At 45.0% G+C, this 70190-nt stretch overlaps 4 protein-coding genes and 1 long non-coding RNA gene across 10 annotated transcripts; 2 read left to right on the forward strand and 3 right to left on the reverse strand.

Annotated features, from left to right (window-relative positions):
• Positions 1–1977: 1977 nt before the first annotated feature.
• LOC136509340 (uncharacterized) lies at positions 1978–2996 on the reverse strand. The gene is made up of 3 exons (XR_010772317.1): positions 2859–2996; positions 2183–2391; positions 1978–2074 (listed from the first exon to the last, which is right to left on the reverse strand). It is a non-coding gene; the product is annotated as an uncharacterized lncRNA (long non-coding RNA).
• A 14794-nt stretch (positions 2997–17790) lies between these two features.
• On the forward strand, positions 17791–20342 carry LOC136509377 (short-chain dehydrogenase TIC 32 B, chloroplastic-like). Its single transcript, XM_066504198.1, has 6 exons — positions 17791–18376; positions 18586–18825; positions 18951–19032; positions 19165–19252; positions 19346–19392; positions 19923–20342. Exons 1-6 carry the CDS (start codon positions 17907–17909, stop codon positions 20190–20192), a joined length of 1197 nt encoding a protein of 398 aa, XP_066360295.1. The 5' UTR covers positions 17791–17906; the 3' UTR covers positions 20193–20342.
• A 2783-nt stretch (positions 20343–23125) lies between these two features.
• On the reverse strand, positions 23126–27299 carry LOC136509347 (pyridoxine/pyridoxamine 5'-phosphate oxidase 2-like). 6 transcript variants are annotated; one of them, XM_066504181.1, is made up of 8 exons: positions 27008–27278; positions 26877–26926; positions 26721–26778; positions 26603–26635; positions 26412–26507; positions 25763–25930; positions 24891–24977; positions 23126–24144 (listed from the first exon to the last, which is right to left on the reverse strand). In XM_066504181.1, the coding sequence occupies exons 1-8, from the start codon at positions 27116–27118 to the stop codon at positions 24133–24135; spliced, it is 615 nt and encodes a 204-aa protein (XP_066360278.1). In that variant the 5' UTR covers positions 27119–27278; the 3' UTR covers positions 23126–24132. The 6 variants fall into 6 exon arrangements, 5 of the variants coding, with proteins under 5 accessions (XP_066360278.1, XP_066360275.1, XP_066360282.1 ...); XM_066504178.1 differs by having other exon boundaries at positions 24844–24977; positions 27008–27277; XR_010772320.1 differs by having other exon boundaries at positions 24891–25930; positions 27008–27284.
• A 2489-nt stretch (positions 27300–29788) lies between these two features.
• Positions 29789–35912, reverse strand: LOC136450544 (uncharacterized). Its single transcript, XM_066451033.1, has 7 exons — positions 34199–35912; positions 34015–34105; positions 33764–33921; positions 33617–33668; positions 31305–31384; positions 31096–31189; positions 29789–31011 (listed from the first exon to the last, which is right to left on the reverse strand). The coding sequence occupies exons 1-7, from the start codon at positions 35390–35392 to the stop codon at positions 30413–30415; spliced, it is 2268 nt and encodes a 755-aa protein (XP_066307130.1). The 5' UTR covers positions 35393–35912; the 3' UTR covers positions 29789–30412.
• A 1388-nt stretch (positions 35913–37300) lies between these two features.
• LOC136470196 (zinc finger BED domain-containing protein RICESLEEPER 2-like) lies at positions 37301–39178 on the forward strand. Its single transcript, XM_066468124.1, has 3 exons — positions 37301–37649; positions 37742–38616; positions 38726–39178. The coding sequence occupies exons 1-3, from the start codon at positions 37301–37303 to the stop codon at positions 39176–39178; spliced, it is 1677 nt and encodes a 558-aa protein (XP_066324221.1).
• Positions 39179–70190: the final 31012 nt, after the last annotated feature.

Raw genomic sequence — 70190 nt, forward strand, 5'->3', positions numbered from 1 at the left:
TCAAACAGGCGTCCAAGTATCCGTCAGATTTCCCAGCTCCATGACTTGCCGCCACCACGGTCACGGCCACGCACAGGCGCACAGGGCCTCTCACCGTGTAGAAGCACAGGTAGCTAGATCACTGATGTCCCATGCCATCCATGCAACAAGAGAAGAAACCAGGAACGAAACCAGCAATGCAAGTGGACAAGAGAAGAGGCCGGCATCGCGGTGTGGTGTGTGTTTCTGCCCTGCCGAGATTGTCGGCCGGCCATGCATGCTCTCAGCTGCACTTGCTCTCTCTCTCTCTCAAGTTTGACCACGACCTTATCGGAGTCCGTACCACAAACTGCTCGTTCGCTTTCATGCTGTGAGCCTCTGACCCGCGCCCGGCCCGCCTTATCTGTTTTCTTCGCCTCAAAGCCATCGATGATTAGCAGTAGTATTGCGTCGTGATGAGCTCAGCCTTGTTTAGTTTCACCCCAACTTCTAAAAAGTTTACTTATCACATCGAATGTTTGCGGCCCGTGTATGGACCATTAAATATAGACGAAAAGAAAAACTAATTGCACAGTTTAGTGGGAAATTGCGAGACGAACGTTTTGAGCCTAATTAGTCCATGTTTGAACACTATTTGCCAAATAAAAACGAACGTGCTACAGTAGCCCCAAAATCCAAATTCCTACAACTAAACAAGGGCTCAGTATAACATCACGCTAAATCACTTTTCTAATCACAGCATCGGTTCATGGGGTAAGCTAGCTTTTCTGTCATCGAGCACCGGGCGCGAGGATTAGTTTTTGCACGATCTATGGAAACCTGGTAGGGCGAGTGGCGACCGATGTCGAAGCCGAAGCGAGTGAGTACTCAGGCAGTTATCTTGATCGTATCAGCTATGTTCATGATATAGTGTTTTTCTCTCACAATAAAATAATAGTATCAGCCGACTTATAAGTCACAGAAAAGATGAAGCAAACAGGGTGAATAGCGACAGCAGGGGGCATCACATATCAATGGAGCTGTACTGAACAAGGTGGATCGATCGAGAGGCGCAGGGCACCAGGTTGATAGGTCTCTGTGGGCGCATGCATTAGGTACTCCGGCTATCTACTCCCTTCGTCTAAAAAAACGCAATTCTAGTTTGAAATCTGAACACGACGCGTGTCTAGGTTAGGTTAGAATTGTGTTTTGTTGTAGACAGAGGAAGTAGCCCAGTAGCATAGCAACCGCAGGAGTAGTGCATGCATTGTCGGTCTCTGAGCATTTCGCAGCGCTGATGAGTGTCGTTGTTACCTTGTCCAACGTGTTCAGATTCAAAGCTAGAATTGTGTTTTGACGGAGGGAGTAGCCCAGTAGCATAGCAACTGCAGGAGTAGTGCATGCATTGTATGTCTCTGAGCATTTCGGAGCGCTGATGGGTGTCGTTCACTACTACAGAAGTTAACTGTAGGTGCGGCTCTAGAGTCTCTGTAGGGACGGCTGCGCCAGGCGCCCTTCCTAAGGTGTTCCTATAGAGGGTGCCTCTGTAGGGGCGGTTTTCTGGCCGCCCTACAGTGCCCTCTGTAGGGGCGGCTGGTGTTTTCAGCCGCCCCTACAGTGCCCTTTGTAGGGGTGACTGGTAATATCAACCGCCCCTATAGTGGACTTCTGTAAGGGCGGCTGTATCACCAGCCGCCCCTGCTATGTGTATTTGTAAGGGCGGTTCAATCAAGAACCACCCATACAGTAGTTTTTTCAGCAAAAAAAATAATAATTCAAATTCAAATCTGACCACACACACATATATATATATAATTCAAATTTGAATCTGACCGCCACAAATATACATATATACATCCACAAACACAAGACCATTATTTAGAACAACATCACAAGTCATAATTCACAAAAGTCCATCATTACATCATAGTGTTAGGAAATAAGATAGGAAACAAGAACTAGCAAAGACAAGAATCACCTTTCCATCATATTCCTTTCTAGCAAGTGTTAGATATTAGAGGGGTTTTGAGCCAATTTGTACAACAGCATGGACCTCTGGAGCAATGTAAGCTGGTGTCCTGACAGTTGATTTTGGTTGAGAGTGCAACACAAAGGACTGAAAAAAACATAGTATAATTTATAGTGTTCATTTATCGGCAAGCTGCTTACTGAAGTTTATAATTTGCAATAACTAATCACACGTTAGTTGGAGAGAACTATATACCATTGAATGACAATAGCTAACTCCTGAAATCAGTTGTTGGAAGAAGAATCTTGACTAAGAGGAGAACAAATAACTGTCATTAGAAGTACATATCTTAGGCAATATGAAAGACTCCCATGTAGTAAAGCTGATATACCTCATCCTCACTAAATCTTCCAGCATTGCAGACCCTTTCAAATAGCTCACCACCACCGGCATATATTCCATAACTATGGCCAAATGTGTGGGAATATGTAAGCTTCATGAGAGAACTACGTTGGCAGCATTATAAAGAGGTCTCCAATTAGTTGAGACTTGAGAGGAATGAAGTTACTGCTAGAATCATAAATTGACTCATACTTGCTGCAGCCAATTTCATCCCAAAGAAGCCAGTTGCAAGGAACACTGCTTAAAGGCGTGCTGCTATGAAATGCTGAAGAAAACTGATCATCCTACGTTGTTAAATTACATGAGTATATTCATTTGTTTGGGTTAAACAGAGATATATATTGACTTCCTGCTTAGCAAAACTACTGTCTCCATGGGTTAAACAATCAATAAATCATCTGCAGATCAAGATCACTAGCTAGCTGCTATCATGTAACTACAAATCTATTACTTTTAACTGTTGCCGCACCGCACTAAGACGTCACTGTCAGTTTGGATATGGAGTAAATGAAATCAGAGCTTAACATACTTTTCTGTAATGAAGTCTGGATCCACCGTAGTCGCCGCCGTCACAAGCTCCTGGGATGAGCGCCGCCACCGAAAGAGGTCCCTGGCCGCGCCGCAGCCGGAGGGGACGCGCCCTGAGTCGATCCGGGCTCCAGGCCCCACGCCACCGCCGGAGGTGCCGCGCCCTCGTGTCATCTCACACCCTCGCCTCTGCCGCTGGCTGCCCGGCTTGCTGCACGCCGCACAGATGCGCGTAGTGCGTGTAGGGAGGTCGACGCGGAGGCGGGCAGGGCAGGTCGCAGGTGGTGTGGAAGCAAGAGAGTGTGTGGGTGGCGGCGGCGGCGGCGAGAACGAAAAGCAAGAGGACTACGCGACGAAGAGAAACGAGAGAGAGACTGGGCGGCGACGGTGGGAATGAGAGAGATTGGGAAATTTTGTAACGGTGGGGCGGGTTAGGGTTTGAACTGCGTCTCGTTTGCACCGTCGAATTTTGATCAAACGGCCAAGATAGAGGCATCCTTCTGTTCGGGCTGAGTGGTTGTGGGCTGAATACGTGGAATGGGCTAAATTTAAAGTTGTTTTTGTCCTTTTTTATTTTATTTTTCTTTTTTATAGATGGCACGGTAGGGGCGGCTGGTGATTGAGCCGCCCCTACATATCAGCCCCAACTGTAGGGGCGGCTCAGGTTACCAGCCGCCCCTACAGTGCCATCTGTAGGGGCGGCTGGGCTGCTAGGGCCTGAGGACACCCACTGTAGGGGGACCCCCAACTCAGATCTCCCTACAGTAAAAATGCTCCCGCTCCTAGTGTGAGAATCTGGCGTAGTGGTTGTTATTCTAGCTGAATTATTGTGAGAAAAAATACTGTTTTAAATTAAAAAAAAAAAGAAATCCGAACAAACGGCTTTCGTGACCAGCCGAACGGCACAGCCGGCTGGCTTGTGGCCGGAAGCGTGAAAGTACGAAGCGCAGAGCAGAATTTACGCTCGTGAACGATCTGGAATCGATCGGATCCTCCTCCTGTCACTGATCAGCTGATCTGAGTAGGAGTACTGTGGTCGGTCTGTCGAGAAATTAGGGCGTTGAGTTATTTGTCGCTTATAAAATTCATATCACATCAAATATTTAGATACTAATAATGGGCATTAAATATAGATTAATTATAAAACCAATTACATAGATGGAGGCTAATTTGCGAGACGAATTTTTAAGCCTAATTAATCTGTCATTAGCACATGTTTACTGTAGCACCACGTTGTCAAATTATGGACTAATTAGACTTAAAAGATTCGTCTCGTAAATTAGTCACAAGTTGTGTAATTAGTTTTGTAATTAGTTTATATTTAATATTTTATGCTTGTATCTAAATATTCGATATGATGGAAATTTTTAGCCCGTGGAGTAACCGCTACACGCAGAAATTAGTCCATGTTTAGTTGGTGGAAAGTTGGAAATTTAGCTACGGTAGCACTTTCGTTTTTATTTAGCAATTAGTGTTCAATCATGGACTAATTAGACTCAAAACGTTCGTCTCGCGATTTCCAACCAAACTGTACAATTAGTTTTTCGTCTACATTTAATGCTCCATACACGTATCATAAGATTCAATGTAATAGATACTGTAGCACTTTTTGAGTAAACTTTTCACGAACTAAACAAGGGCTTAATCGAGCTAGCTAGTCTGAACCCTAGCTTGCTCAACCGTAGGCTGGTCGTCACAGACGAACAACCCATTGGGCATTGGGCGTCGCAGGATGCGGTACGGAACGGATCGTATCGTATCGTACGCACAACACATCCATGTGTCGTACGAGTACTAGCAAGCAAGCAAGCCAGCAGGCACATATCCCATGCCTTCGTCGCCTCGTCTGCGTGTCTCGTCTCATCCATCACCAGAGTTGCACTGCAAGCCGGATGCTATGGGGATGGCTTGCTTCCATGTCGGCATGTCGCCGCCGCGTTCCGCCCCGACGACTGCGACGAGCTGGGCTGCCTGCTGGCCGGGCAGCGGCACCCACGTCGGCGAACGGCGGCGGGGTCAAAGGCCATCATCTCTACTTCGTGGCGAACGGCGACGGGGTCAAAGGCCATCATCTGCCTTGTCTAGTTTCAAAAAGTTTTTTCAAAAAATGTTATATTAGCTATCACATCGAATCTTGCGATACGTATATGGAACATTAAATGTAGATAAAAAAAAGCTAATTGCACGGTTTGGTTGGAAATCACGAGACGAACGTTTTGAGCATAATTAGTCCATGATTGAATACTAATTGTCAAATAAAAACAAAAGTGCTACAGTAGCCGGATTTTCAAAATTCACCCAACTAAACAAGGCATATCTGTCTATCGCTGGTGGTCATGGGTGCGGCTGAGCCCTGGACCAGCGAGCGTCGTCGTCGCCTCTGCTGCACCTGCACCTGCATCGGCATCGGCATCGGCACGGCAGCGATGAGCGCGAGCGTGGAGATGCAGTGGTCACTCTACTATCTGCAATTCTGCATGCTACAGCGCAAAGCGCGCGTATCATATGACACACTACACACCTGTGTCTACATAGCAGTAGCTGGTGTTGGATATAATATAGACTTGACCCATATAATATTTAATAAATTAAATAAAACTCTATGATACGTAATATTAAGCGTTGTATGATTTAATATTATATGTGATTTTGACTGAACGTTGACTCAATTTATATGGTTGGAAATTATTCATCTAAATTAAAAAGCTGAGAAAAGGACAAAGGTGTGTCACACGCGCGCGCCGCCGCCGCTGGCCGGGCCGTGGGCGCGGGACGTGGCCGTGGCGAGGCAAACGGGCAGGCGTGGCTAATCTTTTGCCACTTAATCCATATAATCACGGGAGTTAGGCGAACTGATTGCGTCAGTTACCGTCCTTTCCACTTTCGATTCTCCGTCTCCTCGGATTCTCCGCTGCCCCTCTCCATTCCCGTCGCACCCATATATCCGAGTCCTCCTTCAGTCCATATCTGAGTCTTCGACAACCGCTCCCGAGAGAAACCACATCTCAGCAGCCTTCTGGCTTCCCCGTCCCGTACCTCTGCGCGCACGGAGCAGCAGGAGAGCAGGTGCCTCCGGAACTCTCGCCCGCTTGAGAACCTTACACGGGGTGTGCGGCGATTAGGTTTTTGGGAGCGTTCCGTGACTTCTCATCTCTTCCTGGTGGTGATCGCTCTTGGAACCCGTCTTCTTTCCGATGATTGTCTGTGGAACAACAAGGTGTCTTCTTCCTAGTGATCCGTTCATAGGACTGCACTGCGAACATCGTCCTGCACCCGGCCCCCTTCAACATCTCTCATAATGTGTTCTACGCTGTTGAAAGCCAGACCCACATGAGGTGTGTAATGCATAGCTAAAAAACACCAGTCACTATCTGAATGACTAAACAAATATCAACTAACGAACCGAACCCCCACCTATAACTAAGATTGCTCGGGGTTGGATAATCTATAAAATGTTGGTTAAGTGTGGAGTATATAGGTTGTTTAAGAAGAGAGAATCGTTGGTTCCTTATAGTCATTTCTCTTTTCTATCGTGACAACTCCTCTTCCCCTTATTTTATTTACCCCCTTGCCTTGATGGAAATTGGCTTCGCAGCGCCCTGAATAAGAAAAAAGCTGCATGAGAAGATTCATCCCATTTTGGTTTGGCGAGAGGAAGGGAGCGAATCACCTGGGCTACAGATTTGTTGGTTAGTCGATTCTCGAAATCAGGTCATTCGGAAAAAAAACTGCCGCTTTCTCTGCCGGTTTCTTAAGGCTTCAAACGAACGACTAGTCATGTTGATGATGAAATCAAAGTCTATTTTTTACCTTTCATGAAGAAACCTACGTGCAAACTACCTAGCCCTTTTCAAAAGAATGTCGATTTCCATCTCAACAAAGAAATAACTCAAAATAAATGAAAGCAAGATTGCTTGTTGTCCTATTACTCTTTTTGTCAGCCTTGTGGAGCTTTGGAAAGGAGAGAATTTGAATAAAGTAACTCTCAGAAACTCTTATTGGACGAGAGAGAGTCAATATGATATTGGGCGTGGGTTTTCCAACAAAACGAGGAGTGAGAAAGATAAAGAACGCGACATGGTTCATTGAAGTAGAGGTTTGATCGAGGATTGGGTGTCCTACGCTACTTCTGTTCATGTTCAAAAAAATAGAAAAGAAAAGACCTCAGAAAAACCAACAAAATGAAGAAGTTTAGGATTGTCTTTTTCATGCGGAACCCTCTCCGTATTAGTAAGCGGGCCCTCCTTTACGCGATCGTTACTATCCATCTTTTTTAGCTCTGCTCCCGAAAAGAGAAAGGAGACTGAACACACTTCTATACCCGAAATAGGGACGATCAATTCAATTTAAGTATACACATACCTTTTCCCACGATTTACGAATAGCCATAGAGGACTACATTTTATAGACGTACGAACCCTACAATACGCACAAAAGCTATGAAACAATTAGGAACAGCAGCCCCATTTGATTTGGCCGGCTCCTTCTTTTACCTTGAAAAACAGATAGGAATGGCAAATCCTTGTTGAAGAAGAGAGGTGAGCAAGAGTGAAGAGTAGAGCACACATGGGAAGTGCGGTCGCTATGAACGAAGTGGGATTAGATATGGATCTTCGAAATAAGAGTCTTTCTACTTTCTATAAGTGAATTATTGATCAAGAGAATGGAAAGAACCCCATGTATATGTGAAACTATGCTCTTAGAATACCTTCTTCCATGCTATTGAAGCAGGCGAATAGGCGAGTGAGTGAAGAGAGAAGCCATGCCTCTTTCGAGGTGAGGCAAGCGATGAACGAGTAGATGTTGCCCTTAGACCTATTCTCTCTTTCGGTAGCAGACACCGTGATGGGCTAGGCTAGGAAACCTTATTCGATACAATAGGACAGGTAAACAAAGCAAGGCCTGGGTCGAGAGCCAATTTCATATTCTTCGGTTCCATTCCTGATCGAACTCCCTTCCTATCATCGTATCTTGTGTAAGAATTGCTTTCGGGCTTCTTATCACTTTCTCATCAGTGATAGTTTTGTCTCCCGTCCCTACCGATAGTAACTGATCAACTTACTGTTGGAGTTCTTAAGAATATATTTTTCCATTATTAGTTCTATCTTCCAGGGTGACTAAGGCATCAATCTGAACTATAAGCCCTATCGCTTGGGAATAAATGCTTCCCTAGCAGCTTGCCGGAGAAAAACAAAGCCTTAGAAATTGTAAATGAATCCCTAAAAGCGGATAAAGGCTTAAACCTATTCATCTATCATATCCCTCGCTTGACTCTTCTTGAAAAAGGTTCTCATTCCCATGAATCTTGATCTGCCTCCTGGCATTGATAGCGATTGATCGAATTCCTACTCTGGTTTGAGAAGCTTTTCAGTTTTCCTTATCTCTCGTGCCTTTGAACTATCCTGACTGAAAAGAATTCAAAATACGTATATTTGGTACTAAATAAACCGCCTTCGCTGGCTAATCCCTATGTCTTGGTACTCTACCCTCCCATTCATAAGAGAGTGGCAGTTGTCACCGGAGGCAGGTGTGAGTTGAGTAAGTCTTGTCAACAACGCTTCGCACAACTAAATACTAACACATTGTTTACTTCTGTATTTCTCCACCGCCAAAACACAATGACTTATGCAATTCATACAGGCACAAGCGAAAAACGAGCTGAACGAGTGATCAGGTGCTTCGACCTCTCTTTCTATGGTTGGTTTCTGACATCGATCGAGATTCAACATTCAGTATGTTTGCTTTGATGAGTTAAAGGTGTAAGCTTCGAAGCGTCGGTGAAGAGAGTGACCTAGAGCCCATCCTTCCTGTATGCATTTCTTCCTTATTTTGAAAAGCAGCATGGGGACTTCATCTGACCATGATTGATTCCCTCACGAGGGCTATGATTTATATAAAAAAGGATTTATATAATCCTGACGTCTACATAGAAAGGAAAGGGGTGAACTACTTCCATCTTGGGTTTAGTTGCCCTGCCTGCTTTGTCTCAACGAAAGCTTTTTTGTATGGAAAACGAAAGGCTCTTAGCCACCAGTAACCGGCTCAATGATCCCCTTTGGGCAGCTATTTCTTTGCTGCAAATGAAGAAGAATCTAGAATCGCTTGACCAATCGACAAGTTCTCTTCTTTATCTACGACCAAAGTAAAGTGAGGATCCAATCTAGAAAAAGGGCTACGAGAATCAAAGTTGGCAACGCGGGCCAAGAATTAGACTACTATCCATATCCACCGGGAACTACAACTGGCAGGCTTTATCTTATGGAATTTTTGAAGGATAGGATCTATTTTTCCAACATTAAGACAATAAAGTAACTGCTTTTATCACTATTCTCAGAATGAGGGATTGGGATTGACCGGGACCTATTCTCTGGGAACTTCCGCCTCCTTAGCCAATCCACCTTATTTAGGATAGTTCGGTATGAATGGTATTCTTTTTAGTCTTAATCCTAATACTTATATCATTATATTAAATACCCTAGTACTGTTAGGAGAATGCCCAATAGCCCTTGAGCATGGAAGGAATCATACAAAAATAGCAAATTTGCTTATTAGGAGTAGAAGCACTTTTCGATAGTAAGATAGATATAGATCTAAAGGGCTTAGCAGTTCTTACAATACCAGTAGTAATAGATAGGATGCCTTACGGAGATACCTTGAAAAAAAGACTAGTTAGAGTTTCTCAAAAAAAGCTTAGGAAAGGCAGTTTCACCAGTGTCTAAGTAAGAAAAGTAAAGTTAGTCATCTAAGGAAAGCCTTGGGTGAAAGAAAAACCCTTTTCTCTGCGCATATTCCCTTTCTAGAGTATTATACTATCAATAACTATCCTTTAGTTTCCTAAATCATGTTTGCCACCTCAAGTAAAGTCCAATTTCAGAAGTAGTAGATGCTACTGAAAGAGGTATGTCATAATCATAAGTAGTTACTTCTTCCATTTATACTGTACTAGAGTTCAAGTAGTTGATAGCGCCAGTCTAAGTAGTTATCTTTGTTCTCTTTTGGAGATGTAGTAAACTATGCGTAAGCTATATTTAACTATGGATAAGGAATAGTTCTTGCCTATCTATCCGGAGTATTTGCCTATTCCTAAGTAGTTATTCACTATCCATAACCTTTATTAGCATCTGACCTCTTGGGCAAGCCAGAATCAGTAATTCTGAAAAGCTAGTATCTTTACCTCTTTCTTTCCTCCGTCTAAGGCCACTCATTTTCCTTCTCTACGGTTGCTTATGGTGAGTGCTAATTCCTTCCAATTATAGTCCTTCAGGGTTATTATCCTAGTATATGAAAGATAAGATCAATTCCTTAGGAGACAGGTATCGATGCTTGCCAGCAGGAGAAAGATCATTAGGTTCAGTCTCAGTTAGGTTTTTGGGGAGCGTTCAGCGACTGCTCATCTCTTCCTGGTGGTGATCGCTCTTGGAACCCATCTTCTTCCCAGTGATTGTCTATGGAACAGCAAGGCGTCTTCTTTCTGGTGATCCGTTCATGGGACTACACTGCGAACATCGTCCTACATCGACTGTGGTTCGTGACTTCGAGCAACGCACTATGTCGACTAGTGCGAGTGGAGCCTCCGATGCCCTCGGCATTGGACCCTCCACTGGGTGCAGTTTAATCTTTCTGATTACTATAATCTTCGCTTTTACTATATTTATCTGTATGTCATCTCTGCATGTTGTAGCGTTCGTTAGAGATATACACATGCACATATATGCCATCACAAACCTGCTGATGTCAATTTTCTGGATTAAACTGATAATGAAAATGCCTAAATTTCTAACAATCCAAAAACCTAATGTTAGGCAATTTTCTATCAGTGGTTTTGCTGCTGCTTTGAAGCCAAATAATTTTAATGGCAAGAATTTCATGACATGGCGTGCCAAGATGGTATTGTGGTTGACTGGGAAGAACTGCTATTACGCCGGATAGGGGAAGCCTGAACAGTTTACTCCTAAGGAGGAAAAAAAGTTCTTGGCTGCCGATAATCTATTTTGAGGTGCCATGATCAGTGCACTTCATCCCAAGTATGAGAAAAACTATATTTCTTGCACATCAAGCAAAAAGTTATGGGATGCTCTTGAGGTAAAGTTTGGAGTTTCTGATGCTGGCAGTGAGTTGTACCTTATGGAGCAGTTGTATGACTACAAAATAGTTGAAACCCGTTCTGTGGTCAAACAGGCTCATGAGATACAGGCGCTTGCAAAGGAACTAGAACATTTCCCATGTTTGTTGCCCGACAAGTTTATGGCCAGCGGTATAATCGCTAAGCTAGCACTTTCTTGGAGGAACTTTGCTACTTCTCTAAAACACAAGAGACAAGAGTTTAGCGTGGCTAAGCTTATTGGATCTCTTGATGTTGAGAAGAGGGTGAGAGCAAAAGACAATAGTGGAAAAGGAGTTGAGTCTTCTGCCGCCAATATGGTGTAGAAGAAAAACTTATTTGCATCTCGTAATAAAAAGAAGAAGAACATGCAAGAGAATAACAATGCAAAGCCTAAGCAAACTACACAGTTCAAGAAGAAAAACAACAAGAAAGGTGGAGGTTGCTTTGTTTGCAAGAGTGGTGAGCATTAGGTAAGTGCGTGCCCTGACTGCAAATATAAGCAAGAAAAGAAATCTGCAAACGTAGTGACTAGCGAGACTGCAGGAGGAACATCTGGGTATGGTAATTCATTACATTTTGTTCTTTCAATTTGTCTTTCACCTGAGTGGTGGATGGACAGCGGTGTTAATATTCATGTGTGTGCTGATGTTTCTTTGTTTACTTCGTATCAGGCCGACAGAACTAGAGCCTTGCTGATGGGAAATGGTTTGCATGCGTGTGTTCTTGATGTTAGTACGGTCGTTCTAAAGTTTACTTCGGGGGAAGACGGTGCTATTAAAGTACGTGCAGCATGTCTCCTCCATCAAGAAAAATCTTGTTAGCGCTTCTCAAATGTGTCGTGATGGCTTTAAAATTGTGCTTGAGTCCAATAAGTGTGTTGTGTCGAGACATGGAATATTTGTTGGAAAAGGTTATGATTGCGGAGGCTTGTTCCGCTTATCTTTTATTGATGATGTGTGTAATAAAGTGGTGAACAATGTTAATATTTTGGATGAGTCGAATATATGTCATTCGTGACTTTGTCACATTAATTTTGGTTGTCTCACGCAACTTGCAAATCTGAATTTAATCATGAAATTTAACTTAGTCAAAGATTCTAAGTGCTAGGTGTGTGTGCAATTGAAGCAACCGCGCAAGCCTCACAAGGCTGCTGAGGCGAGGAACTTGGCACCATTAGAACTCGTTCATTCTGATTTATGTGAAATGAATGGCGAATTGACTAAACACGGTATACGATACTTTATGATATTTATAGATGATTGTACTAGTTTTTGCTACGTGTATTTATTAAAAACTAAATATGAAGCGTTGCATTATTTTAAAGTCTATAAAGCTGAGGTAGAAAATCAACTTGAGAAGAAAATCAAGCGTTTACGGTCCGATCACGAGGGAGAATATTTCTCAAACGATTTTTCTGAGTTTTGCGCGGTGCATGAAATTATTCATGAGAGGACACCACCATACTCACCACAGTCCAATGGGATTGTAGAGAGAAAGAACCGCACTCTAACTGATTTGGTAAATGTCATGTTAGAGACTATGGGACTATCTAAGGAATGGTGGGGTGAGGCTATATTGACAGCATGCCATGTCCTGAATAGAGTGCCACAAAGAACAAAGAAATTACACCATTCGAGGAATGGGAGAAGAAGAGATTAAATCTCCCTTACCCGCGAACTTGGAGTTGTTTGGCAAAGGTGAATGTGCCAATAAACAAAAAGCGAAAGCTTGGACCAAAGACTGTTGATTGTCTCTTTTTTGGTTATGCTATTCACAGCGTGGGTTATAGATTTTTAATTATAAATTTTAGTGTTCCTGAGATGGCTGTTGATACAATCATGGAATCTAAAGACGCTATATTTTTTGAGAATGAGTTTCCCATGAAAAATGCACCTAGCATGACTAGTCATAAATTTATAATTCCTCACGAGTATGAAAATTTTATTCCTATAGAACAAACTGAGGAACCCTATATGCAAAATCCTGAGGAGGACGACACTATAGTCACAAGAAAAAGTAAGAGATAGAGGACTACAAAGTCTTTTAGTGATGCCAACTGGATATCTGATGCTGATGAGCTTTACGCCACAAGTGGATATGTGTTTTCGCTTGGAGGTGGCGCTGTTTCCTGGAAGTCTTGCAAGCAGACTATCTTAATGAAGTCTACAATGAAAGCAGAACTTATAGCATTAGACATTGCTGGCTCTGAGGCCGAGTGGCTTCATGATCTCCTTATGGATTTACTGGTTGTTGAAAAACCCATACCGTGGCTATTTCTATGAACTACGATAACAGACTGTGATTACAAAGGTTAATAGTTCTAAGGACAACATGAACTCCACAAGGCATGTTAAGAGACGATTAAAATCTGTCAGAAAATTGAGAAACTCTAGAGTAATAGTGTTGAACTATGTTCACACGTCTAACAATCTAGCAGATCGGTTCACTAAGGGTCTGTCACGCAATGTGATAGAAAGTGCATCGAGAGAGATGGATTTGAGATCCACTTGAAATTTATTATAGTGGTAACCTGTTCTATGTGATCGGAGATCCCGTGAAGTAGAATGGTGAAACAAGCTAGTAGTAAATTATGAGGAAAGATCCTTAGTAAGACTTATTTCTGATGCATATCTTTCCTATCTATAAGACAGGTTGGTTTTTACCTTAATGTGTTCCAAGTGGCTTGCTAAAGCAAAGATGTTGTCCTATAGAACATCTTTTGAGGAGCACACCTATATGAGTCAGGCTGCTGGTCACAATCTATGAGATTTGGGAGATCTCTAAATACTCATGAAGGCACTGGAGTATGACTTATATGCTTTAAATAGAGGGGATACCTTGTGCAGCCAAGTATCAGCTAAGGACTTTAGTGACATTCACCTCACACAAAACTGGCAATTCAAGGTTTAGTCCATTGTTTAGTTGTGACTGAGTGAAACAATTGCTCTAGATGGATGTTCAACTTAACAGTCTCCATCGAAACACTGGTATATAAAAGAAATATGGTTATGACACTATTTTGTTACAAGCCCTAGAGTTTGGTGGGGATTGTTGATATAATATGGGCTTGGCCCATATAATATTTAATAAATCAAATAAAACTCTATGATACGTAACATTAAGCGTTGTATGGTTTAATACCATACGGGATTTTGACTGAATATTGACTTAGCTTATATGGTTGGAAATTATTCATCTAAATTGAGAAGCTGAGAAAAGAACAAAGGCGTGCCACACGCGTGTGCGCGCCACCACCGCCGGCCGATCCATGGCCGTGGGCACGGGCGCAGGCCAGGCCATGCACGTGGCCGTGGCGTGGCGAGGCAGACGGGCGCGACCAGTCTTTTGCCACTTAATCCACATAATCACGGGAGTTACTCCCTTTGATGGTGGAGGCGAACTGATTGTGTCAGTGAAAGCATCTAGGCCCCTAGTTGGGTTTCGGTGATTAATGACAATACGTGATTACTGTGACTAACGTGTGTTTTGCAGAGGCAATTAAGTTAGGTCACGGTAATGAAGATCGATTGGGCTATCATGGTGGTCATGCCCCTACGATGGAAATTGTTTTGGTTTTCAAAGGACGGATGACAAAGTTAAGGATGGACTAGTTCTAAGTGTCGATTGGAGTTGAAGAGACACTTAGAGTAGTTTAGAACTTTGTTTTTCCTTTGGCTATACTATTAAGGGAGGTATGGATAGGTAGCTTGACCTAGGTGAGTCTAATGAGTTAGGTATGGTGCACACTTGCTAAATCTAGCACTAGGTAGCTCCTAAAAAGCCCTAAGATCTATTAGAGCAAACTTTATTCACATATAATCGAGAGTTGAAAGTGAATGGAGGGTCAAATACTGACCGGACGCTGGCGCAGAGTCCAGTCAGTTTATTTGATCATGGTAGAATCATCTGATGCGACTAGACTCTGAGAGGTGAAGTGACCGAACGCTGAGTCCCAGCGTTCGGTCGACTCCAGTAAGGTTCCAGAGAAGAAAAATCATGACTGGACGCGTCCGGTCACAACTTAAACACTGGAGTTCAGGGAGAACTGACCGGAGTGTCCGGTCAACATGACCGGAGCGTCCGGTCAATATGACTAGAGCGTTTGATCACCTCGTAGAGGCACATAACGATTCATTTTTCAGCCATGGTTATAAATACTTCCTCCATTCGTGTGTGGGGGTACTTTTGCTTATTCCAACAGCTAAGAAACACCATTGAGAGTGCCAAGAAGAGCAAGGTCCTAGTGAGGTAATTGAAATTTGAGAATCCCAAAGAGAGCCCTCATTAGTGAAAGCAAGAGTAGCAAAGTGTGCATCCACCCTTCTCATTAGTCTTGTCGGGGTCAAGTAAGAGTTCGTGCTTGTTACTCTTGGTGATCACCATCACCTAGACAGCTTGGTGGTGATTGGAAACTTGATGATCATCCGACAGAGCTTGTGGATGACCCAACTCAAGTTGTGAGCGATTGTGGGTGATTCACCGTGATGGAGTGTCAAAGAATCAACCCGTAGAGAGTACTTGATCCTTACGCGGATCAAGGGGGAGCTACACCCTTGCACGGGTGCTCCAACGAGAACTAGTGGAGAGTGGCGACTCTCCGATACCTCGGCAAAACATCGCCGCGTTCCTCCTTCTCTCTTTACTTTGTGCATTTACTTTGAGCAATTTAATTCTTGTCATTTACATTCATAGAATTGCCATGTTAGAGTAGGATTGAAATATAGGTTGCTAAACTTTTATGTGGTAGATCAATAGAAACACTTTATAGGCACGAGGGGTTAATTGGGCTAACCGTAGAATTTAATTATTACAAAGAAATTTCGAATTAGCCCAATTCACCCCATCTTGGGCATCTTGATCTTTTCAATTGGTATCAGAGCCTCGTGCTCACGTATTTAGGCTTAATCGGCTAGAGAAAGATGTCTCAAGGGGATGGACCTCCTCCTATCTTTCAGGGGATGATTTTCTATATTGGAAAATTCGCATGGAGGCGTATATAGAAGCTCTAGATGTTGGAATACTTAGAGCCGCCTCACAAGGCTTTCCAAAACCTCGGGATGCTACACACCTACAAGGCGATGAGGTTAATTACGAAAAATGGAACACAAAGGCTCGAAACACCATCTTTAGAGGTCTTTGCAAATATGTGTTCAATCAGGTGAGGAACTACAAAGACGCCCATGCACTATAGTCGGACGTTTGTGCGCTCTATGAGGAAATAAATAGTGAGTGTGAGGAACGCTATCAAAATGGCCGAACTACTCCAAAGGTCCGTTTGGATTAGCTAAACTTTCTATAAGTTATGGTAGCCAGAGGGAGTCAGCTAATGGCTTTCATAAACTGGGCGGTTGGATTGTTTAAAATAAACTATAAGTTGAGGTGTTTGTCTTAGTTAGAGAATTTTTAGCTGCTAATAACACATTTTAGTCAATCTAATCAGAGTACTAACTATTTGCTGGAGATTCAGCTAATAGTAACGTCAGTAAAAAATCTATTAGCTGGTTTGCTTGTTGGCAGCTAACAATTGCTCAATTCGTTCCAAATTATAAGACATTTTAGCTTTTTCTAGATACATTTTTTTTATTTTAATATATATATAGACATAGTATATATCTAAATGTTTGACAAAAACAATGTATCTAAAAAATGTCTTATACTAATTTGGAATGGAGGGAGTAGTTATTTAGATCAACCATATCCTTATTAGTACAAGTCAAATGATTAGTCAAATTAAAACAAAAGGGGATGAAGCAAAAACAGGCGTTGCCTCCTGGTACATACATACTCCCTCAATTTTAAATTACAAATTATAAGATGTTTTGATATTTCTTAATATAATAGTTTTCATTATATATCTAGACATAGTTATGAGCGTGTTTGGAACTACTCCGCAAACTCTACCGTGGAGCAGCTCCACAAAAAACTGGAGTTCGTGGAGCACCGCTTTAGGTGCTCTCATAACTCCACCCTTTTTGCTCGAACAAACTGTGTGGAGCTAAAACCGTTTGGCTAAAAACCGTGGAGCAGAGCTGAAAACGTGGAGCGAAGTAGTCCTAAACACCCCCTATATCTACATGTGTAGTAAAAGTTATGAATTTAGAAAAACCAAAACGTCTCTTAATTTAGAATTGAGTGAGTAGAACATGATTGGCGAAGCTCAGCGGCAGAGAGAGCGCTTAGCATGCACCGTGCATGGAAACTCATTCATCATGCAACGCATGGTGCTCCTACCAAACATGTGATCGCGGCGAGGCATCGGTCAGGTGGACCTAACGATTTCCACATGCAGATTCGGTGGAGGAGGAACGGAGTTGACCATATTCCCAGTGCCAGCGGTGGTCTCGTGGGCGGGGCCCGGAGCCGAGCGGCCCAGAAACGGCCGCACGCACGCTCGCGTCGTCGTCGCACGCAGCCGAGCCAGAGCAGCCGCATGCGTCGCACGGCCGGACCAGTCGGCAGAGGCACTGTTCACGAAAGCAGGCCTTGTTTGTTTGCTCTTTCCGGGGAGAACCAGTACACGCTAGCTAGCTCTTGGCCGCGCGCGACCGTGCCGTGGCTAGCTGCATCACTGGCACACGGAAAAGTGCACGCTGCTGATTGCACGAGCGGGACGACGAACGGTTGTCCAGGACGGCGCGCACGAGACGGTCACGATCTCGACGTGCGGCGCCGCGGACATCGAGCTATGAACCGGAAGTCCGGAGCCGACCGCCGCACGGGCTGGCGCTTGGTCGGAGCCGTGTGCCGTGTCGCCCGCGGACTCACGGCCCGTGCGCGCAATTGCTGCTCGCTGGCTCGCACGCACGCAGGCAGTCAATGCCCAAGAATTGACTGCGCCGCTCGTGCTCTCCGGCTCTGCCCTTTCCATTCCACCCATGCTGGCTCGGCTTCTCTTCTCTTCATGCGATGCGAGCGAGGAGAGAGAGCCCCCCGAGGTGAATATAAATGCTGGGTCGGCGCGTTAATTCCACTCCCCGTCCACTCTCCACTCTCCCTCCCTCCCATTGGCAGCATCCATCACCTCACCACACCTCGCCGGCGCCGCCTGCTGCACGCGCGCTGCCGGGGATGCTGCGGGCGGTGCGGTACCTGCTGGGTTCGCCGGGCGCGAGCGGGTTCGGGTCCAGGTCGACGGCGGAGGAGGTGACCCCGGACCTGGGCGCGACGACGGCCATCATCACGGGTGCCACGTCGGGGATCGGCGCGGAGACGGCGCGCGTGCTGGCGAAGCGCGGAGCCCGCGTGGTGATCCCGGCGCGGAGCGCCAAGGCGGCGGAGGACGTGCGCGCGCGCATCGTGGCCGAGTGCCCCGCCGCCGACATCCTCGTGCTCCCGCTCGACCTCAGCTCGCTCGCGTCCGTGCGCGCCTTCGCCGACAGGTTCCTCGCGCTCGGCCTCCCGCTCCACCTCCTCATGTACGTCGCACGCCGTCGTCCATCCAGTCCCTCTGCTTTCCTTTCCCTTTTCTCCCTCGCGTCACCTACCGCCACACGTCTCTCTGTGGAGTGCGCGGTGCGCCTGCTTGTTCGCTCCATCGACCGATCGTATCGTGCGTTTGTCGCGCCACGGTCACCACACGCATGTATGCGTATGTGATGTGCATGTCTCATGTCTGTGCGTGCAGAAACAATGCCGGCAAGTTCTCGCACGGGCAGCTGGCGCTCTCGGAGGACGGCGTGGAGATGACCTTCGCCACCAACTACCTAGGGCACTTCCTGCTGACGAAGCTGCTGGCGAGGCGGATGGCGGAGACGGCGGCGGCCACGGGCGTGCAAGGCCGCATCGTCAACGTGTCATCCAGCGTGCACGGCTGGTTCGCCGGCGACTGGGCCGAGTACCTGCACCTCGTCACGCGCCGCAAGATGTGAGTCTGTACCTGGCTGGCATGGCTTTGGCTTCTTACAACCTCTGGTAGTAACATTTTGTGTTGTCGTCGTTAACCTGACAACAACCTTTGCATTGTGTTGGCAATGGCATGTGGGCTGGCAGACCCTACGACGCGACGCAGGCGTACGCGGTGTCCAAGCTCGCCAACGTGCTGCACACCAAAGAGCTCGCCGCGCGCCTGCAGGTCTGTCCGTCCGTCCCTCTCGGCTCTCGGTTCCGCCATGGGCATGCATGTGCACGGACTGACTCTGACTGGGTAATGGGGGATGTCATGTTCCTGATGGCCGGGTCGGTCGGTCGGGTTTCGTTTCACCAGGAAATGGGCGCCAACGTGACGGTGAACTGCGTGCACCCGGGCATCGTCAGGACCCGCCTCAACCGCGACCGCGACGGCGTCCTCACCGGTGAGAGAACTGACACCGGACTGCTACATGTACACTGTCAGCTAGCTGACTCGTTCGTCTGAATGACTCTGAATTAAATTTTGTGTGTTGCAGATCTGGTGTTCCTGCTGCTGTCCAAGCTGCTGAAAACGATCCCTCAGGTGATTAATTATTAACGTACCCTCACCAAATCCCTTTAAATTTATTCCCTGCTCCATGTGTTGGGTCCCGTGCACACACGCCACTCTCTCTCTACCTCCAGTAGTGTCGTAGGAGTACTCCTATGTGTTGGTCTGTAGTTATTGCAGCATCCACTATCTACATGGACTGTAATAACCCCACCGCGGTCGCCGTCAGTGGCCTGGTCACCCGGTCAATCCACTGCACTGAAGCCTGAGCTCACCTCCTCCCTCCCACTTGGGTCCAGTTTAGTTCCCTCTCAAAATGCCAAATTTTTCAAGATTTCCCATCACATCGAATCTTTGACGCATGCATGAAGTATTAAATATAAATAAAAAATAAAACTAATTACACAGTTTAGACGAAATTCACGAGACGAATCTTTTAAACCTAATTAAATTATGATTGGACACTAATTACTAAATAACAACGAAAACCGCTATAGTGTCATTTTGCCAAAAAAAAAAAAAATTTCGGCATCTAAACAGGCCCTTGCGCAATGCGCATGCAGGCTGCGGCGACCACGTGCTACGTGGCGGCCCACCCGAGGGTGGCCGGCGTGTCCGGCCGCTACTTCGCCGACTGCAACGAGGCGCTGCCGTCGCCGGCCGCCACCGACCGCCACGAGGCCGCGCGCCTCTGGCGGGTCTCCGAGGCCATCATCGACGGCTGCACCAGCACCGGCCAACCCCAGCAGGACTGCACTACTGCTCCGCTACTAGGATTCCTCCCGGCCCTGGAGCTTCTTCGTCGCCGCGTCGTCGAGCCTGCTGAATGCTGATCCAGTTCCAGCATATCCGTCCTTTTGTTTTCGCCGCTGCGTCTCCATGATGTGAGATGCGTGTACAATACATATACATATCCGATCGATCCCGTCCTAGCAGCATTATAAAAAATATACAGCTTGTAGCATGCTCCTGTCCTGTCCTGTCCTATATACTATACACCATTTGTTTACTCCAAATCCACTCAGTAGCTAGCAGCATCCAACGCTGTAGCAGCAGTAGTTCTGTGTTTGGACTCTGAACATTGACCTGTGCTGCGTACTTGTGTCGATCGGTGCCGGAACAGTGGGCAGCAAGCATGTGCTGTACTCTACGACGTGCGCTTGCTTGCTTTTGTCTGTCCTCCTGCACCAGCAGCAGCAGTCCAGCAGTATATCATCAGCATGGCATCCATCTCCCGTTGGTGTCAGTCAGTGAGATACGCGTGCATGCATCCATCATCCATGATCCATGCATCATGCGCCGCTCCGCTCAGCGCAGCGGCTCTGCTCTTGCTCTGTGTCCATCTCCCATCCACCATCTCCGTCGCGGGGCTCTAGTTTATCCGTTGGTGTCAGCAAAGGTGACATGTCGAGACACGGCGCACGGCCGGCCAGCAGCATCTCTCGCTTGCGTGCAAGTACGAGCTGCTGCTGCTGGTGCACGCATGCACGGGTGGATGAGTTGCCGAATTGTCTTGTTCGATTGGATCCATCGACCAGGACACCACCACGGGCCTCCAGCCTCCTGCTGGGGCGACTTCGGAGTTGTGAAAAAGGAAGAGTGGGTACCGTGAGTGCGAGTGAGAGTGATCCTTCCCTTCCATCTGATTCTGATTCTGAATTTCCGGTCTCACGGGCGATGACCATGACCCCCGTCCCAATCATTGCCAGCATTTGGATCTTGGTCCTTGGATGGGTGCTTCTAGGAACTCGCTTGGCTTTGTGGGATGGGATGAGACAGGGATGGAGCATGCCGCCGCTTGGTGACGACGTCCACTGCAATTCTCTCTTCCTCTTGTGTTTTTGCATGATAATCACACCCTGCCGCACACAAAAAATAAAGGTGGTAATCATGCACTCTGTATCGAGCAGCGATTAGGCGGTCTATCAAATTGACTAAACACCTATGCTTGCATGACACAAGCCTTTTTTGCTAATTATTGAAAGCTACATGTACTATACACAGGTCTGCTCAAACCTAAGCTAAGCGCCACTGCTAACACCACCAGAAATGGACAGCGTAACATATATAGGAGTAGTGTTTTAGGTTCAGCGTGATTATTCTATTTCGAATCTTTTTCTTGCACCACGACGAGTACGACTTGGTGGTACGAATTGCATTTCCCTTACTCCTCAATTTTTTGCATATGTTCAGATAACCCTGTAAACTAAAGTTTGGTTCAATTTACTCCTTCCAACTAATTCAGTTGCTCCAATTTACATCTTAACAAGATTTTTTTTTATTTCTCCACGTACAAGTTATGTTTAAATTTAAAATTTTGTGAGGTGATAAAGACCATCATATTTTGTGTTAAAAAATATATTATGAACTTTTCATTAAATTTCTCAACCTATCAAATTAATAGCGAAAAAATTAAGATGTACTTTTAATTATAAAGTATGATTTACTCTATCACCTTGCAAAATTTGAAATTAAAACTCGAATTGTACGTGGAGAAACAAATAATAACAAATCTTGTTAAACGGTGAACTGAACCAACTAGAATAGTTGGAGGAGTAAATGAAACCAAACATTAGTTTAGGGGTTATATGGATATTGCCAAACATAAGGTGACAAGGGGAGTGATTTGTACTTTTTCCTTGATATATATGGCTTATACTTAACCAAATGTAATATAGATAATATGGGTGTCAGTTGTGCACCCAATTAGTACTGAATATTAATTAGCTACATTTGTCGCAACTCAATCTTTTCTAACTTGAACTAAAAATGTCTATAAAATATGTCATCTTAAATTTAAAATATATTATTAGAAAACTGTTTTTCTTAATGTATGTCCTAGTGTCATTCTTGATTCTTGTGTTGTCAATCTATACAAAATTTCAGATAATGTTCAAAGTTAAAATTTTTGACTTAGGAGTGTTAGTTCATATAAACTGGGGGAGTGGGGGTTAACCTTGCAGTATGAAACCAGAGAGGAGAAATGGAGAATAGAGAAGGAATTCCAATAGAGAATACCTTCTGCAGAGTGGAGACTGGGTGTTATCCAGTAGGTGAGTCTGCCAAGCTGTGCATGGCCCACATCTTCCAGGCCATTACCAACAAAGGCCCAATAGGCAAAAAGAGACCACTGTCCAAAGACGAAACCAAAGAAGGCCTTCTCAGTCGTTTTTTAACGAACCTACCATTAACAACTTGCAGCCCAGACCTGCTGTTGACCTCAAAAATCTGCTTTTATGCCCAAACATATGTCCCTTGCGTGCTTTGCAAAAGTGATGGGGCATGACTTGTGTTTGGCACAGCCACAATACCGGTTTTAGTAGTGAGAGACAGGGAGAGAAAAGGCTGCCAAAAGTCTTCGATGCAAAAGCTGAATATCCAATTTAACAGCAACCTTTGACCTCTCCAATCAGCCGCAATGGAGTAGAATTTTGACTGATCTTGAATGGTGATCATGGTTATCTCTTCCTCTCAAGTGCCAGATGATTGAGCCGCAGTAGTAGTCAAGATGAACCAATAGTCATTCTGGCGGACCCAGAGATTGAGTGGAGCCTGGGCGAAGCTCAAAGAGAGTAGGATTGCGGATAGTTCTAACCCAGAAACTAGGATGTATTCTATGGCTATTAATTAAAGTGCGCGCTAAGTAAAATGGTGATGTAGCATTGAAATTAAGAGAGATAAGAAAATTATTTCTTGTACAATAAACTATGTGTACAAAAGAAATAAGATAGAAAGAGATGTAACATGTGGACAGTAGGAAAGAAAAGAATAAAAATATATTTTAATATAAGCATCCCTTGGGAGTTTTTTTTTTGGTAAAGTTTACATGACTTGTTGATAAGTATGAAAACTATCTTGTAATTTTGAGTTGAAACTATCCTAACAATACGTCATGTTGCTATTCAACTTGCATAGTGAAGTACAACATACACAGTGCAATACTGCTCGAGTGTAAACACCAGCTTTTCACTCTTAATTAATGAGCCTCCGTTCACCAGGCGGGCTTTCTTTTCTGCTACTACTCTAGTACGTATAAAGTACTATTTTGAGTGATTTTGGAACCACTCACTCTGCCCAATAGCCACACAAGCTGCTAGCATCTACTCGCATCTGTTTGGTGTGTGACTGTGTGGCTTTCCGACCTCGGAGACGGGAGACCTCTCAGGCGCAGTCGCAGGGGAGCCCGGGCAGGCGCCCAGGGTCGCCGGGCCCTGAGTCCGCCGGTGGTCATTCGGTCCCCCAGGACAAAAGTTCTAGACTTGACATCACGAACACATACACTCCAAGTTGCAACTGGGGCCTCAAACAAAACATGGCTGCAGTGGTTCACTTTCCATTTGCTTTTGCAATGACATAATGCTATTAGCACATTTTCATCTGAACTGTTCATGATCAGACACTAATCTGAGCCCACTGGCCACTGCAGCCACAATGTTCTTTCGGTAATCAGTAGATGTTTATTGCTCTGCACTGTTAGAGAGAAAGGGCAGATCATGTGGTGTGTCTGCCTGGGGGCTTTTGCAGGATAACAGCGATCAGCTTTGATTTCGAAGGCCACATTCATGGCTTGCCCAGCTGACCTGAAGTTCTCCAACCATCAGCTCATCACATCGTTGCATGTGTAGACATTCATGGCTTGCCCAGCTGACCTGAAGTTCTCCAACCATCCAACGGCTTCAGCTCATCACATCGTTGCATGTGTAGACACAGCTTTAATGCTTCCCATATGCTGGTAGTTTATTAAAGCCGACAAATGCTGTTTCTGCATTTTGTTCACAAAGATAACTGCCAAAGCAACAAGGTCAGCAAACTGGCAAAGCGCATAAAGATCCATGGCGAAAAGAAGAATTCTCTATTAAGACCTTATCCACAAAAACAAGAACGAGTGGCAAACTAGAGCCACACTCATCTTCAAACTAGAGCCTGCTTTGACTTCAAACACAATATACGATTTTATTATCCCGAAAACCAATGAGTTGGATCAAATGCCCCTAACTGATATGTTTCACATTCTCGTACAACCTTTGAATTCCGATCTTCCTAAATACCCTACATTCTTTGTCTTCTATGTTCCCGAAGAGGACTCCCTTTCACCCCTAGCAAGCAAGCTTGAAAGATATCAGTTTTCTTGATTGATTATTAGTAGCCTTTATCTGTGGATGCAGACATGCAGTGGTCTGCAAGCTTTGGTATATTAAAAAAACAGTGTATGTAACACATACCATTACAAGAAAAAAAAACATCCATAACACTCAACGTGTTGAGAAAAATTCCAAGACTTTGAAGATATACCTTTATCAATAGTGTTAGTTGCCAATATTAAAATGTATGTTCAGGGACCATAAATAACAAATCCCTTAGATCACAAAGCGTTCCCAATATATAAATGTATGACTGAAAAGATCTCTCAAATGTACAAAATGATATTCACCTAAACATTTGAAAGGATATGAAAACACAGAAGAATCATGATAGCTTTGTTACCAAGAGAAGTTCATGAATAAAGTTTTTACAGCAGCTTAAGGGCTAACTTTTACTGCCATCCAATCGGTGGATCCATCGTCATTTTGTCTTGTAAACATCAACCTTTGATTGCTTTTCAGGTTCAAATAATCAACCTAAGCACAATAATACAATGACAACGAGATGATTAATCATGCAAAAGCTCTCATGTATCAGGCAACAACTGCTAGACTCTTGATTTGCAATCTTCTGTGCATTTTGGATGCAGTACTGAATTACTGATGAATGAAGTATATAACAAAAGCACAAATTCTGGATTTAACAAAGCTACCAGACCGCTGGTAGTTGGCGGTACTCATGCATTCATAGCTGGTTACTGCAAAATAACTATTTCCAAGGGGAACTGAATTGGCCTTTTTCTCTGAACAAAAATAAAAGAACAGTAAGCTACTGTGATTTGGTAGGATTTTCTGATCTTCTGGCAAATAATGGCAGCGTCCATTTTCTGATCTTCTGGCAAATAATGGCAGCGCCCATTTAGCAGGGAAACAAAAATCTGAATGATATTTGGAGTGTAAATTGAAAATTGTGGGCGGATTCAGTACAATAAAAAGAACCATAACCTATCTTCATTCCTATTTAGCGCCAAAGTCATCATTTTCTCACACTATATCCCCAGCATTACAATTTTCAAAAATAGTGTGTTACTACAATCGTATCACCAAATAGGGAACTTAAAAAATCCAAAAATAAATTCTGAATCCAAACAATTTTTGCAAGATTATATTATTTTGGTTCCTCATGGTAAGGTAAGTCAAAATTTTAGGTTTATCCTCTGGATGAAAATAGTGAACACAGCACTCTTAATATAAACATCATACATGGTAGCACAAAACATGAGAGCAACAATAGGAAAGTGAAAAAAAAGAGGCTGCTTAACCTTTTCTGGATCAAGAACCATAAGGCAAAAGGCATCTACTGGGCCAGCTAATGGATCGAGATGAACGCCCTTAACGTGCTCGTCATCTAGAACTGGAATGCCTGGCTGTGGTCCTAAGTACTGCAATCTCGACTTCACTGAACTTGAAAACCATGCTTTCTCCCTGTGCTGTGAAAGAAGTGACAACCATTGTTTACCACGGATTGAACAGAAAACTCTATTTTACATGAGAATACAACAAGGTAAGCGATAGGGCTATTCGAAGCAGCATATACAAAAATTTTGACAGGTTGTTGAGGTGACAAGAACATATGGTTGAACCTAATAAATGAGCAAAACCCAGGTATGAACTTGAAGTAAAGCTACACTAAGCTAAACTACTAGAAGAACTGGTGGTGTGCTCATAAGCATAACCAGACCAGTGCACTATCTAATAATATCCCACTACATATATTCCCTCCATCCCAAAAAGAATATCATTCTCATTTTTCAAGGAGTCCACAACCTCAAGGTCTCAGGTCTAACCTGGAGTAATACAAGCCTAAGCACATTCTCTAAAAAAAGGTCTAACCTGGAGCTTGGCAGGGTCTATAGTATTTCTATACAGAGCGTAGACAAAATGCAGCAGTGATTAGCTCTAAGGTCTAACCTGGAGCTTGGCAGGGTCTGCACTAGAAGCATCAATCACATCTATGCTGCCACTGATACGGAATTGTTCCCAGCTATCTGTGAAGTACCAACAAATCTGCAGGGTTACACACGAGATCAGGGGCAGTGCTACATCAACTTGCCATCTTGAGTGCTGTAACTGTGACAGTTCTAATGTTCTACACAGCACACCTCACCAAAGGGGCAGCTCTTGATGTCACCAATCTGTTGAATCAATCAAAATTACACATGGAATCAACGAGCAGGGAAACAAAAAAAATGCCAATCAGCGCAGAGCACAGCAACCCACCTTGTTGCTTCGGGCGTCCGTATTAATCTGAATCTTATCACAGTGTTCCTGAAAACCCCTAATCACGAATGGAAACCCCACGTCAAATCAAAACTTGTAAAACAAACTGGAGACAGACTCGAGAGGAAGGGCGCAGAACCACGCGCTCCAGAGTACCTGAACACGACGGTGCGGTTCGCCGGCCTGCCGCCGGCGCCCACCGTGGCCTGAAACGAATCGACAACAGTTGTGAGCAAACCTCGTTTTCCCCAATCCGAAGGTAAGGCAAACAGGCGATCGAAGCGTACGAGTTGGAAGAAGGTGGAGTGCCTGAGGTGGGCGTTGGCGTCCAGCGCTCGCTGGAGCAGCGCCCTCCAGGGGCTGGAAAGCGCCGACGCGGCCGCGCCACCGCCGGCCATCTCCTCGTCGCCGACTCCGCCCCTCACGCCGACGCGCGGCTTTACCAACGCCGGATGGAGAGGGGGAGGCTGGTACAGATTAACGGACCCGATTCGTTAGACTCCGATGTGCCCCACGCGTCAGTGATAGGCAACCTCTGTGGGGCCACAGATCAGTGGCTCAAGCCTACAACAGGTAGCTTAACGCTCGCAGATTAATGTCTGTAATAGTCCTTTCTGCTCGCAGGCTCAAGCGTACAACAGGTAGCTTAATTGCATATGTTCTAACGTCTGAAACTACATCATGTTTTACACATGTGCATTCTGCGTACCCTAAGTTCTTGTTTGGATGCACGTATATCCACTTCAATTCATATGTGTTGGAGTGAATTGGAATGTAATTGAGTTCAATTCCACTCCAATCCACTTCGACACACATGGATTGAGATAAATACATACGTATCCAACCAAAGCCTAAAATGTTCTTCCAATCACGACTCACGAAAGTATCCGCAAATCTACACCAGGAAACAAAAACAAGCCAAGAAGCAGCTGTTGCGTGATTCATCAGATTTCCACCGACCATACGGGCATACGGCCAGATACGCATAGCAGACATGAACAGGTACACCGCTCTGTAGTAGTTTTCTTCGCCCAACTGTTACTGCACTTAACTTTGTGGGATACTACCAACGGTAAGAATGTGCACCGATTAAAAGGATATGGATCTGCGAGTACTGTACTATTCTTCAAACCACTTGAGAGTTTTTGCTTCTGGTCACCTGTCAGTCAGGCAGCAAGCAGAGCGCAGAGCATACATGAGATTTCCAGCCGGGAACAGTGTTTTTCTCTCACATCAAACCAGCAAGCAGTAAATAATCCACGATACGATACGGCCTCCCGAACAGGCTGAGGGTTTCCGGATAGTGACCTGGGAAATGGACGCCATGATCATCCTATCCATATCCTTGCCAAGCAGGGAAGCAGGGCGCATGGAGTTGAAGGAAAGATCCTATCATGTCGAGCATGGCATCAAGTACACCCGAACAGTGGCATACATCGGCATCAGCTTCACAGGACGGGACCAAAGAGGGAAACGAGTGGAGTAGAGCCGTAGAGGGCAACTTCCCTCTTCTCATCTCTTGTGCAGCAGCAGCAGCCAGCAGCTTGCAGTTTGTGCAGTGGATTTCAGGCAGCTGCACAGCTCGTGTGCGTCTTACCACTTGGTTAAAACCGAGAGTCAGCGGCAGCACTGCAGTGGTATGGCGCTGTCACCCCCTCTGGACATGTCAAACCTATAAGATCGATCCACTGGAGTCTGGAGCGGACAGTGGAGTGGAGTGGAGGCAACCCATGGCGACCTGGGTCCTGCGGAGGATAAGGGCCTGTGCGGCTGCATGGCTGCATGGCTGCCTGCTTGTAGTACTACCCTGCATGGCTCTTGACACCTCAAATCGTAACGAGAAACGCGCAAGGACATCTGAGCAGCATGAAAGAAAGCACACGCAAGTTGAACCGGCCCATCACCCGATCACCTCAGGCCATGGCGTCTACTCCTACCTCGGGACAAAAGCTTCCCTTCAGGAGAAGGGGAGAAGATAAAAGATGCCGAGAGGACGCATCAGTTAGTACCAAATACAAATAAAATATTACATTACGCTACAGTGACCTACAGTATTTTCGACGGCGCCGATTCTGTGCAACTAAACATGGCCTCAATTCTGGTCTGGCTCACAAGGGCACGGCCGGGCCTTGTGCCCTTGTCCCCCAAAGGGGTCACGGCATGGGGATCCTCACAGCCACGGGCCCACGGTCATAGCCACAACGCCCCCCCACCCCCCCCCCCCCCCCCCCCCGCGTCCATCGCCTCCCCATCCCCAGCACTGCCACTGGAGCCGCATCATCTGCGGGATAAAACGAGACAGGCCGCAGGACAGCATCGAGATTGATGCTGAAATTTGTTTTACGTTGATGCTTGTTCTACGACTGAAAAGTAGCGAACAGGCTGATGGGCATCGCCGCACTGGCATGGGATGGACCCGTTTTTTTCATCCGGCATGGCCATGGCATGCCATCATCACCTTGTGGGCAACTCCCCTCAGAATCAGCCCTGAGCATACACACGTAAACATGTTTTTTAGCACTGCACTGAGCACGTCCCTACCAACTCACGCATGACTTCAGAGTTTTTACAAGCTATAGTTGAAGAAATAGTTGAACTTCATGTTTGGATAAGCATGAAGTTCGGGTAAGTTTGGCTTTTCTGACAGACCAAAGATTCTGAACTTGAGAGGAAATGAAAATGGACTTGTACAATGCAGTGCGAAAGGTAGTAACTTCTTTTATACAGGCCAAAAAATTATGCAATGTCAACTTCTTGGCAGACGCAGCTCACACCAAAGATGCGGAGGATCTAAAAAAAGGGCATGACAATGCAGGAGTAAAAGGCCAAGATCTGGGGCATGGCCCCCAGCTTTAAACAGACATGGCCATGATCCATGAGCGGGGGTGGGGAGTAGGAGTCCCCCATGCTCCCACACCTAGGCCGCCGGTCCCTGGCGTTAGGAGGAAAACCCATCAGGATCAACTGCACCATCCCTATACAGAAAGGCCTGCACAGAGGTCCCCCACAGCCACCTGACCATGTCCACCACCACAGAGCAAAGCAATGGCGTCTCCAACACAGGAAAATGGAAGCATCAGCTACGCACAGTTCCGCCATAAAGGCAGGCCATGATATGAATGATGGTGATGGCATGTGATGAACAAATGAAATGAATCCAATATGTGCACTCCCCTCCAACTAAATTTTCCTATCCAACAACAGTGAACTCTACTACCTCCCCGCTCGCCTTGTCGACTGTCTTGGATCAGTGCAAGGGGAACTCAAACGGGCAAAAAAATATGTTCATCCATCCACTATATATATTTACTGAGGACCCCCCAAAGGGAGCCAAAACAGAGAAAAGAAACAACATCAAGGCATTGCAATTGCAGCCAGACACCCACTCTTTGCGCAAAGTTTGTTTGGTCTGTGAGGGGATCCATCCTCCCCGGGCCTTTCCACAATGTGCCACCGATGCTGTCGATATCTTGCAGGACCACTGGACTACATACAACTTCTGGTCCACAAGCAATACAGCACAGGTACACAGCCATGTGACTCTTTGTACTGTAATCATAATCTGGACAGGCGTCGCCTTCAGCCAACCAAGTTTATGGAGGCATAAAACTTTTGCAATCGACTTCTCATCTGCCAGTCCTGGGATATCCACTGATCAAGAAATAGTGAAGAGGTGCAAGCCTTGTACCATGTCACACTTGCATAGGTAAACCATAATTCTGGAATGACCTGATGTTTCCATCCCAACCTGCAGTGACTATGACCTGACCCCAAGCATGCGTGGCGGCACTCTGGCAAGAAGTCTTCAGGAACTTATACTGAGATTTACGCAAAGCAGATGATGATGGTGTCACTGAATTAGATGGCAACTGCTCTTCTGGCCATGTCGCTTTTCCCCTTGGTGCCAACTCCGCAAAGAATGCATTACTAAGAGTGAAATTGCCAGATGGCAATTGGTACAAGCTATCACCTTCAAGTGAGTCTTCAGCATTGCCGCATGACGTAGAGTCTTGCAGGTTGTGAAACTCCTCAGAGACCTCTTGCCGTGAAGAAGGGATGTTGCAAGCAAGAGATATAGAACTCTTTGCAGGTGAGGTGTTCCATGGTATTGCAACAGACACATCATTGCAGAAGAAGCGCTCATATGACCATACGGTTTTCACACGGCTTGCGACTGGGGCAATTTGGTTTGCATAATTCCACATATAGATACTAGAGTCGTCGCGAGCAGAAATAATGTGATCTCCATCTGGTGTAAATGCTGCAGGGACTTGACTTGAACTTCGTAATCCTGAGAACAGCACAAAAAAAAGGCATGTTAACTTAATGTGTCAACAATTAATTCAGGAGTAATCTTAGAAGAGCTGTTTAATACCTTTGTAGCTGGAAACGACATGAACCCCATCGAGAATGCGAACTTGTGAGTCACCAGATGTCACCATCAGTTTCTTTGGATCAGATGGGCAATACTGTTTATGCAAGAAATATAAAAGGCTATAAGAATCAGTGGTCATAAAGATACTCTGAATATTCAATATAAGAAAATCAAGGGTATAAGAATGGAGAAGGTCAATAGCTCCATACCTGGAATCCAATTATTCTTTTAAGTGGAGATTTCTTTCTGCCATACAGGGGGACTTGGGACTCCAGCTCTAGATGGTTTTCTGAATTAGAAATTCAATATGCATAAGATTTGGGAAGCATCATACTTCAATCCATTAAACAAATCAGCAGCTAAGGAAATTATGATTCTTATACCCCACAAAAAAAAAGAACGGTTTAACAGCTCTTTACGATTATGCCTTTTCCTAAAGTCATCTGAACAAGTTTACTATTTCCCAAATGCCCAAATATCCTAATCAGTAACTTACTGATATAATATCTAAACATTAAATCTTAATGGTAACAAAAGGGCCGCCAATATAAGGTGTTTCTTGTTTCTTACGTGCAGGACAAGAACTCTTTGGTTATGATTTATGACTATTAAGGGGCCTTATATAGTATTGCCTTACGTTTTATCCAAAAATATCATATAAACTTTTCACCAATGAGTAGCACATTCATATTTCTGGCATTGATACAGGGATATCAGTTTCTAAATAAACAGATTTTAAATTTTATTATAGTTGTTATAGCTTAGCTACAAGAACAAGGGAGATATCCAAAGTTGTACTAATTATCGAGGAATTAAGTTGATGAGCCACACTATGAAGTTATGGGAGAGAGTCATCGAGCAGCGCCTGCGAGGAACGACGCAGATATCAACAAACCAATTTGGTTTCATGCCCGGAAGGTCAACCAAAGAAGCAATCTTCTTAATAAGACAGGTTATGGAGCAGTTTAGAGAACATAAGAAGGACCTCCACTTGGTTTTCATTGACTCGGAGAAGGCTTATGACAAGATACCAAGAAATGTTATGTGGTGGTCTTTGGACAAACATAAAGTCCCATCAAAGTACGTAACCCTCATCAAGGACATGTACAACAATGTTGTGACTAGTGTTCGAACAAACGATGGTAACACAGATTACTTTCTGATTAAATTTGGACTTCATCAAGGGTCAGCCTTAAACCCGTATCTCTTTGCCTTGGTAATGGATGAGGTTACTAGGAACATACAAGGGGATATCCCTTGTTGTATGTTGTTCGCTGATGATGTAGTGTTAGTGGACGAAAGCCAGGCATAAGTAAATAGGAAACTAGAGTTATGGCGGCAGACCCTTGAGTCTAAAGGTTTTAGATTGAGCAGAACTAAAACAGAATACATGAGATGCGACTTTGGCGGAGTTGTATAGGAGGAGGGAGATATGAGTTTGGAAGGTCAAGTGGTGCCTAAGAAGGATATCTTTCGGTATCTGGGATCGATGCTACAGAGGGATGGAGATATTGATGCGGACGTTAGCCATAGAATCAAAGCAGGGTGGTTCAAGTGGCGACAAGCTTCTGGCATTCTCTATGACAAGAGGGTACCACAAAAGCTAAAAGGCAAGTTCTATAGAACGGCGATTAAACCGGCTATGTTGTATGGAGCAGAATGTTGGCCTACAAAGATCAGACATGTTCAACAACTGAGTGTTGTAAAAATGCGTATGTTGCAATGGATTTGCGGTCACACAAGAATGGACCAAGTTCAGAACGATGATATACGTGATCGCCTAGAGGTAACACCAATTGAAGAAAAGCTTATCCAACATCGGTTGAGGTGGTTTGACCATGTCCAAAGGAGACCTCCAGAGGCACCAGTGCATTGTGGAGTCCTAAGCCAAGCTAATAATATGAGGAGAGGTAGAGAAAGACCGAAATTGACATGGGGAGGCAATAAAAAGAGTTTTGAAAGCTTGGGATATACCTAGAGATCTATGTTTGAATAGGAGTACTTGGAAAACAGCTATTTAAATGCCTGAACCATGACTTGGGACTCTTGGTGGGTTTCAACTCTAGCCTACCCCAACTTGCCTGGGACTGAAAGGCTATGTTGTTGTTGTTATAGCTTAGCATTTAAAAAAAAAAAAATGCCTTGAACGCTAATATCTTTCCAGTTGGATGAAACTGCAACATGGCTGCTACATATATGAGAGACCGAGACAATATACAACAACAACAACATAGCCTTTCAGTCCCAAGCAAGTTGGGGTAGGCTAGACCGAGACAATATATGTAGCAAATTAGCAAATAGTCCGTCCATCACTATCTCATAACGAGACGAATTATAAGATATTACCATCATTGGCAAATTGCATATGCAACTTTAGTGTCCACATGAAAGCAAATGATATTGACATATTAACAAACAAATGCTGTAGCTGTTTGAAGCTACTTCTCTACAAACATTAGCTTCCTAATGATCACAAAGTGCACAAACATCTAGTATCTTGAACAGAATAACAAATGATCACCTGATGCGTCATAGTAACGGCAGTTTCCTGTTATTGTCCCAACCACTGCACCCTGAAAGGAACAAGCACAAGTATGAACTATTAACATTCAGGAGCATAAAAAACCAATTGGTAAAATTTGATCATCGCAAAGGTATTCGGATGAACCTTTCCATCAGGACGGTAACAAACTGCAGTAATTATCTCTTTGCTGTCAACCCAGTCCACGACTAGGCATCTAGGAACATCCCAAATACGTACCATCCCATCAATGCAACCACTGATGAAATAATTGTCATTGGTAGGTTTAAACTGAATGCATGTCACTGCATAGTAGAAACAACCAATATGTCAGCATCAGACGGTAAAAAGGCAAACAGTGTCATCAAGCAGTAAACAGGGAAGGGAAGATGGTTTACCATAGTTATTATGGGAGAAAACCTTCAGACAGCTATCACACCCAATCTTCCATAATCGAACAGTTTTGTCCATGGACGCAGAAAGCAATTCCTGCATAAACAAAGCAAGCAGAAGTTAGATGACCAAAACAGGCGCAGGCCATGGGTATATGGACACACACCGTACCGTTTAAGTTCAACTCACCCTATTTTTTGACCATGAAAGATCCAAGATGACATCATGATGCCCACGGAATTCATGCACAGGATCCTCGGATAGCGCAAAGGTCCGGTGAGGAATCACAACACAAGCTGGATCTGTGGCCCCCTTTGAACTCTTGCTGTGCTTGCCCTTACCCCCTTCGCACGAATTGATGGGAGCCAATTCAGAGTTTTCATTGACAGTGAAGAACACACATGAAGGATCATCCTCAATAAAATCACGGTCATCAGGCCTCTTGCCTTCCACCACCCGCCAAACGCGAACAACCCCATCCTCACCTCCAGTAGCCAGAAACTGGCCATCAGAGCTGAACTTCATGGTCACAATAGCACCTTCATGTGCCTTGATGACTTGGCCCTTGTACACTGCAGATAATTCCTTTGACCGCTTCTTGTATGGTCTCACCTTGACCCTATCAACCTTCCTAGAGCAACTCCGGGAAGAAGCGGAGGATGTCGAATTGACCTCATCGTCTTCCTCTGCGTCCGCATCAACAACACAAACACCAATGCCCAACCTTCGTAGCCACCCAAGCCGCCGCCGCCGCTGCCTCCTCCTTCTCCTCATCACAGTCTTCTCCGGGGTGGAGGGTTCGTCGGAGTCGTCCACCCTCCGCATCAGCTCACGGATGAAGGGTGATGAGCCGAAGGTCTGCTCGAATTCTGCAGCTGTTACTGTCCGGTTGGAGCGCCTCTCCCTAAGGCTCCGGAAGCTCCCATCCTTTCCCATCTCGTCGACCACGAACACTGTGCCATCGTCCAGGTTCTTGAACACGCACTCCAACATCTCTTCCGTGGCAGCGCCGTCGTTGCAGGAGGCTGTCGGCTCACCTCCCCTACTCGCAAAGGTAGGGGCGGCAGAGAATAACTCGGCGCTGGGGCTTGCCGGTAGGATTTCTTCGCTGGCCTCAGGCTTCGAGCAGGTCTCCTCGCCGGGCCGCGCGGCGTAGGGGCTCGGATCCAAGAGGCCCAAGGACTTGACGAACCTCTGGCGGCGCTCGTGGACGCTGCCCGGGTCCCTGACCCAGACCTCGAGCAGCTGCTGGGCGAAGAGCCACCCGCCGTCGTCGTGGCGGCCGGAACTCGACGGCGACGACGAGACGGACGCCGGCGACAGAACCTCCCTCGAGTCAAAGAACTCTTCTCGCTCCTCTCCGGCGCCCAAGAAGCGCGCCATGGACACGTACCCGCACCCGGCCGGTCGGTCCCCACGTCACCGCGCCGGTGTCCTGGAGCCCAAGGACTGGAGGCAGCGCTCCGTCCGCATCAAGGGAGGGGGGCTCTGGGCTCTGGCCGGCGACGGGGGCAAGCGGATCTCGCGGTTCTTGGATCTCGGGAGAGTCGCGTGCGTGCGCCCCCCGCTTATGGCGCGCCCACTGCGGCTGGCGTCCTCCCCCTTTCTCTCCGCCCCTTGCTTCTCTCTGTCTCTCTGTCTCTCCTTGGGGGGTGGATGATGATGTACCCAGTTGGGTTTCGGGGGTTCTCGCAACTCTCAAGAAGGGAACCAACCAACAACAACAAAAAGCTAATGAGTGGTGAAGAGTAATAAAAAGCAGAGGAGGACGAGGCGGACGGGGGAGAGAGAGGCGGGGCCGATGGCGGATGGGTGATGGTGGGATGGATGGGGACCGTGATCTCTGGGATCGATTGGGGGCAGGAGGATTTGGAGGCTCGCCAGGGACAGGGAGGGGAGGCAAAGCCGCGACGAGAGCCGAGTAAGAGCAAGGCTAATAATACATTCGGTTTGCTGGTTATAAGGTTTCTTGCAGTCTTTTTTTAGCCCACTTATATAGTAGTTAGCTTTTTACAGTTAATATATGGCCCACTTGTCTCTCTCATAGACTTTCTTGGTTCTTGTGCCCAAGCCGGCTGTAAGCTTACAGCCCGCTTCTCCTCTCTCTCCTCCCCTCTCTCTTTCACCTCAGCATTTAGTCGGCTTACAGTCTACTATTATACTTGCTCTAAGACGACTGAAATTGCTCGCCATTTTATTTGAGCCCACTAAAATTTTTGAAAGCGTGCGCGTGTCGTGACGCTAAACTTTCTCCTCTTAAACGTCATTCCATCCACTTGGGTCGTTTTTTCACCGTATGACTGCCCTAACGCATGGATCCAGTGAAGATGTCCAAAATACCCCTTTTTGCTTATTCAACATGTCCATCCTCTTCCCCAAATGCAGTGACACGTGCACTCTAACTATACTTGGCCATGCAGCACGAGGCACGACGGCACGACACGAAGCACGAAAAAAAGCCCGACACGAACCTGGCACGGCCCGATGAAACTCGGGCCCGGGCTGGCCCGGCCCGCTGCTCAGGCCGTGCTTGGGCCGACCCCCAAGCCCGTGGGCCAGCACGGCCCGGCACGAGAAAGAGAGGGAGGCCCGACAGCGGCCCGAGGCAGCCAGCCCATCATCAACCCACGTCGACGCCCTGACGCCCCACGGGGCCACGGCCCACGCTCGGCCAGTCGGCCCCTCCCCCCTCCGGCCCTCCCTTCATATATAACTGGGGCACGCCGACGGGCGACGGTCGCCCCCTCTCCTCACAACCCTAATCGGCTAATCCATTTGACATTTCGACTCCACCCGCTGACGCGCCGCGCAGCGCCCACACCGCTCTCGCCTTGGCCGCACCGCCGTCTCCTCAGCGTCCGACCTTATCGACTCCGGTGACCTTGATCTGCCTTCCGTCGTCGGCCAGCCTTTCCCTTCTCCTCCCTGATCTCCTTCCTCTCCCCATCTCCCTTCCCCTCTTGATGATATGTGAGTTCGTGTTCTTGTCAGTGTCATCCCTCCTCCGCCGCTCGCCGTCCTTGCTAACGGTCTATCGTCTTCTCTACGGGGGTCGTCGTCTTCTCCGGCACCGAGCTCCGGTTGCGCAGGTAAACCCTAACCCTAACCCTAGCATCTTCTTTCTTGATCTGATTATGTCATCTGATGTGTTTCTTGATCTGCAGGTCGGTAGCCGATGCTTCCTCTTCTAGCTGCGGTGTAGAGCGAGCTCGACGGCCACCCACACCATCGAGGAATGGGGCCGAAGCGGTCACTGTCGCCTTGGCGGATGATGATGTCGTCCTACCGGGCATGGCTCCCGAGGGCAAGGATGACGACGACCTCCGAGAGGACGCAGCTGCCTTGTTCAGTGTCGATCTCGGAGCCAGCCAGGCTCCGATCGATCTAGACGGCGGCGGTGGTGAAGGGGCGACGACGGCTAGGACTGGCTCCAACACCAACAGCTCTGCTCCATCTATTTCTGGTAATGCAGCCAGAGTTGGTAAGCGCAAATCTCCTGTCTGGGCTGACTTTGATAAGATCTATGACGATGTGAATGGCAGTAGAATTTGCACTAAAGCTGTTTACAAAATGTGTAAGGCTACTTTGTCTGCTAGATCTGTTTCTAGAACTGGGCACTTGAAGAGGCACCAGAAATCATGTATGAAAAAACTAATCGACGTGTTGCTGTTCAGTCTAGGCTTGCGCTTAATCCTGATGTTTTGCGCAACTGGGACTATAAACCTGATGTAGCTAGACAGGAGTTGTGTCGCTTGATTGCTAGGCTTGATCTTCCCTTACGTATTGGTGACACTGATGCATGGGAGGAGTACATTCAACGTGCTCATAACCCTATTTTTACTAGGGTCTCCCGGCAGACCACCACTAGAGACCTAAGTAAGTTATTCACTGAACGTCGTAATATGCTTAAGAATCATATTTTGTGTGGTGCTTCATCTGTTGGTTTGACATCTGACATTTGGTTTGGTAATGCTAAGGAGGACTACATCAGTGTAGTTGCTCATTTTGTGAGTGCTGACTGGGAGCTACAAAAAAAGGTAATTGGGTTGAGATTGATTGAGGTGAAGCATACTGGTCAGAACATTGCTAAAAAAATTGGTTCTGTGATTGAGGAATTTGGTTTGATTGACAAAATCTTTTCTGTTACTCTAGATAATGTTTCTTCTAATGCAAAAGCAATGGAAACTTTGTCACCTTTATTTGCAGGATACTTGGGTTCTGATCCAGCCCCTACACCTTCTGATCCTAATAAAAGAACTTATCACCTTGTTCATCAATGTTGTGCTTGTCACATCATAAATTTGATTGTTAAATCTGGTTTAAAGAGGTTCAAACCTTACACAGAAGATTTTAGAACTGCTATTAACTTCTTGAATTATTCTAATCATAGAATTGCCATATTTAAGAACTACTGCAATGCTCAAGGTTTAAGACCTAGGAAGTTTGGTTTGGATATGGATGTTAGATGGAATGCTACATACCTTATGCTTAAACACCTACTGCCATATAAGGAAGTTTTTTCTGTATTCATTAATGCTAATTTTGGGGCTAAATTGTTAACTCCAAGGCATTGGCATATAGCTGTAAAGGTATTAGAATTCCTGGAAGTATTTTATGAATCAACTGTTATTTTTTCTGGTGTGTACTATCCAACTAGCCCTCTTGTGTTTGCATCATCTGCTTGAGATTTCTGCTCATTTGCATGAAAGTGAAAAGGATCAAAACCTGATAGCTGTTGTGTATTCGATGAAACTAAAATTTCTTAAATACTGGGAAAATATACCTCTGTTGTATTCATTTGCTTTCATTCTTGATCTAAGAGCTAAGATGAGAGGTCTGTTTAATATCCTGGTAATTCTAAAAGAAAACCTTAGTGTTGATTACAGTTCATATTATGCTTCTGTTAAAACTGAACTTTATAAGTTGTTTACCAAGTATGACAATAAGTTTGGTGCAGCTAAGAATAGAAGGGCTGCACATCCTGCAGGCCAAACTGGTAAGAGAAAACAGGCTTGGGGAAGAATATTTGGAGGCCCTGGAGCCTCTGATGTTATTGGTCCATCCCCTACCCCAACTTCATCTGCTGCATCTGTTGGTTGTGAGCTCACAGCTTACCTGGACAGTGACAATGTCACTGCATATGAAAATGACTTTGATTCGCTTCTCTAGTGGCGTGACCACAAACTAACATTTTCTATTTTATGTATAATGGCAAAAGATATAATGTTTGTTCCAGTGTCTACTATGTCTTCAGAATCATGCTTCAGCTTGACAGGAACGATACTTGAAGAGCAGCGCCGACGCTTGTTGCCAGAACATGTGGAGATGCTTGCTTGCATCAAGGATTAGGAGTTGGGAGAACGAAGACTGTAGCATTCAACAGACAACCAAGAGTTGGCAAGCTACTTCGAGCATTTATATCTTGATGAGGAAATTCAGAGTGCATCTGGGGCTTCTTCGGCTGGTACATCAGTGGCTTCTGCATCTATTTCTGCTGGTACTTAGTGTTCTCTGTTCTGACTTCTGAGAGAGTTGAGACATGAGAGATGAGAGATGAGAGTGAGTTGAGAACTTGAGATTGAGAGGAGAGATGAGAGATGAGAGTTGAGATGAAACTGAGAGTGACATTTGTATCTGAACTTTGAACTTATCATTATAAGAGTTGTGCTGCACTCTTTTTCCTTTCTAGGGTTTCTCACAAGGGTGAGTTTTACCTAGAAAGGTTTTTAATGAGGCAGCATTGCACATAACTCAATTATCTTTTTAAGTCTTGTTTGTGCATTGTTATTTTGTGATTATGAGTTGTGAATCTGTTAAGATACTTCATGCTTGTGAGTTGTGACTTGTGACTGGTCAATGGTCTAGTTAATTGTTATCTTTGAATCTGGTCTAGTAGTGAACTTGTGATTGTAAGTTGTGATTGTGAATCTGTGATCTCTTCTCCTTTATGTTTTCTATGAAATTTGATTCCAAATTTGAAAACTAAAGTTAAAGCTGAATTTGCTAGTGTGTTTATAGAATTACGGGCTGTGGACTAGCACGGCCCGATATTTTCGTCGGGCTGGCATGGCCCAAAAATCAGCCCGCAGGCTCGTGCTTGGGCCGAATGCCAGGCCCGTGCCCTGGCCGGGGCGTGCTGGGCTGGCTCGATGGCCATATATAACTCTGACCACCGGTCCTATCTCACCGGTTGTTTGATTGGTGGGTCTCACTCATTTTTAGATTTTTTAATCGTTTCATTCGCATCTCCCATCCCCTCCACGGCTCCACCTCGCGAACTCGCACGGCGCGGCCACTTCGCCTCGTCCTCACCGACGCGGTGCCCTCCGCGGGAGCCTGCGCCATCGGAGCCCGTGCCTCCCGCGCCGTCAAAGCTCGTATCGTCCATGCCGCCTATACCGCCAGAGCTCGCGATGACCGACGGCGGTGGGCGGTGGCGGAGGCCGAGGACGGCAGCAAAGTACGGGGGCAGCGTGCCGGAGCTGAGGGCAGCGGAGTCGGGGCACGGCGTCGGTGAAGGATGAGCTGCAGCCATGCGCGTTGTCCAGTTCGTTTGATGCTGGAACCAGGATAAGTCTGGTGGACGCAAGGGCTCAGCGGGCGCTCGTAGCACGACGGGGACGGCGAGGCCGCGGCCACGGCCGCCAGTGTCGTCTCGGACGCCGATGAGAGGCACTACCTCGGCGTGTGCGACGACTCCGTGTTGGCTGCGAGGATGGGCAAGGGAAGCTCGGCGGCGTTGAGTCCTAATCACGCCAACGCCCTCAGCTCATGCCTCCCCGCTGCTGGCGGCGCCTGCTGATGCCCACCAGACGCCACGCGCCGCAGCTCTTCCCGCTCCTCTCGCATGCCTACTCCTACCTCGATCTGCTGCTAGCCATGGAGCGAGCAAGCAGGAGTGGACGGGCGTAGGTAGCCGCGTGGAGCCGAAGCTGCCAGCCATGGAGCGCACGTGGTCGTCCCCGTCGTGGAGGCTAAGCCCAAAGGACGGCCCGCACAACCGCGGGATGGGGTGGGGTGCTCGCAGCGGGGTCCGTGTGGCCGGCGTCGAGACCGGCCCGCGCGTCCGCGTCGTGGAGCGGGGCGCTCGCGGCGGCGCCCGCGCTGCCGCGCGTCCAGGACAGCCCACGCGACTCTGCCGCGGCTCTCTCTCCTCCCTCTTCTCGCCTGTGGTCGGCAAGGGCCCCGCGAAGGCTCGAGATGGGGCGGCTGCGGCTGCGACGCCTACACTCTTGTCTGCACGCTCGCCGTAAGTTCGCCCACATGCCGGTAGCGATGGCGGGGGCACCGGTCGTGTTGACCGGGGATGCCCCCAGCACTACGCCTTTGGCCGCGACGGCGCCAAAGAGAAGAGAACAAGAAAGGTTTGGGTGACTGACAAACAGGTCCCACCATAGTTTAAAATGGTCATTTTATCCGTCTGTTTTGCCACCGTTAGAGGTCAAAGTGGACGGAATGACGTGGAAGACAAGAAAGTTTAGCGTCATGAGATGAGAGTGTATTCGAACTATTTAGTGGTTCGTAGATCAAGACCATCTTTCGTAATGACACACAGGTAAAAGACCCTTTTTATTTGTCCATCAAGCGATCTCGTTTTGACATGCTACAGCGCACTGGCTCAGTACATGTACATTTTCCATTCTTGGCAACATTTTTGCTGAACAAAATCACCTGATTGGGAAAACTGTTTTCATAATCATCGCGAGCAGTTATTACTGCCCTTTCCGAGGCCATTACATATTAGTATATTACTACTTCTGTAAAAAATATGTACTACATTAAATTGGTATAAATTATTCTTATAAAAAATATAAACATATTTGTCGAGGAATATATTTTCATAGTATATCCGGTGTTGTTATTAATGATTTTCTTCATAGAGTTTTTTTTTTGGGATCAAGGCCGTTGCAATTCTTCAAATTTTAAGATATGCTATTTAATTCTTTTATTTAAAAATCGATCATTATAATTTTATCTCTTACGTTATTTTCTACACTTCCGCGTACAAGGCCCACCGTCGGAGGCGTATGCGTACAGGAACACTTACACGAACGCGTATGACATATACAGGTCCACTGGGCACGAGGCAGAGCAACTGCAGAGCGACGGCGCTCGCCGCGGCGGTCAGCGCGCGAGGGAGGAGCGCATGGCCGTGTGCCTGCTCAATCTCGCCGCCGCAGGGAGGAGCGCATGCTCGGCAACAGGGAGAAGCGGACGAGGGAGGAGCGCATGCTCGGCGGCAGGCGGCGGCTCGACGACGCGAACGCCACGGGCCTCGACGACGGCAACGCCACGAGTATCGACGACGCCGTCACGTGGACGGGGTTCATCAGCTACGCCGCGCTGTCCAGGGACAGCGTGCCGCATCCTACTACAACTGACGCTCCGTCACGGAGGCCAACCCCTGCAGCCGCGGCTGCTCCGCCATCACGCAGTGCCGCAGCTGAGCCAGCGCTGCGAGCGAGACTGCTCGGCCGCTAGCTGCTTGCACGCGCGTTTCTTGCTTTCGTTGGTGCTTCGTGCATCCTTCCCCTGATTCAGAATGTTCAAGTAACTGATCAGAGGTTTTACCATTTTGCTGTAAATCGTTGCTATTCTTGTGATAAGATTAAGAACGACTTTGTATTTTGTGTGATGTGTATGACCATATCCAATGTAAGTTGATTGATTCTTACAGTATTCAAGATTGATTAATCCATCGATGCAATGTGTGTCTGCTTTTGCGATGGTGCCGCTGCCGGTCTTTGCTCTGTGGACCGCCGGCCTGCCCCGCTCGCCGCGGCAAACGGCCGGGCGCCCGTGCTCCTCCGCCTGTGCGCTCTCCGACTACTCCTCTCCCTCCGGCGCTCGCTCTCCCCCCCCCCCCCCCCCCCCCCCCGCCACTTCTGCTCCCTCACCCTCTCTGCTGCTGCGAGCTCCAAGCCGAGCTTGTCACCATTGTTCTCGGCTGCCCCTACCACCGCTACCAGCACCACCAACGCCCCTAGGCCCGCCCCATCTTCCTCTCTTCCGGACGCGTGCTCGCATGACCACCGGCCATCGCCGTCTTCGAGACGCCCTCGCCGTCGCCCGCCGCCTCTGTTCCGCTGCGCCATACGCGACGCGTGCGCGGGTCCCGCTCCCGCCGCTCGGGCCACCGCTGGCCGAGCTGCGACAGGTCCTGGGGCCGTGTGTAGGCCCGGCGAATCCCGCCGGCCTGCCACGCTCGCCGCTGCCAGGCGCTCGAGACGGAGCCGCAGCAGGCGCACGTCGTCGAGCTCATCGCCCACGACCGCCTCTGTGACGGCTACGGCCGAGCCCAGGCCGACCCGGACCAGTGGCCTGCCGTCGTGAAGGTGCGCCAGCGCGCGTCGCCGTCGTCGTGCCGCCGCCGCACGCTCAACCACATCAAGTCGCTGCTCGTCTGGTACTGCGGCAACGATCTGGACGGCAGGGGCGGTTGTCTGGTACTGCGGCAACGATCTGGACGGTAGGGGCAGAGGCAGCGGTGAGATTGAGCAGGCGAGATGCAGGACGGCGGGGAGGGAGGCAACGGCGGCGAGAATGAGCAGGCGCATGCCCATGCGCTCCCCCCTCGCGCGCTGGCCGCCGCGGCGAGTGCCGTCTCTCTGCCTTGGCTCCGCCTCGCGCCCTTGCGCCTGTACATGTCCATACGTGTTCGTGTACGCCTTCCTGGACGCATACACGTCTGACAGTGGGCCCTTATACATGGCTGGTGTAGAAAATGGCGTATATAGATGAGAGATGAAATTATAATAGCATATCTCTAAATAAACGAATTGTAATGGCATATCTCAGAATTTAGAAAATGGTAACGGACTGGATCCACTAAAACCCTTCTTCGTAAATCTAGCTTAACTTTGAATAAAACTAAAAGTCTTTTGGCTGGAGGGAGTGCTAAGCAGCTAAGATGCGTGTGCCATACAAATTCAGTTAGTTTTAAGTGGTGTTTAATCCAGGAAGTAAAATTTAGGGACGTCATGTTAGGTGTCATATTAGGGTATCACGTGAGAGTGTTCGGATAGTAATAATAAAATAAATTATAGAAGTCCTCAGTAATCCGCGAGACGAATTTATTAAGCCTAATTAACCCATCATTAGCAAATGTTTACTGTAGCACCACGTTGTCAAATCATGAATTAATTAGGTTTAAGAATTTTGTCTCGCAAATTAGTAGCAATTTGTATAATTAGTTAATTTTTTAGTCTATATTTAATACTTCATGCATGTGTCTAAATATCTGATGTGATAAGAAGTAAATTTTAGGAGGAGCAACTAAACGAGGCCTTGTCGTAACTTTCTTATCTTTTCAGCATTTTCATTTTCTTTTACATAAACATCATGCGATTTTTTGACTTGCTCGCCCCTTCATTCTTTCTTTTTGTCAGGAAGCAAAGTATACTTTCTGGGTCTAAAAGCAACTTGTACACCGGACAAGCCTCACGAAGCATCTCTAGTCTTTGTTTGCGTCGTTTTCGTTACCCACTACCGTCTGCATTAGAGCTTGTGGTGGTGATTTCTAAGATGATGTGGTCTACTTAAAACCAGTATTATAACAGTGAAAAAAAATCTGCAATTCTGAGGCCTAATTCTCCCTTTTCTTCTTCCGTACTTGTATATGGTCATAGTCATGATTCGCCCTCCTATTCTCGTCTCTGTCACAGTTTACTGTTTTTTCTTCTCAAATGTTTATTCGAGAAGGCAGTATGTTTTTGAACATTGAAGGATTTGCGTGTATATATATTTTGAGATTTTAATTCTTTTCTCTCATTTTCTTCTCGTTGATATGGTCACTCTCGTAACTATTCTTCCCGTTACCGTCTCTAACACGAGTTACTGGTTTTTGGGTCATTATTTATTAAAAAAACTATAATAAATACTATGTTATTTGAAGTATCGCGTGCATGTATGGTCCAATATGAAAAATTCCGAGGGCACTAATGAGTACGACCTATGTTCTAAATTTTAAATCATTTTGATTTTGTACTAAGCCAAACTTCTTTAACTTTTACCGAATATATATTGACATCTACAATCCCAAATAAGTGTGCTCAGAAGGTATATTGGGTGGTGGATTGAATAAACAAATTTGGTATTATAAATTTTGGTACTTTTTTTTCTGAGGACGTACTCGGTTAAAGTTAGAGAAATTCGCTTTATAACAAAGTCAAAGTGAGTTATAAGTTGGAAGGAAGAGTTCATAGTGTTTTGAAGCTGCGTGCATATTTAATTTGGTGTATGGCCCAAGAGATAGGGTGAGAATGAATTTCTTTCGTTCATGAGGTATACTAGCAGGACGAGTGACAGAAATCTTGAGTAATCTCCAACGTCACAGTTATAATTAATCTCCACTACTTTAACTGGATTATTGCGTATTTGGACGACAGAACCCTCCATTTCTGAGAACAATGATTATTGGCACGCTCTTGAGCCTGAATCATCCATTTCAGGAGATGATGCACACACTTGCGCAGGACCAAGAGCACACATCGATCATGGCAATGGATTTTTTTATATACTACTCCGTACATTATATCCCTGTAGGATTTATTAATTAATCCAATGCAATGATATTGAATCTCATGCCTCCGTCCAAAGCAGCATAAGCTGCCACATGTAACATGTATGTTTGCTGTAGGAGTGTCAAGGAGCAAAACAATCAAATAATTAAGTATGACCTTTTGTTTTGGAAGCAACGACGACTGTGATTGATTTCTTTGAGCCGCACTCCTATATGCATGGTCCCTGGTAAGAGGGTCACAAAAACACAATAGTATTTTTCTAAGTACTATATTTTTTTCTCGATCACTCAAAAGATTTCCACGTCTTTCAGCATGTTCGTATCGGCTGAATTGGCTTATAAGCCATGGTTGAAAGTACTGCTGGCTGGTTTGGTGTGAGAGAAAAACACTGTTCAAACCGTAGATTATAAGCCAGATACGAGCGAATAAGCCGAAACGAACAGGCTGTTTGTATTAAGGTAGAGAAAAAAATTCGATGCAATGCCCCTTCGGACGCGGGTAAGTAAAGATTTACATGGAAGCTCAAACCCTCTTTAATGTACTGTAAGCTAGGTTGTTATTATTATGAAATATAAGATGGAAAAATAACTTTTCGTTCAATTTCTTGTTTATCTCTCTAGCATTCAGAGAAGGAGATGGACATATTCAGGTTGATTCTCATATAATTTCATGATTTGCTCCTAAAAAGTCATGGGTTATATCATCATCTTTGTGTGGCTGTAATAACGAAATTCACAGGCACGGCAAAACAATTCCTAGGTTTTTGTTTTGCTTGAAGTTGCGCGCAGGTGTCGGCTTCCACAGTTGAACTGGCACTATAGCTCGCTCGTTTCAGAAAGGCAGCCGTGCAGGTCGCAACTGGTCCAAGTCAATGGAGGTGGTGGCACGTCCATTTTACAATTATGCTTTATTATTACTTTACACATGCCTAACCTTTCATTATATATATTGCAACATGGCCAATCTATATAGATCGTCCGGATCCTCTGTGGCGTAATACCTGATGCTAGCTCCACAGTGCACTGATCTCACACTACTGCATTTATTTATTTATATATATACTAATATATATACAAACAACCATCAACCATGCATGCATGAAATACACATGGGTCTGCTGGTCTCTAGCTGTGCTCTCTCTATATACTATATGTCTACTTTAAATAAATTATTTGACAAATAATATCTCATCTGGATTTAATCGATCTACCAAAGGAGTAGATATGCACGCCTTGAGACCCTAGCTTAAAGAATTCTAAATTTTAATTTTATTCCTCATTCTAATGCTAGCTACATACTGCAATTTTGAAACATTTGCATTATATTATTAGTTACTTGCATTTGTTATTGCAGTCCAGGCCAATAAACAAAACTTGATGTTGTCTGCTTTCAGGTTGTATACCTGACACTGTTCACTTGAACTTATCAGCTTGCATTATCAGCCATGGTACTGTGTTTAACTACAAACAATATAGTACTCCCCTGATAAGTAACCTAGCCAATTCAAACTAACGCAGTTGGTTCCTCCAACTTACGGCGTCCTGTCGTCTTAGCTAGCTAGTTTGCCGGTCAGTAGAGAGCGAGGCTGCACACATCTTTGTCATCGGTCAGCTGTTATTTGCTAATAATAATGGGCATACTGATGATACGAGATCTTGTGTAGATACTACTAGCTAGGTATATATACCCAAGAATACCCATTTTGCCAATATGTATTCAGCATCAGGCTAGCTGGCAGCCTAATTAATTTGCTAGCTGCTGTTTATATGACGTACTCCGTACGGTGTTAGTCGGTAAGCAGCAGTGCAGCACTGTCAGTTGGTCTCGCTCTTTCTTTCAAGGGCCCGGCGAGATAGCGAGGCTCGCTTGCATTGCATTGTTAGTTAGGTGTTAGGACGCTGACACTGATGATTAATTTGTAGATCTCATATATAGTTAGGCAGCTTAATTAACTGATCACTCTAACTGATTAATGCGGAAATAATTTATGCATTGGTGATAATTAAGCAGCAATTAAGCAGTAGCTAGGCACGCATGACCACATGAGAGTCACATGGAGCCAAATATATAAACTGTTCTCTTCTTTCTCAGCTGGGGCGCGAACTCACACAACTGAAAGCTGATAGAAATTCAGGTTGGCTGGATGGATATGAAATGCATGCCACGCATAGCTGGACTACCTCTGCCTTGATGTTGAAACGGATATTTTTTTCTTTTCTTTTCTTTTTGAAAAGTATGTGTTTTTGCTCAGGCTAGTGGTCATGGTGAGGCCGGGTGAGCTGGGTGAGCTGAGATACATGTGGCACTGCGACTCTTCATATGGCTGTTGCTGTCACTCGTATAGTATGTGCAGGTTCTTTTCCATCGCACCGTGCATAGTACGATTAATCAAACATAGAATTGTAATAGTGGTAGTACGTATGTAATATTCAGAGAGTAAGATTGTACTGTACATGAAAGGTCAATTGAAGAGAGACGATAGATTTGGATCCGGAAATAAAGAAGAGCACCAGATGAAAAATACAATGACGATCGAGCATATTTTGTTGGATTTAATTGGGTTTGTCTAATTCTTATTCAGCAATTAAATAAAATGAAATTTCAAGGTCAAAGTTAATGCTATGTGGTGTAACTTACGGTTTGACGAGGGTTGATGAGAGATTAGGTGCATGATGACTATTATGTGTTGGTGGATCATGATTTAGTGGTTCATGGTGTCATAGTGGTTTCCGTTAACGGACAATTCATTTGTCGGTTTCACAAGTTACTTATAACAAACAATGACATGATGGCTACTGACTCTTCATGTGCCTAACTCTTCAACTTCATCTTCCTTTGTCACTGCATAAAAGGGACACTGTTTTTCTTGTACGTGAGAGAGAAGAGAGCACATAGCCAGAATACCGTCACACTGCTGTTGTGCTGCTCTCTGTCATTCTCGTCCCGGTTCCTGCACGCACAGGAATAGGGAGAGCAGACCTCCAAAATCGACGCCGTTCACGAGTTCATCTGCTCGGGTGAAGACCGACAATCAGGTTTTTGGTGAGCGTCTTCATGCGACTGCTCGCTCGTTCATTCTTCTTCCTGCTACTTCTCGACGGCTTGGGGTGATCGGCACTGTAACGTTACTGCACGACATCGAGCGGGACGACTACATCGACAACCGCTATGTCAACTAGTGTCGGCTCTTGTGCCGCTGGGTATGCTATTGCAACCCGTCCTTTGTTATATATGATTAAAATCATGATGATTAGTATCATGTACATGTTTGTTGCACTTAGATCACACATGCATATGTCTGATGTCACAAACATGTTATTTATACTTTTCTAGATTAAATTGGTACTGAATTTGCCTAAATTTCTATGAATCCAAAAACCTGATAGGCGTTTTTCGTTAGTTGCTTTGCGAGTATGCTGAAACCAAATGTTTTTGAGAGCACACATTACAAGAGGTGGCATTAGAGATGCATATTATGGTTGACTGCTATGCACTGCTACTTTGTTACCGAACCTAGATTAGTTGGACCACATACTCCTGAGGAGGAGTGTACGTTCCAAGACGCTGATACTACATTCAAGGGGCAATAATCAGCGTGCTAGGAGACTCCATAGTAGATGCATATGTGACTCTACAAACTGGTAAAGAGATGTGGGATGCACTTGAGGCCAAATATAGAGTGTCTGATGCTGGTAGTGAGTTGTATGTCATGGAGCAGTTTCATGACTACAGGATGGTTGATGACCGTTCTGTGGTTCAACAAGCTCATGAGATACAAACACTGGCAAAAGAACTCAAGATTTTTGGTATGGTGCTGTCGGATAAGTTTGTGGCGGGCTGCATTATTGCTAAGCTGCCATAGGCTTAGATAGACTTTGCTACTTCTATAAAACATAAGAGACAAGAGTTTGGCATTGCCGACTTCATTGGCTCTTTAGATGTTGAAAAGAAGGCAAGAGCTAAGGATGTCCGCGGTAAGAAAATTGTTGAGAGAAGTTTTAGTGCCCATATGGTGCAGAAAAATCCTCAAAATTTTCACAAGAAGAAATTCAAGCAAGAGCTCAAACAAAAGACCACTACACCCTTTAAGAAGAAGAAGAACAAGGAAAAGGGAAATTGCTTCAATTATGGCAAGCCCGGGCATTATGCTAGGGACTGCGAGGAGAGCAAGTAGAAGCTCAAAAAGAAATCTACAAACATGATTAAGGCTGATGGAGGAACATCAGGGTATGGTAATTTATTACCTACAGTTCTTTCAGTTTGTCATTCACCGAATTGATGGGTTGACATAGGAGCTAATATTCATGTGTGTGCTGATATCTCTTTGTTTTCTTCTTATCAGGTCCGAAGAAGTTCCTCCTTGTTGATGGGGAATGGAGCATGTGCAACTGTTTGTGGTGTTGGTATGATTGATCTGAAGCTTACTTCAGGAAAGACCGTGCAACTGAAGAACGTGCAGCATGTCCTCTCAATAAGGAAGAATTTAATTAGTGGTTCTATGTTATGTCGAGATGGCTATAAACTTGTGTTTGAATCTAATAAGTGCATACTTTTTAAGTATGGAACCTTTGTGGGTAAAGGCTTTGTAAGCGGAGTGAAAGCCCTAGTTTGGTTTTTGATAATTGATGAAACCTAGCACTAACCTTTATCATGAGTTGCGATATGAGCTAGGTTGGTGCAATTCAAGTGATTGAGCAAGATGAGGTCCATGGAGTTGAAGGTGGACATGAAATGATGATGATCAAGCTCAACTTGGAAAAGAAGAAAGAGAAAAACAAAAACCAAGATGATCAAGGCAAAGACATACGATAGGTTTTTGTTTTGCACTCAAGACACCATAGAAGGTGTGAGTGACTTAGGATCGATAGTCGTATTATAAAGAGAGGAAATCTTTGGCTAAATAGTTTATCTAGTGCCACTAGCTGACATGATTCTTGCATATGCATTTAGAAACCAAGTGTGCTAACCTTAACCCTTATAAAATGCTTTGAAAAATGCTAACACACATGCACACAAGTTCTACACTTTGTGGTTAGCAAGTTAGAAGCAAGGGTGAAGTGATTGTGGACTTAGAAAAAGAAAAGGAGACTATCCATGACTGGACGCTGGTCATGGGGTGACCAGACTCACCCCAGCACGTTCGGTCAATTATAGGTGACGGTGCTGCACTGGCCGAGAGGGTCGTGGAGCGACCGGACGTAGGGACCGACGTGTCCAGTCACTTCTTTGGGTGAGCGGACATAGGGTTCAGCGCGCGATCGGACGCGTAGGGGCTGTGTCAGGTCATGGCTGACGTACTGTGATGTCAGCCTAGGGCGACTACGCGCATGAGCGGTGCACTAACCGGACGCACGGGCGCATCAGGTCGCCTCTAACCTAACATGTCCGATCACTAAAAACTGGCTCTAGATGCTCTCTGGACTTGATCTGATGCCGTGTGGTTCCGAGTTCGGTCATTCGAGCAGTGAGTCTGGTCATAACTTAACCCTAAGGCACCTATTTAGTTGACCGTTGGAGATCGACGATCAAAATTCAAAGGACGTGACACTGGCATGAGATCATCGACCGGACGCTGGCTCGGGCACGTCCGGTTAGTACGCAGAGCGGGCTCCCTTGACTCTAACGGCTCTATTTGTTTGGGGACGTCTATAAATAGTGTTTGGCCACTTCAAGTTATCTCTCTTGACATTTTGACATACTTGACATCCTTGTGAGCCTAAGCAAACGCCTTCTAGTCATCTCCATCATTGATTCATCATCATAGTGAGATTAGAAGTGATTCCATGTGCATTTGCTTGAGTGATTGCATCTAGTGGCACTTGGGGATCGTTCTGGCTATAGATTTCTTGTTTCTTTTGGTGGTTGCCGCCACCTAGATGGCTTGGAGTAGTGGAGGAGCTTTGGCATGAGTTGGTGGCTGTTCATGGCTGGCTCTGGTGATTGTGAGGGGTCTTGTACCTTCTCCGGTGGACAGCCGAAGGGTAACTCTAGTGGATTGCTTGTATCATTGAGTTACCTCACTTGTGGGTTGGTTCTTATGGTGTCCAATTGTGTGGATGAGGTTTGTGTAACACCTCTTAGCCGCCGAACCATAAAGTGTTGGTTGACACAATGGGGACCAGCGTGCCGGCAAACATGTGAACCTCGAGAGAAAAATCGGTTGTCTCTTGCCCCCTGGTATTCCCCTAGTGATTGAATTGGTATTCATCTTATGATTGGTTTACTCTTCTACGCGGCGGTATAATCACCTTACTTACTCATTTATATTCCCATAAACTAGTTATAGTAAGCTCTTTGGTGTAGCTAGAATTGAGAGCTTGCTTTGTAGCTTAAGTTCATCTAGTGGAGCTCTTTAGTGTAGCAAGTTTGTGAGCTCTTAGTGAGTAGCAACTTAGCTCTTGTGTGTGCCTAGTGATTATAGCAACTAGAATTGTTTGGATAGATGGCTTGCAACCCTAGTAGAGCTAGAGCAAAATTGTATTACGTCGTTTGTCATACCAATCAAAATGCTCTAGTGATCTTGTAGATTTTTAAATAGACTATTCACCCCCCCTCTAGCCATATTAGGACCTTTTTAAGTGGTATCAGAGTTGTGGTCACCATTTGAGTAAGGCTTAACAACCTCGATGCATAAAATATGGCTCAAGTTGTGTTCAACCATGTGGGAGACAAACCATCTTTCTTTAATGGCACATGATATGATTATTAAAAGAGAAAGATGAAGATGTACCTTGGTTCAATCAATGATCAAGTGTGGGATGTGACCGAGAGTGACTATGCTATCATTGATCTCGATAACCTCACCAACCAAGACAATGCCAACAAGTAATGCAATACAATGGCTCCCAACACCATTTACAATGCCATTGATTCCAAGGTGTTTGAGCAAATCAAGAATTGTGATAGAGCTTATGAGGTGTAGAAGAGATTGGAGGAGACCTATGAGGGCACACCAGTGGTGAAGAGTGCCAAGTTATATATTCTCAAGGACAAATTGACAAGCTTCAAGATGAAGGATGATGAGAGTATTCCAGAGATGTTCCATAGATTGTAAGTAATTATCAATGACTTAAAGGCTTTGGGAGAAAAAATCAATGATGATGATGTCTCTCATCGATTCTTGATGTGCTTACCTCCTAGATTTGACACATTGAGATTGATCATCATTAGAGGAGGATTGAAGCAACTCACCCCTAACCAAGTACTAGGTGATGTCATGACATAGGAGACATACTGTGTGGAAAGGGAGGGGGTTGACAAGGATGACAAAAAGGAAGAGGAAAACAAGAAGAAGAAGAGTGTAGCATTTAAGGCTAGCTCATCATCCAAGAACAAGGGCAAGTCCAAGAAAGAATCAAGTGATGATGATGATCTTAGTGATATTGATGATGAAGCTATGGCTCTCTTTGTGCGCAAGATGGGCAAATTCATAAAGAAGAAGGGCTATGGTGCAAGAAAGAGAAGAGATCACACCAAGAGCAAAGAATATGTGAGAAGATGCTACAATTGCAAGAGTCCCGATCATGTTATAGCGGATTGTCCCTACAATAATGACAATAATGAGGATGAGAAGAAGAAGGACAAGAAGGAAAAGAATAAGAAGAAGATGACCCTCCAAAAGAAGAAGGATGGAGGCTATGTGGTCACTTGTGATAGTGATGGCTCTAGTGATGATGATAAGAAATCTATCAAGAAAGCATTAGTAAGCATCGCCATCAACAATAAGCCCTACATCTTACACACTTCATCGACATGCCTCATGGCAAAGCCTACTAAGGTAAAATATGATGTGAGTGATGATGATGAATGTGAAAGTGATGCTTATAGGAGTGATAATGATGATGATGAGGAGTACACTAAGGAGGAGCTCATGGACATGTGTGAGCAAGTGCACACTTTCTTTGAGATGAAGAGAAAGAAGTGCAAAGAATTGTGCAAGAAAGTAAAATTTCTTGAGCAATCCTTTGATGAGCTCAATGCCACTCATGAGAGGCTAATGGAAGCCCATGAGAAGCTTGGCAAAGCACACTCTAAGCTTGAAAAGGCTCACTCCTCTCTCATCGAGCAATCCAAGAAGGAGGAGGCCAAAAAGGAGCAAGTGAATGTGTCTTGTGATATGTGACTAACATATGATATTATTAATGAATCTTTTTATAAGCCTATTATTATTGCTCCTACTAACCCTTCTTGTAGCACTACCACTTCTACTTCACCTTTGAGTGATGGTTTCACTTGTGATGCCTCACTAATGGTAGAAAATGAGACCCTCAAGAAGGAGGTGAATGAGCTCACTCGTGCCTTAAGCAATGCCTATGGTGGAGATGTTCGCTTGCTAAAGTGATTGGGTAGCCAAAGATTTTCTCTCAATAAAGAGAGATTAGGCTATACCCCCAAGAAAGGTAAGGCAGCCTTTGTCACTTCCAAAGCAAGCTTTGTGAAAGGTAATGGTCGGTTTTGTAATAGATGCAAGAAAGTTGGGCATATAGAGCAATATTACAAGACTAACAAGAACAAGCAACCTAATGTATCCTCAATTAGATTTGATTCTTGTTACATGCTTGTTAAGGGTGCCAATAGTGTGAAGGCTAAGTTCATTAGTACACCAATTATGGACCCAAAGAAGAAGGTTATTCGGGTACTAAAGATCTTGGTAACTAACCTTTAAGGATCCAAGCAAGTTTGGGTACCTAAAAAGAATTGATCTTCTTTTATAGGTCAATTACAAAGCCGAAGGAAGGCATTGGGTGCTTGATAGTGGGTGCACACAGCATATGACCGGTGATTCAAGAATGTTCAATTCAATCAATGAGAATGAGAGCAACGGAATTGATAGTATCATATTTGGTGACAATGGCAAAGGCAAAGTCAAAGGCCTTGGTAAGATTGCAATATCCAATGACTTGAGCATTTTCAATGTGCTACTAGTAGAGAGCTTGAACTTCAACCTATTATCGGTAGCTCAATTGTGTGATCTTGGTTTCAAGTGCATATTTGATGTGGATGATGTAGAGATCATAAGTGTAGATGGCTCTAACTTGATATTCAAAGGATTTAGATATGAGAATATATACTTGGTTGATTTTAATGCTAGAGAAGCTCAATTGTCAACATGTTTGCTCACTAAGTTTAGCATGAGTTGGTTATGGCATAGAAGGCTTGGTCATGTTGGAATAAAACAATTGAACAAATTGATCAAATATGACTTAATTAGAGGCTTGAAGGATGTCACATTTGAGAAGGATAAGCCTTGTAGTGCATGTCAAGCCAGAAAGCAAGTTGGTAATACATATCCTAAGAAGAGCATGATGAGTACATCTAAGGCATTTGAGTTGTTGCACATGGACTTGTTTGGACCAACCACATACACTAGCATTGGTGTAAATAAATATGGATTTGTGATTGTGGATGATTTCACTAGATATACATAGGTGTTCTTTCTTATTGACAAGAGCGATGTGTTTGCAATCTTCAAAACATTCATCAAGAGAATTCATAATGAGTTTGAAACAACCATCAAGAAAGTGAGAAGTGATAATGGTAGTAAGTTCAAGAATACAAGAGTTGATGATTTGTGTGATGAGTTTGGAATTAAGCATCAATTCTCGGCAAAGTACATTCCACAATCAAATAGCCTAGTTGAGAGAAAGAATAGAACTTTGGTTGACATAGCAAGATCAATGTTGAGTGAGTACAATATGAGTCATTCATTTTGGATCGAAGCAATCAACAAGGCTTGCTACTATAGCAACTGACTCTATTGTCACCCCATGATGGAGAAGACACCTTATGAGCTATTGAATGGAAGAAAGTCTAACATAGCATACTTTTGGGTTTTTTTATTGCAAATGCTATATATTAAATAAAGGCACTAGATTGAGCAAGTTTAAAAAGAAATGTGATGAATGTTTCTTGCTTGGTTACTCAACTACTAGCAGGGCTTATAGAGTTTGGAATTTAACTAGTGGTATTGTTGAGAAGGTTCATGATGTGAAATTTAATGAAACCAATAGTTCCCAAGAGGAAGATGAAAATCTAGATGATGTGAGAGGCACTCAATTGGTCAATGAAATGAAGAACATGGATATGGGCGACATAAGGCCTAGAGAGATGATTGATGTTGAAGATGACAAGAATCAAGTGCTCTCTAACTCAAATGTACAAGCTAGTGGTTCTCAAGATCAAAGTCAAGCAAATGCTAGTGTTGACAAAGTGCAAGATCAACAATAAGTGGCTAGTTTATCATCTCAACTAAGTGATCAATCAAATGTAAGCAATCAACCGCAAGTGCTCAAACCAACTAATGTTGTAAGAGATCATCCTTTGGACTCTATAATTGGTGATATCTCTAGAGGTGTACAAACAAGATCTAGATTGATATCATTTTATGAACATTTCTTATTTATGTCATCCATTGAACCTAAGAAGATAGATGAAGTTTTGAAGGATGTTGATTGGGTCAATGCTATACATGAAGAGCTAAACAACTTCAAGAGAAATCAAGTATGTGAGTTAGTTAAGAGGCCTATGGATCATAATGTGATTGGAACAAAGTGGGTCTTTTGGAACAAGCAAGATCAAGATGGGATAGTTATAAGGAATAAAGCAAGATTAGTGGTTCAAGGTTACACTCAAGTTGAAGGTCTTGACTTTGGAGAAACATATGCACCGGTTACAAGATTAGAAGTAATTAGGATCTTGTTAGCCTATGCTTGTGCCCACAACATCAAGTTGTACCAAATGGATGTGAAGAGTGCATTTCTCAATGGGTACATCAATGAGCTTGTGTATGTTGAGCAACCTCCTGGTTTTGAAGATGAGAAGAAACCCAACTATGTTTATAAGTTGAGAAAGGCTTTGTATGGATTAAAACAAGCACCAAGAACATGGTATGAGAGATTGAGAAATTTTCTACTCTCTAAGGGATTTAAGATGGAAAAGGTTGACACCACTCTCTTCACCAAGAAGCTAGGCAATGACTTGTTTGTATTACAAATCTATGTTGATGATATTATATTTGGATCAACCAATCAAGATTTTTGTGAGGAGTTTAGAAAGATGATGGCAAGTGAGTTTGAGATGTCCATGATTGAAGAGTTTAGTTACTTTCTTGATCTTCAAATTAAACAAATGAAGAATGACACATTTATAAGTCAAGACAAGTACATCAAAGACATGCTCAAGAAGTTTGACATAGATGAGAGCAAAGCTATTAGTACACCAATAGGGACAAATAGAAACTTGGATAGTGATGCTAGTAGCAACATGGTGGATCAAAAGATGTATCGATCTATGGTTGGAAGCCTACTCTATGTGACCGCATCAAGGCCAGATGTGATGTATAGTGTATGCATGTGTGCTAGATTTTAAGCCACACCAAGAGAAAGTCATTTGAAGGCAATAAAGAGAATATTGAGGTACTTGAAGCATACACAAAATATTAGATTGTGGTACTCCAAAGGAGCTAGATTTGAGTTGATTGGATATTTGGACTCTGATTATGCGGGATGCAAAGTTGAGAGAAAGAGCACATCGGGCACATATGAACTATTGGAAAGATCACTTGTGTCTTGGTCATCCAAGAAGCAAAATAATATAGAACTTTTAACCGCCGAAGCGGAGTACATTTCGGCTGGTAGTTGTTGTGCTCAATTACTATGAATGAAGGCTATATTGAGTGACTTTAGAATCAAATTCAAACAAGTACCATTGCTATGTGACAATAAGAGTGCCGTAAAGCTCACCAACAACCCGGTTCAATATTCAAGAACAAAGCACATTGATGTCCGCCATCATTTCATAAGAGATCACCAACAAAAAGGAGATATTTATATTGAGAGTGTGGGCACCAATGATCAACTTGCCGATATCTTCACCAAGCCACTTGATGAAAAGAGGTTTTGCAAGCTAAGGAATGAATTGAACATACTTGATTTCTCTAATATGTGTTGATGCACCCCCACTAAATGGCATGCCTCTCCTTCGAGCAAAGCAAGGTAAAGTTGACTGACATGTCATTCATCCATTGCTAAGGACTTGTGTAGTGCATCTAGTCATTCCTATCATGTCTTAGGCTCATTCATGAAAATCAAATGAATTTGATGCTTGTATGGTATCACTATTGGTTATATGGTTGAAATGATCTAGTGGTAGTATATGATATGTTTGTGGGCTTGTGAACCTAGTGTTTGATTTAGAAAATGAGCTATAAGTGTTTAACTCAACTTGGTGCATGATAACCTTTATTTAGAGGTGTGAAGAAGCTTGCCCTTGATCAAACCGAGTTAAATATCTTTTGCAAGTGATCTAGATTGAACCAAATCGGGAAAATAATCCTCATTTCACATGGTTTCACCCAAACCTATCTAAAATTTAAGCTCACCTTTTGTGCTAATTGTTGACAAAGGAGGAGAGGATTCACAAAGATAAGAGATAGGGGGAGCAAACAAATGAAATGACATTGTAAGGGGATCAATTAAAAATTTGAAGCACACAAGTAGGGGAAGCAAGCTCATAAACTTGTATGTTGCATTTGAATGTGCATTACATATGTTTGCTTGCATGGCACAAGTTCTTAAATTCTATATCCATGCTTGTGTGGTGTATGCTAGATTGTAGAAAATGATTGATGAAATGAAAACTAGCATGCATAGGATGATAGTTAGATGTGCCTTGCATGTTTTACAAGTGGTACTAGTGCCTTGCTTATAATGTTGGTCTCATGAGGTATCTAGTGGTTGTGGTTTGCAAGTGCTATCTAACTAACCATGGTGCTAAGGATGGTGTTCAAATGGCAACTCCGATTGGTATCATGCTTCAAAGGTCCATTCTTTACATCTTAGCATCATTTGGTAGCTATTACTCTCCCAAACTTATAATCTATGCATATGTGCAAGCTTTCAAATCTAAACTCTCAGCACATATGTAGGGGAAGCTAATACTACCAATTTGGGTTGATGAAACTTGTCCATAATCTTTACACATGGTAATATGCTTGGGAAAGCAACATGAATCCAAAAAGTTTTTATTGAATATCTTTGTAAATAGGTTGCCATCAATTACCAAAAAGAGGGAGATTGAAAGCCCTAGTTTGGTTTTAGATAATTGATGAAACCTAGCACTAACCTTTGTCATGAGTTGCGATATGAGCTAGGTTGGTGCAATCCAAGTGATTGAGCAAGATGAGGTCTATGGAGTTGAAGGTGGACATGAAATGATGATAATCAAGCTCAACTTGGAAAAGAAGAAAGAGAAAAACAAAAACCGAGATGATCAAGGCAAAAATATATGATAGGTTTTTGTTTTGTACTCAAGACACCATAGAGGGTGTGAATGACTTAGGATCAATAGTTGTACTATAAAGAGGGGAAATCTTTGGCTAAACGGTTTATCGAGTACCACTAAGTGACATGATTCTTTCATATGCATTTAGGAATCTAGTGTGCTAACCTTGACCCTTGTAAAATGCTTTGAAAAATGCTAACACACGTGCACACAAGTTCTACACTTTGTGGTTAGCAAGTTAGAAGCAAGGGTGAAACGGTTGTGGACCTAGAAAAAGAAAAGAAGGAGACTATCCACGACCGAACGTGGGCCGTGAGGTGACCGAGCTCACCCTGGCGTGTCCGATCAATTATAGGCAATGGTGTTGCACTGGCCGAGAGGGTCATGGAGCGACCGGACGTAGGGACCGGCGTGTCTGGTCATTTTTTTGGTCGAGCGGCCGCAGGGTTTAGCGCGCGACCGGACATGTAGGGGTTGCGTCAGGTCACGGCTAACGTACCGTGATGTCAGCCTTGGGTGACCACGCACACGAGCGGTGCACTGACTAGATGCATGGGCGCGTTAGGTCACCTCTGACCTAACATGTCCGGTTACTAAAAACTAGCTCTGGATGCTCTCTGGACTTGATCTGACACCGTGTGGTTTTGAGTCCGGTCATTCAAGCAACGAGTCCGGTCATAACTTAACCTTGAGGTGCCTATTCAGTTGACCATTGGAGATCAATGATCGGAATTTAAAGGGCGTTACATGTGGTGTGAGATCATCGAATGGACGCTGGCTCAAGCGCGTCCAGTCAACTTGACCGGCGCGTCCGGTCAATACGCAGAGCGGTCTCCCTTGACTCTAACAGCTCTATTCGTTTGGGGACATCTATAAATAGCATTTGGCCAGCTCCAAGTTATCTCTCTTGGCATTTTGACATACTTGACATCCTTGTGAGCCTAAGCAAACACCTCCCACTCATCTCCATCATTGATTCATCATCATAGTGAGATTGGGAGTGATTTCAAGTGCATTTGCTTGAGTGATTGCATCTAGTGGCACTTGGGGATCGTTGTGGCTATAGATTTCTTGTTTCTCTTGGTGGTTGTCGATGTTTCACCACCGATAGCCTGCCACGGGGGTACCCGGGGCAGTATGTTTGGGCTTCGGCGTATGCTAAACTCGATGGTTAACGCAAGAGACAGTCGATTTATCCTGGTTCAGGCCCTCGATCGTGGATTGAGTAACAACCCTACGTCCAGTTGGCGTTAGTCTTTGCGTTGGATTGATTGTAAAGTGTTGTGTTGTACAATAGTTGTTCTGTTCTCTGTCATCTTCTTCCCCAGGAGCCCTGCCCTCCTTTATATAGTCAGGAGGCCAGAGCCCTAGTCGGTTTATAATGAGAGTTCCTAGTAGGATTACTGAATAGTACTACTACTAAGATTACATGGGAAGAATCCTAGTTGGACTAGATCTTCTCTCTCCCTGGTGGGGTATCCTGTGGGTTCCACATCGACAAGCCCCCGAGCACTTCATGGTTGAGCTCTGAAAGTCTTGTTTTGCTCCTTCAGGTCTTGTTGAGTAGGAACAAATGTCATCCGAGTGCTTTCTGGAGTGAAACCTTATAGCGCTTCTTGGGATCTTCGGGTGGTGAGTGCTTTTTGAAGAAAAAGTACATCTATCTGGTTGTAGCCCCTGAGCCTCTTGCTATTTGGAATAAAGAGCTGGAGGATCTTGTCTTGAAGTTACTCTAATTGTTCGTTGAAGTTTTATCAAAAAGAACTCGAATATGACTCATTCTGGGTTCTTTTTGTCGTAATGTCTTGAGGTGGTCTGCATTGAGGAAGTCTTTTGGTGACGTGCGCTTTTTTGAAGAAAAAGTGCACTCACTGAGTGTAGCCCCCGAGCCTCTTGCTATTTGGAACAAAAAGTTGGAGGGTCTTGAATCTTTATGTTGTTTGAAAATTTGTGTTCTGAAGTAATCCCCGAGACTTGGATTATGTCATCATCTGAGTAGTTTTGCGGCATCTTTCTGAAGCAGCCTTTTAGTCTTGGATTAAACCATCATCCGAGTAGTTTCGCAACATGCAGCCTCTAAGCGTATATCCATGTTGTTTTGTTCAGGAAGAACTCGGATGCGAGGTCTTGGCGTATTCTTTGATAGTCTGCTGTTGTCAGATATAGTTGTATGGAGTTGGTTGGGTGTAAATGCTATTTGTTGATGGGTTGTACCATGGTGGTATATACTTCTGAATATGCTTGTCCTTGGTCACTGTTCCTTCACGCCTGAGTCCTTTTTCATTGAGTTCTATCTTTTCACTATTTCCTTTATCAGGTCTTTACCTTTGGTGCTCCCGGTTCATGTGCGTCGCTCTTTTGGTCTATAAATACCCTCCTATGGTGCTTGTTTTTGAATCATTGAGCATTCTGTTGTGTGGCCTGAAGTCTTTGTAGTCATGGATATGGTAGTTTGTGAAGTTGAGCAGCCCCCGGGCGTATCTTATAGTTGTTGTGTATCTCATCATAGCTGGAGGAAGTCTTGTGATAGGGGTTAGAGGTAGACTAATCCCACAGTGGCGTTGCACCAGGAAGTTGGTGGCGGTAGTTGGAGGAAGTCTTGTGATATGGGCTTCGTTCCTTCATCCGGCAGTTCCTGGCTGGCGCTCTTTGTCTGCCCTGTGGCTGTCCGGTGCAGATCAACACCTGATCCTGCATCACGTCAGGCTTGGGTAGACAGATGCCTGCCAGCCTCCTTTGGTCCATGCTTTCCTGCTATGCTGCTGATTTCCATCTTAGATGCACTGTGTTCGTCCTTTAAAGAAAACAGTGTAGCCAAGGGTGGTTTGTTCTACCTGGCAACAAATTGGAACACGTAGTCGTTCCAGAGCCTAGCCATGTTCAGGTTCCTCTTTGCTACCTTGCTTGTTGTAGTACCGAGTTCGTCGGGTCTTGTAAGATGTGTAATCTTGTACTTCTTGATTTCATTTGTAATAAAAAAGATTCTTGCCTTCTTAGTTGCCATACTTTTTCCTCCTGTATTGCTTATGGAATTTCTGAGTTCTTTTTATCAAGAACCGGGTTCTTTTGTTCCTTCAGAAGTTACCCTTCCTTTCTTCTTCGAGGATGGGTTGTTCTTGCAGTTATCTAATGGCTCTGCAGTAGTGCTGGATGGATAAGTCTGAAATTTGCCTGTTGGTTTGTACCGTTGTGTGGATTTGTGCCCTCCGTCGTTTTAGCTATGTCGGTAAATGGACCGTTGCGTTCTCACACGGTGTTTTAACGGGCCTGGTGGGCCATTTCTAATGTTGTAAAATTTATTTATAGACCCTTTGTCCTCTTTCTCTTTACTGCCTTTCTTTTGCCTTCAAACCCTAGCTCTTAATCATCCGTCGTCGCCATTGCCACCATCGTCCTTAGCGCCGCCATCTAGCTTCATCTTCCCCAATACATTTTTGCTTCCGCTAGTTCATGGGTAAGAAGAAAACCGCGAGCAAGTCCCAGGCGACCTTCATGGACGAGGAGTCATCCCTTTCTTTGATCGAGAACCAAGAGTTCGTGGCCATGAGAGCTGCTTAGAAGGTTTGGCCGGCTCCAATGACAAGCGAAGATCAGCTGCACGAGCTCATCAGCGACGTCTTGATCCAAAGCAAAGTCATCGCTGAATGGAGAGTTTTGGGCGAGCATCGGGTTCCTACTCCGGGTCCTGGTGAGATTGTCCTCTTCGTTTCCTTTGTCCGCGCTGGACTTTGCCTTCCTGCTTCCGCCTTCCTTCATCAGTTTCTTGGTTATTTTGGGGTTAGTCTGAACCATCTAACCCCTAATGCCGTTCTCCATCTTTCTGTTTTCGTTCATCTCTGTGAAGCTTTCCTCGGAGTCCCTCCTTCTCTATCTCTTTTTCGCTACTTCTTTCGTCTGAAACCTCAACCCCACCACAAAGAAACCAGCGTTCTTGGCGGTTGTGGGATTCAGTTTTACCAGGGTCTTAAGATCAAGTTCTTTGACTATGACCTGGTCGATTCTGTAAAAGATTGGCGTGCCGACTGGTTTTATGCCGCTAATTTGATCCCTTCCCTTGTCGTCCACTCTAGATCTGGTCCTGTGGTGAATGACCAATAGGACAAGAAACTTGAGTCACCCGCTGAGATTCAAGTGATCCAGCCACTCCTTGATAGGATTAGCATGCTAAAACAGTAGGGTTTAACTGGTTTTGGTATTGTCTCGAGCTTTCTTCGTTGCCGAGTCCAGCCTTTGAAAGAGCGGGAGCACCTTGGCTTCGAGTATTCTGGGGCCGAGGATCCTTCATGCATGGTCCTAGCTCTTGAGCTGACCGATGAGGAGGTACTCGAGCGTCTCCAAAAGATGCTGAAAGGAGTGCGCGTTATTCCTCCTGCTGTCTCCGAGTTCTCTGCCAACAACTCGCCCCCAGCTGTGAGTTGTCTATCTCTTTGTTTGGGTACTTTATGTACTCTTGCTGCATCCATTTTTACTTAGCTCTTCCTTGTCTTGCTGTTTTATCCTTTTTCGTAGGAGCTTGGGCGAAACTTTGTTGACCCGATCCCTCTTGATGTTCTCCCTGCCGTGGCGGAGACTGGGGATAAACTTGTTGGAACTTCTGCAACTAGTAAGTCCCTAACCTCCACAGCCCTTCCTGGGGTTTCTTCCAGATTTGTTGATGTATATGAAGAATATGTTTCTCATCTAGTCCCTTGCGGTCCTCGTAGTGTCCCGAAGAGGGGGCGAACGGATGGGTCTTCATCTGGCCTGCCTGTCTCCAAGAAGCCTCGCAAACCAAGTACTCCCTTAGGTACTCCAGTTGTTGCTAGCATGCTCCTAGATGAGCACATTTAATACTCTTTGTTCTTCTGTTTTCCTATTTCTCTCTTGAACCGAGTACTTTTTATTCTTTTTCCAGCAGGTGCTCTAGTTTCCTTGGCTGAGGGAGAGGAGGATGACGAAGTACCCCTTATCATGCGGTGGTGAGTTGTTTTCATATTCCTCTTGCGTTGGATTTTTCTTCTTTGTCTTGACTTTTAGTTTTGAACTTTTTTGAAGTAACTGGACGTCGGGTATGAGTTCTTCTGAGGCTCCTACGCCGACTTCTTTTGAAGCTCCGGTGTTGAGTTTCTTGGTAGCCTCGATACCGAGCTCTACCACTCCTCCAGTGCAGAGTTCTTCCACGGCTCCAGCCCCGGCTTCTTCCGTGGCTCTGGTATCTGCTATCCCGCTCCTGTCGTCGGGTGGCAGGGATGTTTTCGCCATCGTGGTCCCCCCTGTAAGGCCTTCTTTTGGCTTCGCGAAGAAGAAAGTGGCTGGGTGAGTAGATTTTGGTTTCATCCTTTTGCTTCTGTCTTCCTTCTTCTGGTTCTCATCGGTGATTTTTATCAATTTTCAGTCTTTCATCTTCTCTCGTTTTCTTCATCTACTTCTTCTCAACCTTCCGCCACGCCATTGAGTTCCGAGCCTCAGGGCTCACAACATACTGTTGGTGAAGTTGCTGCGGGGGCTTCGGAGCTATCTGGTGAAGTTGCGGACTTGGCCGCCCTGGAGGTGACTGTGGCCATCGCATCGGGTCCTTCCAAGGGATTGGCTTCAGCTTCCCTGGAGGTTGCTTTGGTCATTCCTTCTTTGCCCCAGCTGGCCTCTCCTTCCCCTTCTCTTGCTTCTGGCAGTCCCTCTTTTTCTGGTGACGTGGTGCAATAGTTCGATGCCACCCATCGGCTATCGGAGCTGACCGTAGCCTGGGGGAGCTTGGCATCTTCTGTGACTTCTTTTGGGGAGAAGCTTCACGTAAGTTTTTTTGAGATTCTTTCTTAGGCTATTTGTTTTGCCTTCATCCTTATGCCTTATTTTTTTCTATCTTTAATTGTTTAGACTTTCTCTCATGACCATACTGGCTTCTTCTTTTCGTCTGAAACCGAGAAGAAGTTGTCCTCCGAGGTAAGTTCTCTGAAGACTGACCTTGACCTCCTCTGGGCCAAGCTGGAGACTGAGCGTAAGTCATATCAAAAAGAGGAAAAGGCTCTCCGTGCCCGGGCAATAGAGGTAGAGAAACAGAGAGACACTGTTGCCCAGGAGTTGGGGAAACAGAAAGATGCTGCTATCCGAGAGGCTTCAAAGAACTCAGAGGCCATGAAGAGCTTAGAAGCCGTGAAGAAAGAATGTAAAGGTATTCTGGGTTCTCTTTGTTTCTTTCAGTATTCAAACCTTTCCCTCCTGCTAACTTGTTGTTTGGTGTCTTGTCCAGCTCTCCAAGTTGAAGGAAAAAAGCTCTCGGAGGGCATTGATGAAATGAAGGCTCTTGTTCGTACAAGTCATAACAAGGCTAAGGAGGTAACTACTCGTGTTGAAGAAGAACTTGCACTTGCTAAGTTGATCAAGCGTGGAGCTGATAAAGATCTTGTGCAGACCTAAAAAACTATTAAAGACTTGTCTGGGAAGCTGGTGATGGCTACTAAAAATTGGAATGTTTTGTGGAAATCCTTTCGTTCAGTAGCTGATGTTCTCCGGACTCCAGCGGATGACGGGCAATCTTGGGCTTAGTTCATTCCTCAGATTCTGACTCGTTTCCAAGAGTTTGCGACGAAGTGCGCTCAAGTATGTACCAAGAATGTGTTGGCCCAGGTCCGGGTCCTTGCTCCAGAGGCGCCTCTGTCCAAGATAGCAGAGGAAGCTGATAGTCAAGAATACCTTGATGCCGTTGAGAAGATGGAGCCTAAGGTCGAGGATTTAGCCAGTAGGGTTGTAGACAGTCTTAATATTGATATTTCCCTTCCTGATGACAATGCCTGATCCAATTGACCAGCCTCTTGTAATATTACACTCCTCTTCAAATGAAGATTCTTTATTTTTGTTGATGTATTCTTTGCCCGGGTGTGGTCGGAGTTACTTGACTTGCTGAGTACTTTGTCCCATTTTCGTCTCTGCTCTGCGAACAACTCTGTGCGTTATCCTAACAAAATCCCTCGATTTGCCGAGTACTTTTCTTTTCTTCTGTGATCCGTCGAGTGCTTTGTCCGTGCTATGACTTATTAGATGTAGATCTTTGTGTTGACAACCTTTCGTCTGCACTATGTAAAACGACTCGGCATGGAATGTTGCCTTGACAAACTTCAGCATCCGAGTGCTTTCTTGAGTGGCGCTTGTGCTTTTCTGAGGAAAAAGTATTCCTATCTAGATGTAGCCCCCGAGCCTCTTGCTTTTCGGAATGAAGAGCTGGAGGGTCTTTTAAAGCTTAATTTCGGTCGATTAGTTTTAGGTGTTAGCTTTTAGCTACCCTCATCGGCGGGCTCAAGCATCTTTTCAGCTATTTTGCTCTCGGCCGGGATGCTCAGGCATGTTTTCCGCCATTTTGCTTTTTGTTTCGGGTGTTAGCTTTTAGCTACCCTCATCGGCGGGCTCAAGCGCCTTTTCAGCTATTTTGCTCTCGGCCGGGATGCTCAGGCATATTTTTCGCCATTTTGCTTTTTGTTTTGGGTGTTAGCTTTTAGCTACCCTCATCGGCGGGCTCAAGCGTCTTTTCAGCTATTTTGCTCTTGGCCGGGATGCTCAGGCATGTTTTTAGCCATTTTGTTTTTTGTTTTGGGTGTTAGCTTTTAGCTACCCTCATCGGCGGGCTCAAGTGTCTTTTCAGCTATTTTGCTCTCGGCCGGGATGCTCAGGCATGTTTTCAGCCATTTTGCTTTTTGTTTCGGGTGTTAGCTTTTAGCTATCCTCATTGGCGGGCTCAAGCATCTTTTCAGCTATTTTGCTCTCGGTCGGGATGCTTAGGCATGTTTTCAGCCATTTTGCTTTTTGTTTCGGGTGTTAGCTTTTAGCTACCCTCATCGGCAGGCTCAAGCATCTTTTCAGCTATTTTGCTCTCGGCCGGGATGCTCAGACATATTTTCAGCCATTTTGCTCTTTTGTTCGGGTGTTAACTTATTAGCTACCCTCATTAGCGGGCTCAAGCGTCTTTTCAGCTATTTTGCTCTTGGCCGGGATGCTCAGGCATGTTTTCAGCCATTTTGCTCTTTTATTCGGGTGTTAGCTTATTAGCTACCCTCACTGGCGGGCTCAAGCGTCTTTTTAGCTATTTTGCTCTCGGCCGGGATGCTCAGACATGTTTTCAGCCATTTTGCTCTTTTGGAAACAACTCGGGGCTTAGTCATCATAAGACATATGTTGTCGAAAAACCATCTTTATTGATTATGATCGTTTGATAAGCCATAATACACATTTTGTCGAGGAACAACATCTTTATAGGTCATGAACGTTGATCTCTTGTGCTTCATACATGTATTCTCCTTTGAGTTGTTTTCATGCGTAGAATCTTCTTAGCTGGCTGATGTGCTATGTATTGTTGACTTCTCTTCCATCTTCGGTTATTAACTTGTATGCGCCTGGTCTGGTGACTTTTGTGACAATGAATGGACCTTCCCATGGACTGAGTAGCTTATGTCGTCTGTTAGTTTTTTGTATCCTTCTTAGCACTAAGTCTCCGACTTGTAATGATCAAGGATGGGTGCTCTTGTTGTAGTGTCATCTTAAACCTTGTAGGTATCTGGCTGATTGGAGGGTAGCGTTTACCCTGACTTCTTCTGAGCTGTCGAGTTCTAATCTTCTTGTGTGTTCTGCTTCTCCTTCATCGTATTGTTCTATCTTTGGTGATGTCCAGATCAAATCAGCAGGCAGTACGGCTTCTGACCCGTAAACTAGGAAGAAGGGTGAGTAGCCTGTTGCTCTACTTATTTGAGTTCGTAGCCCCCATACTACTTTAGGTAATTCTTCAATCCATTTGGACCCATAGTCCACTAGTTCTTCGTATAACCTTGGTTTTAATCCGGCTAGTATGAGTCCATTAGTCCTTTCTACTTGTCCGTTGGCTTCTGGATGTGCAACAGACACGTAGTCTATACTGAAACCACAGTTTTGTGCCCAGCTTTTGAATTCTGTAGCTGTGAAGGGGGAGCCTAGATCTGTGATGATTCGATTGGGCATGCCGAAGTGGTGCATAATGTCTTGGATGAACTCGACTACTTTGGTTGTGTTGTATTTCACGAGTGGTTTGTATTCGATCCACTTGGTGAACTTATCGATTGCTACAAAGATGTACTCGAAGCCGCCTTTTGCTTTCTTTAGAGGTCCTACTTGATCTAGCCCCCAGCAGGAAAAAGGCCAAGCGGGTGGGATGCAAATAAGATTGTGAGCTGGCACATGTGCTTGTCTTGCAAACATTTGGCAACCTTTGCATTTTTTGACAAGTTCTTCTGCATCTTTTAAAGCGGTTGGCCAGTAGAATCTGGAGCGAAATGCTTTGCCAACCAGTGTTCTTGAAGCGGCATGATTTCCACAGCAACCTGAGTGTATTTCGTCTAGGATCTCTTTGCCTTCTTCAAATGAGACACATTTTAGGAGTACTCCTGATGATGCTGCTCTTCTATAAAGTCTATCTCCTACTAGAACGTAGTTTTTGCTTCTGCGAACAATTTGGGTGGCTTCTGCTTTATCTGCTAGCAATTTATTTTCTCTGATATAGTCGATAAAAACTTGGCTCCATGAAGTGTTGATTACCAAGATCTAAACGCCTTGAGCCTGAATTTTGTGGGTTGTTTCACCGGGTTGTTTGATAAAGGGAACTGATAGCTCTTCTATGAATATGCCGGGTGGAACCTTTGCTCTATCTGATCTGAGCTTGGCGAGGACATCTGCTGTAATGTTGGAATCGCGCAGGACGTGTAGAATTTCTAATCCTTGGAAATGTTTTTCAAGTTTCTATATTTCAGCACAGTAAGCCCCCATGTTTTCTTTGGTGCAATCCCAATCTTTGTTGACTTGGTTGATGACTACTGCTGAGTCGCCGTATATGAGTAATCTCTTTATTCCGAGGGTAATTGCCACTCGTAGCCCGTGGATGAGGGCTTCATATTCTGCTTCGTTATTTGTAGCTTACCATAATATCTGAAGGACATACTTGAGTTGTTTTCCTTCTGGAGAAATGAGGAGAACGCCTGCACCGGCTCCGCCTAGTTTGAGTGACCCATCAAAGTACATCTTCTAGTGGTCAAAGATTGTATCTAATAAAGGCTGTTGAATCTCTGTCCACTCGGCCACAAAATTGGCAAGGGCTTGAGATTTGATTGCTTTCCGCAGGGTGAAATCGATGTTAAGAGCTCCGAGTTCAACTGCCCACTTTGATATGCGTCCCGTTGCATCTCTGTTGTGTAAGATGTCTCCGAGCGGGAAGTCTGTCACCACTATGATCTGGTGGCTTTCAAAATAGTGGCAAAGCTTACGTGAAGTGATCAATAGGGCGTAGAATAGTTTTTGCACATGCGGGTACCATATTTTTTATTCAGATAATACTTCGCTGATGTAGTATACAGGTCGTTGTACTTTATACATGTGTCCTTCTTCTTCTCTTTCTACGACTATTGCCGTGCTGACCACAGCAGTAGTCGCCGCAATGTATAGCATCATATCTTCGTCTTTCCTTGGTGGTGTGAGAATTGGTGAGGATGTGAGGTATGCCTTAAGTTTCTTGAAAGCTTCATTGGCTTCTTCTGTCCATTCGAACTTATCTGTCTTCTTTAGTAGTTTAAAGAAAGGTAGTCCTTTTTCACCGAGCCTTGAAATGAAACGATTGAGTGCCGCCATGCAGCCCGTTAGCTTTTGCACATCTTTGATGTTTCTAGGTGGGCCCATTTCTGTTATAGCTCGAATTTGCTTGGTGCTGGCTTCAATCCCGCACTGACTGACCAAAAATCCGAGTAGTTGTCCTGAGGGAACTCCGAATACACATTTATTTGGGTTCAACTTCCATCTCCATCTCTTCAAGTTTTCAAAGGTTTGCTTCAAATCTTCAATCAGAGTGTCTGGGTTCTTTGTCTTCACCACTACATCATCCACGTATGCCTCCACATTTTCACCAATTTGATCCCCAAGGCAAGTTTGGATAGCTCTTTGGTATGTGGCACCAGCGTTCTTTAGTCCAAACGACATGGTCTTGTAACAGTAAGCACTGAATGGAGTAATGAAAGATGTCTTGCTCTGGTCTTATTCTTTTAATGCGATCTGGTGATACCCTAAATAGCAATCGAGAAAGGATAATAGTGCAGACCCTGCTATTGAGTCAACTATCTGGTCAATGCGTGGTAGCCCGAACGGATCTTTTGGACAATGTTTGTTGAGATCTGTGTAGTCGATGCACATGCGCCACTCGTCCGTGTTCTTCTTCTGCACAAGGACCGGGTTTGCTAGCCAATTTGGATGAAGGATTTCTCTAATGAATCCGGCCGCTATTAGCTTTACGATTTCTTTTTTAATCGCTGCCTTTTTGTCGGGTGAGAATCGTCGTAGCCATTGCTTTACAGGCTTGGAGCTTTCATTAACATCAATTCTGTGCTCAACCAACTCTCTTG

Source organism: Miscanthus floridulus, chromosome 1 (assembly GCF_019320115.1).
Source record: "Miscanthus floridulus cultivar M001 chromosome 1, ASM1932011v1, whole genome shotgun sequence".
In the NCBI taxonomy this organism is placed as follows: Eukaryota; Viridiplantae; Streptophyta; class Magnoliopsida; order Poales; family Poaceae; genus Miscanthus; species Miscanthus floridulus.

What these genes read in the sequence shown, in the direction of transcription:
- LOC136450544 (XM_066451033.1), bottom strand. Translation starts at nt 35,392, where the DNA reads ATGGCGCGCTTCTTGGGCGCCGGAGAGGAGCGAGAAGAGTTCTTTGAC. An exon ending in GTTACCGTCCTGATGGAAAG is followed by an intron (nt 33,669 to 33,763) that starts GTTCATCCGAAT and finishes TGTTCCTTTCAG; the next exon opens with GGTGCAGTGGTTGGGACAAT. An exon ending in TGTCGTTTCCAGCTACAAAG is followed by an intron (nt 31,012 to 31,095) that starts GTATTAAACAGC and finishes TGCTGTTCTCAG; the next exon opens with GATTACGAAGTTCAAGTCAA.
- LOC136509347 (XM_066504192.1), bottom strand. Translation starts at nt 27,118, where the DNA reads ATGGCCGGCGGTGGCGCGGCCGCGTCGGCGCTTTCCAGCCCCTGGAGG. An exon ending in CGGACGCCCGAAGCAACAAG is followed by an intron (nt 26,636 to 26,720) that starts GTGGGTTGCTGT and finishes TTGATTCAACAG; the next exon opens with ATTGGTGACATCAAGAGCTG. An exon ending in AGAGCTGCCCCTTTGGTGAG is followed by an intron (nt 26,508 to 26,602) that starts GTGTGCTGTGTA and finishes GTAACCCTGCAG; the next exon opens with ATTTGTTGGTACTTCACAGA.
- LOC136509377 (XM_066504198.1), top strand. Translation starts at nt 17,907, where the DNA reads ATGCTGGGTCGGCGCGTTAATTCCACTCCCCGTCCACTCTCCACTCTC. An exon ending in CCGCGACGGCGTCCTCACCG is followed by an intron (nt 19,253 to 19,345) that starts GTGAGAGAACTG and finishes TGTGTGTTGCAG; the next exon opens with ATCTGGTGTTCCTGCTGCTG. An exon ending in TGCTGAAAACGATCCCTCAG is followed by an intron (nt 19,393 to 19,922) that starts GTGATTAATTAT and finishes ATGCGCATGCAG; the next exon opens with GCTGCGGCGACCACGTGCTA.
- LOC136470196 (XM_066468124.1), top strand. Translation starts at nt 37,301, where the DNA reads ATGGCTCCCGAGGGCAAGGATGACGACGACCTCCGAGAGGACGCAGCT. An exon ending in GAAGAGGCACCAGAAATCAT is followed by an intron (nt 37,650 to 37,741) that starts GTATGAAAAAAC and finishes AACCTGATGTAG; the next exon opens with CTAGACAGGAGTTGTGTCGC. An exon ending in AGGTATTAGAATTCCTGGAA is followed by an intron (nt 38,617 to 38,725) that starts GTATTTTATGAA and finishes GAAAGTGAAAAG; the next exon opens with GATCAAAACCTGATAGCTGT.